The 69,780-nt window shown below is 37.3% G+C and overlaps 7 protein-coding genes, 1 long non-coding RNA gene and 2 other non-coding genes across 20 annotated transcripts; 6 read left to right on the top strand and 4 right to left on the bottom strand.

Moving 5' to 3' along the window:
- The first annotated feature begins 12,691 nt into the window (after positions 1–12,691).
- LOC112758841 (uncharacterized) lies at positions 12,692–14,609 on the top strand. The gene is made up of 3 exons (XR_011873942.1): positions 12,692–13,137; positions 13,745–13,945; positions 14,412–14,609. It is a non-coding gene; the product is annotated as an uncharacterized lncRNA (long non-coding RNA).
- Positions 14,610–36,196: 21,587 nt separating this feature from the next.
- LOC112758003 (zeaxanthin epoxidase, chloroplastic-like) lies at positions 36,197–42,282 on the top strand. 9 transcript variants are annotated; one of them, XM_072219890.1, is made up of 7 exons: positions 36,230–37,743; positions 37,894–37,977; positions 38,126–38,240; positions 40,797–40,900; positions 41,173–41,218; positions 41,357–41,419; positions 42,196–42,282. In XM_072219890.1, the coding sequence occupies exons 3-6, from the start codon at positions 38,169–38,171 to the stop codon at positions 41,390–41,392; spliced, it is 258 nt and encodes an 85-aa protein (XP_072075991.1). In that variant the 5' UTR covers positions 36,230–37,743; positions 37,894–37,977; positions 38,126–38,168; the 3' UTR covers positions 41,393–41,419; positions 42,196–42,282. The 9 variants fall into 9 exon arrangements, 4 of the variants coding, with proteins under 4 accessions (XP_072075991.1, XP_072075990.1, XP_072075992.1 ...); XM_072219889.1 differs by having other exon boundaries at positions 41,890–42,199; XM_072219891.1 differs by lacking the exon at positions 42,196–42,282 and adding an exon at positions 41,508–41,625.
- Positions 38,939–40,521, bottom strand: LOC140179908 (uncharacterized). 2 transcript variants are annotated; one of them, XM_072219885.1, is made up of 2 exons: positions 39,381–40,521; positions 38,939–39,195 (listed from the first exon to the last, which is right to left on the bottom strand). In XM_072219885.1, exon 1 carries the CDS (start codon positions 40,519–40,521, stop codon positions 39,478–39,480), a length of 1,044 nt encoding a protein of 347 aa, XP_072075986.1. In that variant the 3' UTR covers positions 38,939–39,195; positions 39,381–39,477. The 2 variants fall into 2 exon arrangements, with proteins under 2 accessions (XP_072075986.1, XP_072075985.1); XM_072219884.1 differs by having other exon boundaries at positions 39,393–40,521.
- A 296-nt stretch (positions 42,283–42,578) lies between the features above and the next one.
- On the bottom strand, positions 42,579–50,647 carry LOC112757999 (protein transport protein SEC24 A). Of its 2 annotated transcripts, none has more exons than XM_025806553.3 (14): positions 50,373–50,647; positions 48,934–50,077; positions 48,708–48,846; positions 48,008–48,198; positions 47,356–47,463; positions 47,055–47,258; positions 46,076–46,307; positions 45,360–45,509; positions 45,072–45,228; positions 44,599–44,726; positions 44,185–44,507; positions 43,927–44,100; positions 43,206–43,446; positions 42,579–42,991 (listed from the first exon to the last, which is right to left on the bottom strand). In XM_025806553.3, exons 2-13 carry the CDS (start codon positions 49,933–49,935, stop codon positions 43,219–43,221), a joined length of 3,036 nt encoding a protein of 1,011 aa, XP_025662338.1. In that variant the 5' UTR covers positions 49,936–50,077; positions 50,373–50,647; the 3' UTR covers positions 42,579–42,991; positions 43,206–43,218. The 2 variants fall into 2 exon arrangements, with proteins under 2 accessions (XP_025662338.1, XP_025662339.1); XM_025806554.3 differs by having other exon boundaries at positions 43,212–43,446; positions 50,373–50,609.
- Positions 50,648–50,782: 135 nt separating this feature from the next.
- LOC112758001 (ATP-citrate synthase alpha chain protein 2) lies at positions 50,783–54,437 on the top strand. The gene is made up of 11 exons (XM_025806558.3): positions 50,783–51,119; positions 51,198–51,536; positions 51,626–51,706; positions 51,829–51,880; positions 52,021–52,135; positions 52,253–52,334; positions 52,856–52,951; positions 53,083–53,184; positions 53,317–53,433; positions 53,516–53,632; positions 54,161–54,437. Exons 1-11 carry the CDS (start codon positions 51,021–51,023, stop codon positions 54,230–54,232), a joined length of 1,272 nt encoding a protein of 423 aa, XP_025662343.1. The 5' UTR covers positions 50,783–51,020; the 3' UTR covers positions 54,233–54,437.
- Positions 54,438–54,518: 81 nt separating this feature from the next.
- TRNAI-UAU (transfer RNA isoleucine (anticodon UAU)) lies at positions 54,519–54,592 on the bottom strand. The gene has a single exon. It is a non-coding gene; the product is annotated as a tRNA-Ile (tRNA).
- A 519-nt stretch (positions 54,593–55,111) lies between these two features.
- Positions 55,112–57,634, top strand: LOC140179909 (uncharacterized). The gene is made up of 2 exons (XM_072219886.1): positions 55,112–55,459; positions 55,548–57,634. Exons 1-2 carry the CDS (start codon positions 55,241–55,243, stop codon positions 55,644–55,646), a joined length of 318 nt encoding a protein of 105 aa, XP_072075987.1. The 5' UTR covers positions 55,112–55,240; the 3' UTR covers positions 55,647–57,634.
- Positions 57,635–57,730: 96 nt separating this feature from the next.
- On the top strand, positions 57,731–57,803 carry TRNAF-GAA (transfer RNA phenylalanine (anticodon GAA)). The gene has a single exon. It is a non-coding gene; the product is annotated as a tRNA-Phe (tRNA).
- On the top strand, positions 57,749–60,196 carry LOC112758002 (S-adenosylmethionine synthase 1). Its single transcript, XM_025806559.2, has 2 exons — positions 57,749–58,020; positions 58,797–60,196. The coding sequence occupies exon 2, from the start codon at positions 58,814–58,816 to the stop codon at positions 59,993–59,995; it is 1,182 nt and encodes a 393-aa protein (XP_025662344.1). The 5' UTR covers positions 57,749–58,020; positions 58,797–58,813; the 3' UTR covers positions 59,996–60,196.
- A 173-nt stretch (positions 60,197–60,369) lies between these two features.
- Positions 60,370–65,266, bottom strand: LOC112758000 (probable receptor-like protein kinase At5g18500). Its single transcript, XM_025806557.3, has 8 exons — positions 64,772–65,266; positions 63,929–64,625; positions 63,725–63,829; positions 63,449–63,571; positions 62,482–62,652; positions 62,239–62,368; positions 61,226–61,438; positions 60,370–60,836 (listed from the first exon to the last, which is right to left on the bottom strand). The coding sequence occupies exons 2-8, from the start codon at positions 64,600–64,602 to the stop codon at positions 60,738–60,740; spliced, it is 1,515 nt and encodes a 504-aa protein (XP_025662342.1). The 5' UTR covers positions 64,603–64,625; positions 64,772–65,266; the 3' UTR covers positions 60,370–60,737.
- Between the last annotated feature and the right edge of the window lie 4,514 nt (positions 65,267–69,780).

Genomic DNA, 69,780 nt, shown 5'->3' with positions numbered 1-69,780 from the left:
TTCCTCTTCCTGAGGAAGTTTCAGAGGCTCTTTCAATTCCTCTGAATCCTCCAGATCAGGCAGAACATCTTTAAAGATGTCTTCCAGCTCTGATTCGAGACTCTCAGCCATGTTGATATCCTCTACCAAAGAGTCAATAAGATCAACTTTCATGCAGTCTTTTGGTGTGTCTGGATGTTGCATGGCTTTAACAACATTTAACTTAAACTCATCCTCGTTGACTCTCAGGGTTACTTCCCCCTTTTGGACATCAATGAGAGTTCGTCCAGTTGCTAGGAAAGCTCTTCCTAGAATGAGAGTAGCACTCTTGTGCTCCTCCATTTCCAGCACTACAAAGTCAGTGGAAAAGGCGAATGGCCCAACCCTGACAATCATGTCTTCAATCATGCCTGATGGGTATTTAATGGAGCCATCAGCAAGTTGGAGACATATCCGGGTTGGTTTGACTTCTTCAGTTAAACCAAGCTTTCTGATAGTAGATGCAGGTATTAGGTTGATGCTTGCCCCAAGATCACATAAAGTTGTCTTGGTGCAGTTACCCTCTAATATGCATGGTATCATAAAGCTCTCGGGATCTTTAAGCTTTTCTGGGAAGCTTTTCAGAATGACTACACTGCATTCTTCAGTGAGGAGAACTCTTTCAGTTTCTCTCCAATCCTTCTTATGACTCAAGATCTCTTTCATGAACTTAGCATAAGAGGGTATTTGCTCAAGTGCCTCTGCAAATGAAATCTTTATTTCAAGAGTTCTGAGATAGTCTGCAAAGCGGGCAAATTGCTTATCCTTCTCCTCTTGGTGGAGTTTTTGAGGATAAGGCATCTTGGCTTTGTATTCCTCAACCTTAGTTGCTGCAGGTTTATTTACTACAGAAGTGGTTGGAGAAGCCTTTTTAGAGGGGTTGCTATCAGCACTTGTGTGTGTCTGATCCTTCATTGGCATTTGAATGCCAGGGTTAGAAGCTGGATTGGCGTTGGACGCCAACTTCTTACCCGTTTCTAGTGTTTGAACACCAGAACTGAGCTTCCATTGGGCGTTTGACGCCAGCTCCTTGCCTATTTCTGGTGTTTGAATGCCAGAGTTATTTCTCTCTGGGCTCTTACTGTCCTCAGAGGGATTTTGGATAATATTTTGCTCATCCTCTGTCAGTTGTTCTTTTCTTGGCTTTCTGCTACTCTGAAGTGAGGTATTTAATGTTTTCCCACTTCTTAATTGAACTGCCTGACACTCTTCTGTTATCTTCTTTGATAACTGCTATTTTGTCTGATTCAATTATGCTTCCATATTTTTATTGGCATTTTTAGTGTCTTGTAGCATCTCCTTGAATTCTGCTAGTTGTTTTGTTAGAAAACACAATTGTTGATTGAGTTCAGCAACTTGTTCTGGAGGACCAAGTTCAGTAGACACTGCTTTGGCTTCTTCTTTTATGGAGGACCCACTACTTATGTACAGATGCTGATTTCTAGCAACTATATCAATAAGCTCTTGAGCCTCTTCAATGGTTTTTCTCATGTGTATAGATCCACCAGCTGAGTGGTCTAGAGATATCTGAGCTCTTTCTATAAGCCCATAGTAGAAGATGTCTAATTGCACCCACTCTGAAAATATTTCAAAGGGCCATTTCCTTAGCATCCCTCTGTATACCTCCCAGGCATTATAAAGGGATTCATCATCCTCTTGTTTAAAGCCTTGGATGTCCAGCCTTAGCTGTGTCATCCTTTTTGGAGGGAAATATTGATTCAAGAATTTGTCTGATAACTGTTTCCATGTTCTTATGCTTGCTGTGGGTTGGTTATTTAACCACCTTTTAGCTTGATCTTTTACAGCAAACGAAAATAGTAACAGCCTGTATACATCCTGATCTACCTCCTTGTCACGTACTGTGTCAGCAATTTGCAAGAATTGTGCCAGAAACTCAGTAGATTCTTCCTGTGAAAGACCGGAATACTGACAGTTTTGCTGCACCATGACAATGAGCTGAGGATTTAGCTCAAAACTGCCTGCTTTGATGGGAGGTATACAGATACTACTCTCATATGCAGCAGTAGTGGGATTAGCATATGACCCCAGAGTCCTTCTGGACTGTTCATTTCCACTTAGATCCATGATGGATAAAGTGGAATTGATATGAATTGCAAAGAAAATATATTTTTGTTTTTATTTTATTTAAGTAGAACAAACCAAATTATTAAGATAAATAAAAATAATAAGATAAAATAAAATAAAATTATTAGAAATTAAAATGTAAATTTCGAAAACCAAGAGAAAAATAAATTTGAAAATGAGAATAATTGCTTAATTAAGAAGATTTGAAAAACTTTGGATATGATTTTTGAAAAAGATTTTGAATTTTGAAAAGATTTTATTTTTAAAATAAAAATCTGAATTTTTAAAAGTAAGTTTCGAAAATTCAATTTAAAATAAAGAGAAAAGATATTTTTGAATTTAATGAGGAAAGAGAAAAATAATAAAATGACACAAGACTTAAAATTTTTAGATCTAATGCTCCTTGTTTTTCGAAAGTTTTGGAGGGAAAACACCAAGGAACACCAAACTTAAAAATTTTAAGATCAAAATACAAAGAAGACTCAAGAACACCTTGAAGACTCACGAGAACATAAAAAGAACACCAAACTCAACTTTTAGAAAACTAAAAATAAATTTTCGAAAATTAAAGAAAAATAACAAGAGAACACCAAACTTAAAAGTTTGACACAAGATTTAATCAAAGAAAAGTTATTTTTGAAAAAGTTTTAAAAGGAAGATACCCAATTACCAAGAACATAAGCACAATGCTCTAGCCAATTGAGCTACAAATTTAACTTGTTTAAAAAAAGGTATTTAATGTATATAAATTTTTTTGAATACTGATAATTTGAAAACGCACAAGAAAAACAAGAAAAGACACAGAACAGAAAAAACTAAAGATCAAACAAGAAAAATAGCAAGAACAACTTGAAAATCAAGAAAGAACAATGAACACAAATTCAAAAATTTAAAAGAAAAAAAAAACATGCAATTGACACCAAACTTAAAATATGAAACTAAACTCAAATAGAAAAACTCAATTATTAGTTTATAAAAATTTTCGAAAAATTTAAAAAGAGAAAATAAGGATTTGAAAAAATTTCAACCAAAAACAATAATAGAAGACGCAATTTTAGTGACTCTAAACTAAAAAGATAAATTTTTCCTAATCTAAGCAACAAAATAAACCGTTAGTTGTCCAAACTCGAACAATCCCCGGAAACGGCGCCAAAAACTTGGTGCACGAATTGTGAATCACGCTTTTCACAACTCGTACCACTAACCAGCAAGTGCACTGGGTCATCCAAGTAATACCTTACGTGAGTAAGGGTCGATCCCACGGAGATTGTCGGCTTGAAGCAAGCTATGGTTATTTTGTAATTCTTAGTCAGGAAATCAATGATAAGAGTGATTATATTTATGAAGAGTAAAAAGCATAAATTAAATAATACTTGTTATGCAGTAATGAAGAACAGATTGAGGTTTTGGAGATGCTCTGTCTTCTGAATCTCCACTTTCCTACTGTCTTCTTCTTCACGCACGCAAGACTCCTTCCATGGCAAGCTGTATGTTGGTGGATCACCGTTGTCAATGGCTACCATCTGTCCTCTCAGTGAAAATTGTCCAAATGTGCTGTCACCGCACGGCTAATCATTTGTCGGTTCTCACTCATGTCGGAATAGGATCCATTGATCCTTTTGCGTCTGTCACTACGCCCAGCACTCGTGAGTTTGATGCTCGTCATAGTCATCCCATCCCAGATCCTACTCGAAATACCATAGACAAGGTTTAGACTTTCCGGATCTCAGGAATGGCCGCCAATAATTCTAGCTTATACCACGAAGATTCTGATCTCACGGATTCGAATGCTTTGTTGTCAGGAGATGCAATCAAACGCGTGAACCAGGAATCAAAGAGATACACACTCAATCTAAGGTAGAACGGAAGTGTTTGCAGGCATGCGTTCATGGGTTGAAAATGGTGATGAGTGTCACGGATCATCACATTCATCATGGTTAAGTGCAAGTGAATATCTTAGAACAGAGACAAGCGTGTTTGAATAGAAAACAGAAGTAATTGCATTAATTCATCGAGACACAGCAGAGCTCCTCACCCCCAATCATGGAGTTTAGAGACTCATGCCGTAGAGATATAATGTAAAACGTGAAAATGTCATGCGGGTCAAAATAAATTTCTAAAAGTTGTTTAAATACTAAACTAGTAACCTAGGTTTACAGAAAATGAGTTAACTACGATAGATAGTGCAGAAATCCACTTCCGGAGCCTACTTGGTGTGTGTTGGGGCTGAGACTTGAGCTTTACACGTGCCTAGGCTATCTCTGGAGTTAAACGCCAGATTGTAACCTGTTTTGGGCGTTTAACTCCAACTTGTAACCTGTTTCTGGCGTTTAACGCCAGAATGGAACATGGAACTGGCGTTAAATGCCAGTTTACGTCATTTATCTTTGAAAAAAGTATGAACTATTATATATTTCTGGAAAGCCCTGGATGTCTACTTTCCAACGCAGTTGAGAGCGCGCCATTTGGACTCCTATAGCTCCAGAAAATCCATTTTGAGTGCAGGGAGGTCAGAATCCAACAGCATCTGCAGTCCTTTGTCAGCCTCTGAATCAGATTTTTGCTCAGGTCCCTCAATTTCAGCCAGAAAATACTTGAAATCACAGAAAAACACATAAACTCATAGTAAAGTCCAGAAATGTGAATTTTTCTTAAAAACTAATAAAAATATACTAAAAATTAACTAAATCATACTAAAAACTATCTAAAAACAATGTCAAAAAGCGTATAAATTATCCGCTCATTACAATGCCATCGTTACTCATCCATTAACCAATCTCTGCTGATGAAGACATGGAGAAACCTGGTTGGAAAATGAAAAAAATCTTTTAATGAGTATAGCTATTTATAAATCAGATTAATCAAGTTAATTTTTCTATTTTTTTGTACATACTATATACCACTATAGATACCTTAGTTATTTTAAATATTGGTGTAATAGAACTTACCATACTATATTTTATAACAAAAATATATGTTAATACTCCATGACAGTTTTATAAAGAGCACAAAAATATTAGAAGATTAATAACTTTTAATTAAAATACTAAATTTTTATTCGATTGATTTCTAATCACACATTGACATATTGAATTTGTTGAGAAACATGTAATTAAGTTAAAAAGAAAGTAATCAAAGCGTTACTAGTCTTAGGGTCTCTTTTTTTCTTTCTTTTTCTCTGCATGTTGCTCCTACTCTTTGCTCTTTTCTACTCTTGTAGCGCAACATTATCTGCTTCTTCTCTCTGATTTCTCTTCTTCTTCATTCCAAATTCTCAAAATTCCCTCTTTTCTTACCAAATCATACCTTTTGTTTTATCTATGACAAAGTGTATATTTATTTAGATGACTTTTTATCTTTTCTTATATTATTAGCTTTCTAGTTGTAGGTGTCAAAAAGTAGCAATATGCATGGTTTTATGAGGATATAGCTAGCTTCATTATATAAAAAATTGCTTTTCTCTATTTTTTTCATGTTAAGTGTAACTTTTGTTTAGTTTTTTAGTTGTGTATTTTATTAATAATAATGAAATTTCAAACTTTTTTACCTAAATATGAATAACATAAAATTATTTACTATACTACTAAACCCATTATTATTAGTACAATAAAAAAGATAATTAAGTAATTTTATGTTATTCTTACTTAAGTAGTACAATAAATAATTTTATGTTATTCTTATTTAAGTAAAAAAGTTTAAAATTCTATTATTATTAATAAAATACACAACTAAAAAACTAAAACAAGTTACACTTAATATGAAAAAAAAAAGAAGAGAGAAAATCAATTTTCTGTATAATTAAGTTAGCTATATCCTTATAAAAACATGCATGTTGTTACTTTTTGACACCTGCAACTAGAAAGTTAATAATATAGGAAAAGATAAAAAGTCATCTGAATAAATATACACTTTGTCATATATAAAACAAAAGGTATGATTTGAGAAGAGAAGAGGGCATTTTGAGAATTTAGAACGAAGAAGAAGAGAAATGAGAGGGAAGGAGCAGAGAACGTTGCGCTACAAGAGTGGAAAAGAGCAAAGAGCAACATCAACATACAGAGAAAAGAAAAGAAAGAAAGAAAGAAAGAGACCCTAAGACTAGTAACGCTTAGATTACTTTCTTTTTAACTTAATTACATGTTTTTCAACAAATTCAATATGTCATTGTGTGATTAGAAATCAATCGAATAAAAATTTAGTGTTTTAATTAAAAGTTATTAATTTTCTAGTATTTTTGTGCTCTTTATAAAACTGTTAGCCATAGAGTATTAACATATATTTTTGTTATAAAATATAGTATGGTAAGTTCTATTACACCAATATTAAAAATAACTAAAGTATCTATAGTGGTATCTAGTATGTACAAAACAAATACCAAAATTAACTTGATTAATCTGATTTATAAATGGCTATAATCATTAAAAGATTATTTTCATTTTAGGTTCGTCCATGTCTTCATCAGCAGAGATTGGTTAATGGATGAGTTAATTAGGGGTGGCGAAACAGGTCGAACCCGCCGGGTCAAACCACCAAAACCGCCAAAAACGGCGGGTCGGGACGAGATTTTGAACCCGCCAAATTTTAAAAACCCACCAAAACTGCGGGCCATGGCGGGGCGGGGCGGGCTGACATATTTTTTTTATGGGTAATTTTGTAAATTTGCAAGTGATATATAAATAGGAAAATTAGGTTTTCCTTCCCCTGTTTCCCAGTTCCCACTTCCCACAAACAGCCGGCCCTAACCCTTTGTCCCTTACTCCCTTCCCTGACCCTGACTCCCTGAGACGGTGAGACCCTCAAACCGACGGACCCTGACCCCCGGCTTCATCCTTCAACAGCTCAGCTCCCTCGTCTGTCCTCACTCCTCGGCCTCGCTGTGTTCAGGTGTTCCCTGAGCTCCCTGCGCAGGCAGCATCACACCGCGGTTCGTGGTGGCGCGCTCCAGTTCCACTTCTCTCTGAGTTGCCTCTCGTCGTCGGTCAGTCACGTCACCGGTCGCTGTTTCATCTCGCCTGTCTTCACCAAACTAAAGTCCCGACGATGCTGTCTCGTGTTGCCTCTATGCTGTCTCAGCAGTTCTGTGTTCCGGCGGATCTCGGCAGCGCTACTCTCTCCTACCCTGCCTCTCGACGGATGTGAGCCAGTAAGTAAAGATTTTTATTTTTTTTTAGTAAGGAACTGTGAATCTGTGATTGTGGTTGTGGACAGCTTCTTTGATGCTGTTGAAAATTACTGTGGATTTGTTTATGAAATTTGTTTTACTGGTGTTTGTTTTTGAAATTTGTTTATGAATTTTGAGAGTAGGCAAGTAACCCTCTCAGATATTAGCATTGTAGTACTTGTTATGCAGGACATACACTTCCATCCATATATGGAAGCATTATTTGTATTTAAATGGCCGTATATATATAACATAATTCTGCTGCCATTTCATTGTTTTGCCTCCCTTGAAATTCACCTATGAATTGAAAATGTAAGCATAGTAATTTGAAGGCCTATGTTCATTAATTTATGCAAAGCTTATGATCTACTGAAATAGTCCAAAAAAAAGAAAAGAATTACATTAATTACACCAGAAATTATATCTCTGGCATGCTGCTATTACATATTTTCACCATCTTTATCTTCGTTTTTTTTTTCATTTTGTGGTGATATGTACTGGGTGTGAGGTACTAATGAATATTCCAAAAGTTTGTAGTGTACTAGTGTGAATAATACATGTTATTCATCTTATTTCTTGCCTATCTTTGTGTGGCTTCTATTAGAGTATTACTGTATTAGTATCATTTTAACTATGTAACTTTAGTTTGAACTTTTACTTCGTTGCTTTCTGTGATACTTGGTGTATGTGTTCTGACTTCTGATGCAACATTATTGATTTATTGCTGATTTAGATATTGTTATGTATTTGTATTATTTAGGTTGAGTTGTTGATTCTGCAATGGATGATTCTGTCTCTATGGAAGTTGATGGTGGGAATGTAACACAAAATTCTGAAAATATGGAAAGATCTGAAATGGAAGAAGATATTAAAAAGAAAAAGACAAAGGCTGTAACATCTGATGTGTGGAGATATTTCACAAAGCTTGGACCTGGTGATGATGGAATAGATCGTGCTCAATATGATGGATGCAAACAGAAGTTTAAGGCTGGTGGTAAACAATATGGGACATTGTCACTTAAGCGTCATTTTGACAGGTGCGAGAAAATAGATTTCGAGGATATCGGTCAAACTTTGATAGAAATGCAAAATAAAATGGGGACTCTCAAGATAGATAATCATGTATCGCGTGAGATGTTTGCTGCCTTTGTAATTGATTGTGATGTTCCCTTTTCTATTGTTGATAATAAGAAATTGGGTAAAATATATCAGTCCAACTCTAGGCCTAATTACTAGAAATACTCTTAAGGAGGATGTGTTGAAAATTTACTCAAGGAAAAAAGAAAAGCTTAAAAGTACTTTATTAGCCATTCCTAATAGAGTTTGTTTGACTTCTGATTTGTGAACATCCATCACTACAGAGGGTTATTTATGCCTAACTGCTCACTTTGTTGATCTGAATTGGAAATTGCAAAGTAAAATTTTGAGTTTTTGTCATATGCCTCCTTCTCACACGGGATTTGAATTGTCTTCCAAGATTTTTGAGCTTTTAAATGAATGGGAAATTGAAAAGAAGATTATGACTCTTACACTAGATAATGCATCTGCTAATGATACATGCCAAGATCATTTGAAAAGTACATTAAATATGCATGATTGGTTGTTGTGTGATGGAGAGTTCTTTCATATTCGTTGTTCTGCTCATATCTTGAATCTTATTGTGCAAGATGGATTAAAAATTGTTCATGATGCATTGGATAATATTAGGGGAAGTGTGAAATATGTAAGGGAATCGGAAAGTAGAATGATAAGGTTTAAAGAATGTGTTCCAGCGATTCAGGGTTTGAATTTTGCAAGTGGGTTGCATCTAGATGTTACTACTCGATGGAATTCTACGTACATTATGCTCGAAAGTGCTATCAAGTATCGGAAGGCCTTTGAGTATTTGAAGGCAACCGATCATACTTATAAATATTGTCCTTCAGTTGGTGAATGGGGGAGAGCTGAAAAGATATGTGAATTTTTATACCCCTTTTATGAAACTACTAATTTGATTTCTGGCACATCTTACCCTACTTCGAATTTGTATTTTCTACAAGTCTATCATATTCAATGTGTTTTGATGGGAAGTTTGAGAAGTGAAGATGAACTTCTAAGGAGCATGGGAGAAAAGATGATGAACAAATTTAAGAAGTATTGGAAAAAGTATAGTGTCATTCTTGCATTTGGTGCTATTCTTGATCCTAGACTTAAGATTTCTACTTTAGAGCTTATGTGTGAAGAGATTGATGCTGAGACTGCAAAAGGAAAGGTGGAACATGTGAAAAAAAAATTATACAAACTTTTTGAAAAATATGACAAGAATTCTCTTCCAACTGTTCAAGCACAAGGACCTAGTATTCAATCTTCATCCATGGCCCATACCCCTGAAAGTGCAAGCAAGAAGCGACTCGCAATTGTTGGTGTAAGTAACGTTTAACATATTTAAATTCTCTTATTAATTGTTATTATTCTATACTAATAAGATGTGATTATTTCTATTTTGATAGAAATTGATGAAACGTAACCATCAAGCTGAGGTCTCTAGTGGAAAGAATCCACTTGATACATACTTGGAGGAGCCACTTTTGTCAAAGGATTGCTTTGAAGATTTAGATGTTTTGGAATGGTGGAAATTATATGAGAGTCGTTATCCGAAGTTATCAATCATGGCACATGACTTATTTTCCAATTACTACGGTTGCATCGGAATCTGCCTTTAGTATTGGAGCTCATGTCATTAACAAATATAGAAGTCGAATGTTGCCAGAAAATGTTGAGGCTGTGATTTGTACTCGCAATTGGAATAAAGGCTTTGTTGATGGTAATTACATTGTTAGTTACTAATTTAATATTTATATAACATTTAAGTATTTATATCTTGTTCTAAATTTGGGTATTCTTCTAATTGCAGGTGAAGGCGAAGGTGAAGATGTGAATCCTCAAGGTGCTAGGAGAGGCGGTGTTTCAACTTCTGGATCAGATTCAAATTTTATTGATTTAGAAGTTGACAATTGATTTATGTGTGTTGATTTAAGGATTTTTTTCGGTGTCTTGTTGATTTATGAATTATGTTGTGTTTTGTTTTAATTATGGTAGAATTTATGTGTAGATTATGTGTTTGTTTTGTTATTATTATGCACTTATGTTTGAGACTTTGAGACTTATTATTTGTTATGTTATTTTTATTATTGTTAATTTCAATCAAAAAGTTATTATGGTTAATTATAATTTTTTTTATGAATTAATAATTAATTTAAGATATTATTCTATATATTAAAAAATAAATTTGATGGAATAATTTTAATATAAAGTAAAAATTTGGTAAATTGAATTTTATTGAATTTTATCATAAAAGAAAAAAGTTGGTAAAAAAAAAGGCGGGCCCCGCCAATCCGCTCTTTGGCGGGGCAGGGTAGCAAGTTGAGCCCATATTAGTTTGGCAGGGCAGGCCGGCCCGCCCCATATTTGGGCGGGCTTTGGCAGGGCGGGGCGGGCCAGTCCGCTTTGCCACCCCTATGAATAATGATGGCATTGCCTATAATAACAACTGTACTGAGTCTTAGGCTTTTAGGGTTTAGCTTATTGGCTCCCGCATGAAAATAAAGTTGCTTTCTTTCTCTTTATTTTATCACCATGATCATTATGTGATGCTAAACACACAAGATTATATTCATTCATTTATGATTTTATATCCTCCTAAACCATCAATCAAAACAAGGAATTGTCTATGGTGGGTAAAGTTATATTTGGTTTTTTAGGGTTCAAGTGCCAATATTCTAAATGTGTGGCTATCTTTTGTGTTGTACTGATGGTTATGCTTGTATGATGTTTGGCCCTGAAATTTTGTTAATATTGAACCGAATCTGGTTTATCAATGTCATTAATAAAAAAATGCCAAGTTTCTCCCAGCCAAGAATTAAACAACTTAATCAATAATGATAAACTTTAAATTATTTTTTCAAATTCAAAATTTGATTAATTGACATTAATGGCTTTTTTGAATCAAAACTTACCCTAATTTATTTTCACTTCCACTCACCATTCACCACAAAAAATCACAAATCCTTATCCCTCTTTCCAATGCCCCACGCCGCTGTGGTTTCATCCTCGCGTCGCTAGCGTCGATGCAGCACCGTCCTCGCTCGCCATCGCAGGTCATCCTTGCATCCTTCTCCGCCACCTCATCTGTTGTTCGCGCAGGAAAGACAGCCACCATCGCGCTTCTATTTCACCCTCCTTGCGTCCCATCGCGACTCCCCATCGCTCTCCCGACGCACCCTTGCCATTTGTGACTCCCATCGCTCGCTACTCGCATCCCACGACTCTCCATCCGTCACGACGCGGCCACCACCAGGTCCCCATTTGCGACGCGCGATCAACTACTCCAATCCACGACGACTCCTCCACTCGTCGCAATACGCCACCGGGAGTCCCCCACTGTCCACGCAACGCCATCCAAGACGTCGTCGCCGGCCACCCTACATCTCTTTTTCTCCTCCTCCTATTCGGTTTTGAATGATTTTTTAACTAGTTTTTTATGTTTCTTATTTTTACATTTCGGATGATTCTTTTTATTAGTTTTGGATGATTATTTTTTCTATGTTTTGTATGTTTTTTTCTTAGGATTTGGATGATTCTTTTTATTAGATTTGGTTGATTCTTTTTCCTATGTTTTTGTATGTTTTTTTCTTAGGATTTAGATGATTCTTTATCTTATGTTTTGGTGTTTTTGTTTTTTGGAGTTTGCAAGTTTTTTTTGGAGAGAGGAATTAGTGTTTGCATAATAAATGGTAATGGATGAATTAGAGTAAGAAGAGGCAATTAATAATCATTAATTTTGTATCCTTTAAAAAAATTTAAATAACCACTAATTAATGACAATTAATATCATTAATTAGTATAGAATATAATTCAAAAATATTTGTTGACTTATTATTGATTAGACCCCCTCTTGGGTGCTTAGCGGGATTGTTTTTATCAAATTGTAAAGATTTCTATATTTATGTTAAAAGAAGTGATTTTTGAGGGTTTAGAAGTGTAGTAAATAATTTTATATTATTCTTATTTGGGTAAAAAAGTTTGAAATTCCATTATTATTAATAAAATACACAACTAAAAAACTAAAAAAAGTTACACTTGACATGAAAAAAAAAAGAAGAGAGAAAATCAATTCTCTATATAATTAAGCTAGCTATATCCTCATAAAAATATGCATGTTGCTACTTAGGGGTATTCAAAATCGATCCAAACCGAACTAAACTGACCAACCAAACCAAAAAAACCGAAAACTGAACAAACCGAAAATCGCAAAAACCGAAAAAAAAAAGTGTTTTGCAGTTTTTTTGCTGTTCGGTTCGGTTTTCGGTTCTGACCAGTAAAACCCTAACTGAACCGAACCGAACCGAACCGATGGAATAAAAAAACCCTAAAAACCAACCCCACCCCACCCCCAATTCCCTTGGCCTTGAACGCGAGTCCTGAGCAGCAGTGAGCCACTGAGTCCTAACCCCAATCGGAGCTCTCAGCCCCAATCGAAAGCTCTGCCTCTCAGCCTCTCACAGTCGCACTCTCCTCTCTGCAGTGGCGCTCTCCTCTCACGGCGGCGAACCCACGTTCCTCCCGGTCTCCCACCACCTCGCAGCGAAGCCTTCCTCCCAACGCCGCCGAACCCCTTCGCGGATAGAGCACCACGAAGCCCTAGCCACAGCCGACCCTTGCACACCGCAATAGCAATCTAGCAGAGCACGAACCTCATCCCTCGCACCCAGCACTCCAGCAGTAGCAGAGCACGACCCTCGTGACCTCGTCCCTCGCACCCAGGAGTAGCAGAGCACGACCCTTGCTCCCTCGCACCCAACAGTAGCAGAGCACCACCCTCGCCACCCACTAGTGTAAAACTCGATTTTGTTTAACCTTGCTATTGGTATTGTTTGCTATTGGTATTTTTGACCTTATTGTTACTGTTAATTTGGTTAAATTATACTCAGCATTGTTAATCATTGCTGTTTATTGATTTATTGTTGACTTGGTAATCTAGTATTGTTGCTGCCTTGCTGGTTATTGATTCATTGCTGTGACTTGGTTAATTTGGTTAAATTATACTCAGCATTATTAATCATTGTTGTTTATTGATTTATTGTTGACTTGGTAATTTGGTATTGTTGCTGCCTTGCTGGTTATTGATTCATTGTTGTGACTTGGTTAATTTGGTTAAATTATATTCAGCATTGTTAATCATTGCTGTTTATTGATTTATTGCTGACTTGGTAATTTGGTATTGTTGCTGCCTTGTTGGTTATTGATTCATTGATGATTTGCTGGTTATTGATTCATTGTTGTGACTTGGTTAATTTGGTTAAGAGAACTTTTAGGCAGTGATGAACATTGTTGTTATAGGCAATTTTTGGTAATGATACATTGTTGCGCTATCTATAATGATGAACATTATGACTTGTTTAACTTTCATTTATGTTTTCTGCCTTTATTTTGCATGTGCAGGTTTGGGGATGATGTGATGGAAGTAGTTGCATCTTGGACAAAAGCCTTGTGCGTTGACATCTCTCAAGGCCGCATACCAAATCATGTTGATGATGTCAAAGCTGAAGCTAGTGAATTAGGAAATAAAGTTTTGTCTAGTTGGAGTGTACTTGACATTGGGACACGCAATAGTTTGCTTCTCCAAGAATTAGCTAAACAAGGGTATGGTATTTCTTGCGATGTTCTGCACTTTTAGTAATATATGCTGTATAATTCTTTTATAGAAAAAAAGAGAAAAGAAAGACTTTGTTAAAGTTAGCAAATTTCTGAATTACTATTTATTATAACAAATGTGTATTGTTGGAAATCGGAAGGCATGTGAATCTTGTGCCATATAAATTTTTTCATACACAAATATATTTAATTGCTAATTAAATGAGATTCCATAGCATCAAAAGCAAGGTGTGAATATGTGAAAATCATGAAAAACAAAGATATATTCAAGTAAACAAAGAAAGTTGCTACATAAAGGTGGTATGGAAATGTATATACTATTATATGCTTTTTTTTGGAGGGAAGGTACACTTATAAGTACTTGGAAGTTCTGCCTATTGGTTTCTGAGAGATATCCCGGGTTTTTTATGTTGCATTGCATGTGTTATTAATCTTACTATTGCTACCTTTTCAGGTTCTCTTATTTGACTGGTACGGATTATAGTGAAGGGGCCATCAGCCTTGCTCAAAGCGTTGCTAATCGGGTTGCTAATCGGGATGTATTTTTTTTTGAATTGATTGAAAAAACCGAACAAATCGAACCAAAATTGGTTTGGTTTGGTTCGGATGGCTTCAATAAAAAATCGAACCAAACCGAATCGCAGTTGAATTACACGATCGGATCAGAAGACTTTTTTCTCAAAAACCAAACCAAACCGCACCGCGAATACCCCTATTGCTACTTTTTTATGCCTACAACTAGAAAGCCAATAATATATTAAAAGATAAAAAGTCATCTGAATAAATATACACTTTCTCATATATAAAATAAAAGGTATGATTTGGGAAGAGAATAGGGTATTTTGAGAATTTGGAATGAAGAAGAAGAGAATTGAGGGGGAAAGAGCAGAGAGTGTTGTGCTACAAGAGTGGAAAAGAGCAAAGAGCAGCAGCAACATGCAGAAAAAAGGAAAGAAAGAAAGAAAGAGACCCTAAAACTAGTAACGCTTTAATTACTTTCTTTTTAACTTAATTACATGTTTCTCAACAAATTCAATATGTCAATGTGTGATTAGAAATCAATCGAATAAAAATTTAGTGTTTTAATTAAAAGTTATTAATCTTCTAGTATTTTTGTGCTCTTTATAAAACAGTTAGCCATGGAGTACTAACATATATTTTTGTTATAAAATATAATACGGTAAGTTCTATTACACCAATATTTGAATTAACTAAGATACCTATAGTGGTATGTAGTATGTACAAAAAAATAGAAAAATTAACTTGATTAATTTAATTTATAAATAGCTATAATCATTAAAAGATTTTTTTCATTTTCCAAGCAGGTTTCTCCATGTCTTCATCAGCAGAAATTGGTTAATGAATGAGTAATGATGCCATTGCCTATAATAACAACTGTACTGAGTCTTAGACTTTTAGGGTTTAGCTTATTGGCTCCCGCATAAAAATAAAGCTGCTTTCCTTCTCTTTATTTTCTCATCACCATGATCATTATGTATTGCTAAACACACAAGATTATATTCATTCATTTATGATTTTATATCCTTCTAAACCATCAATCGAAACAAGGAATTGTCTATGGTGGGTAAAGTTTTATTTGGTTTTTTAGGGTCCAAGTGCCAATATTCTAAATGTGTGGCTATCCTTAGTGTCGTACTGATGGTTATGCTTGTGTGATGTTTGGCCCTGAAATTTTGATAATATTGAACCAGATCTGGTTTATTAATATTATTAATGTCAATTAATAAAAAATTTCAAGTGTCCACCAACGAAGAATTGAACAACTCAATTAATAATGATTAATTTTAAATTATTTTTTCAAATTCAAAATTTGATTAATTGACATTAATGGCATTTTTGAATCAAAACATACCTTAATTTATTTTCTCTTCCACTCAACATTCACCACACAAAACCACAAATTCTAATCCCTCTTCCTAATGGCCCACACTGTCGCAGTTTCGTCCTCTCACCGCTAGCGTTACCGCAGCACCGTCTTTGCGCGCCATCGCCGGTCGTCCTTGCATTCTTCTCCGCCACCTTATCTGTCGTTTGCGCAGGAAAGACAACCACCATCGCGTTTCTACTTCACCCTCCTCGCGTCCTGTCGCGACTCCCAATCATTCGCCACTCGCACCCCACGACTCTCCATCCGTCGCGATGCAGCCACCACCAGGTCCCCATTTGCGACGCGCGATCACTACTCCAATCCACGGCGACTCCTCCACTCGTCGCAATGTGCCACCGCGAGTCCCCCCACTGTCCACGCAATGCCATCCAAGACATCGTCGCCGGCCACCCTACGACTCTTCTTCTCCCCCTCCTATTTGGTTTTAAATGATTTTTTTAACTAGTTTTTTATGTTTCTTTTTTCTATATTTCGGATGATTCTTTTTATTAGTTTTGGATTATTCTTTTTCCTATGTTTTGTATATTTTTTTTAGGATTTGGATAATTCTTTTTATTAGTTTTGGATGATTCTTTTTCCTATGTTTTGTATGTTTTTTTCTTAGAATTTGGATGATTCTTTATCTTATGTTTTGATGTTTTTGTTTTTTGGAGTTTCGAAGTTTTTTTTTTGGAGAAAGAAATTAGTGTTTACGTAATAAATGGTAAAAGGTGAATTAGAGTAAGAAGAGAAAATTAATAATCATTAATTTTGTATCTTTTAAAAAAATTAAATAACCACTAATTAATGACAATTAATGTCATTAATTAGCATAGAATATAATTCAAAAATATTTGTTGGCTTATTATTGGTTAGACCTCTCTTGGTTTTTTAGTAGAATTGTTTTATCAAATTGTAAAAATTTATATAGTTAGGTTAAAAGAAGTGGTTTTTGAGGGTTTAATAGTGCAGTAAATAATTTTATGTTATTCTTATTTAGGTAAAAAAAAAGTTGAAATTCCATTATTATTAATAAAATAAAGAACTAAAAAAACTAAACAAAAGTTACACTTAACATGAAAAAAAAAAAGAGAAAATCAATTCTTTGTATAATGAAGCTAGCTATATCCCCATAAAAGCATGCATGTTGCTACTTTTTGACACCTGCAACTAGAAAGCTAATAATATAAGAAAAGATAAAAAGCCATTTGAATAAATATACACTTTGTCATATATAAAACAAAAAGGTATAATTTGGGAAGAGAAAATGACATTTTGAAAATTTGAAATGAAGAAGATGAGAAAGAAGGGAGAAAGAGCAGAGAATGTTGCGCTACAAGAATGGAAAAGAACAAAGATCAGCAGCAACATACAAAGAAAAGGAAAGAAAGAAAGAAAGAGACCTAAGACTAGTAACACTTTAGTGTGCTAATTAAAAGTTATTAATCTTCTAGTATTTTTGTGCTCTTTATAAATCTGTTAGCCATGGAGTATTAACATATATTTTTGTTATAAAATATAGTATGGTAAGTTCTATTACACCAATATTTAAAATAACTAAGGTATCTATAGTAGTATGTAGTATGTACAAAAAATACAAAAATTAACTTAATTAATCTTATTTACAAATGGCTATAGTCATTAAAAGATTTTTTCATTTTCCAACCAGGTTCCTCCATGTCTTCGTCAACAGAAATTGGTTAATGGATGAGTAATGATGGCATTGCCTATAATAACAACTGTACTGAGTTTTAGGCTTTTAGGTAGCGTTTGTTTTGAGGTACTGAGACAGAGACTGAGAGACTGAGACTCAGTATTGTGTTTGTTAGTTCAGAGACTGGTATTAAAATTTCTGTTTCTGTCTCTAAAATTTTAGTATTTCAGTACCTCCAAAAAGTAAGGACACAGGGGACTAAAATTTTTAGAGATGGAGACTGAAACTTTAATAACATTTTATACCTAAAATACTTTCATTTCAATTAATTAATTCCAATTTTATCTTTTGTGCAAATTAAATTAGAGTTTCATTCTTGTTTCAATTCCTGTCTCCCATTTTGCACCAAATAGAATACTGATATTTATTTCAATTCCTGTCTCTTAGTCTCTGTCTCTCAGTCTCAGTCTTTCCGTCTCTATCTCTCCACCAAACGTTACCTTAGGGTTTAGGTTATTGGCTCCCGCATGAAAATAAAGCTGCTTCCTTTCTCTTTATTTTCTCATCACCATGATCATTATGTGATGCTAAACACACAAGATTATATTCATTCATTTATGATTTTATATCCTCCTAAACCATAAATCAAAACAAGGAATTGTCTACAGTGGGTAAAGTTATATTTGGTTTTTTAGGATCCAAGTGCCAATATTCTAAATGTGTGGCTATCCTTAGTGTCGTACTAATGGTTATGCTTGTGTGATGTTTGGACTTGAAATTTTGATAATATTGAACCGGATCTAGTTTATTAATGTCATTAATGTCAATTAATAAAAAATGCCAAGGGTTCACCGGCCAAGAATTGAACAACTCAATTAATAATAAATAATTTTAAATTATTTTTTCAAATTCAAAATATGATTAATTGACATTAATGGCATTTTTGAATCAAAACTTACCCTAATTTATTTTCACTTCCACTCACCATTCACCACACAAAACCACAAATCCTTATACCACTTCCCAATGCCCACGCTGCCGCGGTTTCGTCCTCACGCCGCTAGTGTCATCGCAGCACCGTCCTCGTGCACCACCGCCGGTCGTCCTTGCATCCTTCTCCGCCACTTCATCTGCCGTTTGCGCAGGAAAGATAGCCACCATCGCGCTTCTACTTCACCCTCGTCGCGTCCCATCGTGACTCCCCGTTGCTCGCCCGACGCACCTTTACCGCTCGCGACTCCCCATCGCTCGCCACTCGCACCCCGCAACCCTCCATCCGTCGCGATGCAGCCACCACCAGGTCCCCATTCGCGACGCACGATCAACTACTCTGATCCACGGTGACTCCTCCACTCGTCGCAATGCGCCACCGCGAGTTCCCCATTGTCCACGCAATGCCATCCATGACGTTGTCGCCGGCCAGCCTGCGGCTCTTCTTCTCTTCCTCTTATTTAGTTTTGAATGATTTTTTTAACTAGTTTTTTATGTTTCTTTTTTCTACATTTCGGATGATTCTTTTTATTAATTTTGGATGATTCTTTTTCCTATGTTTTGTATATTTTTTTCTTAGGATTTGGATGATTCTTTTTATTAGTTTTGAATGATTCTTTTTTCTATGTTTTGTATATTTTTTTCTTAGGATTTGGATGATTATTTATCTTATGTTTTGGTGTTTTTATTTTTTAGAGTTTCGAAGTTTTTTTTTTGAGAGAGGAATTAGTGTTTGCGTAATAAATGGTAAAAGGTGAATTAGAGTAAGAAGTAGAGGTAATTAATAATCATTAATTTTGTATCTTTTAAAAAAATTTAAATAACCACTAATTAATGACAATTAATATCATTAATTAGTATAGAATATAATTCAAAAATATTTGTTGGCTTATTATTGGTTATACCCTTCTTGGTTTTCTAGCGGAATTGTTTTATCAAATTGTGAAGATTTTTATATTTAGGTTAAAAGAAGTGATTTTTGAGGGTTTAGTAGTGCAATAAATAATGTTATGTTATTCTTATTTAGGTAAAAAAGTTTGAAATTCCATTATTATTAATAAAATACACAACCAAAAGATTAAAAAAAAGTTACACGTAACATGAAAAAAAAGAAGAGAGAAAATCAATTCTCTGTATAATTACGCTAGCTATATCCTCATAAAAGCATGCATGTTGCTACTTTTTGATACCGCAACTAGAAAGCTAATAATATAGGGAAAGATAAAAAGTCATATGAATAAATATACACTTTGTCATATATAAAACAAAAAGGTATGATTTGGGAAGAGAAGAAGGCATTTTGAGAATTTGGAATGAAGAAGAAGAGAAAGGAGGGGGAAGGAGCAGAGAATGTTGCGCTACAAAAGTGGAAAAGAGCAAAGAGCACCAGCAACATGCAGAGAAAAGGAAAGAAAGAAAGAAAGAGACCCTAAGACTAGTAACACTTTCATTACTTTCTTTTTAACTTAATTACATGTTTCTTAACAAATTCAATATGTCAATGTGTGATTAGAAATCAATCGAATAAAAATTTAGTGTGTTAATTAAAAGTTATTAATCTTCTAGTATTTTTGTGCTCTTTATAAAATTGTTAGCCATGGAGTATTAACATATATTTTTGTTATAAAATATAGTATGGTAAGTTCTATTACACCAATATTTAAAGTAACTAAGGTATCTATAGTGGTATGTAGTATGTACGAAAAATATAAAAAATTAACTTGATTAATTTGATTCATTAAATGTCTATAATAACAAATGTACTGAGCATAGTTATTAGAATCGGACCGAATCGGCCGGTTCAATTAAAAAACTGATAAATCGGATCTAATATTGATCCAATCTGATATTTAGATCGCACAATATTAAAAACCAAAACGAACCAGTCAAACTTAGAATAAACTGGTGAAAACCGGCCTTCACCAGGTCAGGCCGGACCACTTAAAATTTAAAATTTCAAGAAATGTGTGAGGTGGGATTCAACCCCTTGTCTTCTTGGAAAAGGAACGTCCTTCAAAGCCACTGAGTTAGCATGCACCTTACTAATTAATATACAAATTATTATATATATAGGTATCATTCATCAAATAATTTATTTCTATTTAATTTATTTTAATTTTAGTTATAAACTCACTCATTCTTAAATTAATTATATTTTATTTAACAATAATTATAAACTCACTTATTTTTTAATAAATACTTGTAATATATAATAGTATAATAAATATAAACTAATTAATAAATTATTAAAATTTTAAAATAATAGTTATTTTAATATAAAAATATAATAAAAATATTTATAATAACATAAAATTAACAAAATACTTATTGTTCATGTTCTATATTATTTTAAAATAGCTAGATATTCATAAAATATTAGTAAAAATATGTATTTTAAATTTTAATTTTAAATTTTTTATTATTTTTATTTTTTATTTATATAGTACTAGGTCAATCGATTCAACTAATGACCCACCAATTGAACCAATAACTCAGTGATCCAGTAGTCTGACCGGTTCGATCACCAATTTAGTTCTGATAACTATAGTACTGAGTCTTAGATTTTTAGGATTTAGCTTATTGGCTCCCGCATGAAAATAAATCTTCTTCCTTTCTCTTTATTTTTTCATTACCATGATCATTATATAATGCTAAACACACAATATTATATTTATTTATTTATGATTTTATATCCTCTTAAACCATCAATCAAAACAATGCCAACGTACGAAACAGAATCATTAGGTAGGTACAGCAAGAAAAGTAAAAAGTAAACTAAAACAGAATAGAACAGAATAGGTGGGTAATATAATAATTAGCATGCTAGTATAGTTTCAAATATTCATAACAGATAAACTAGACGGAAATTGCAATTTGGAAGGGAAGGTGTTCGGTAGGTCGGTTACTGAACGGTTCGGGTTGTGATCCGAGATGATGATAGGGGCTCGTCAAGTCGTGGACTGTCGGTCAGTGGAGTGCAAGGTCCCGAGTACTTCGAGTGAGGGAGAAGGGGGGCGCCACCTGCAAAGACACTCCGACGCTCTTGTCAGTAAGGTGTGCAGGCGGATAGGGTGATAGAGTATGTAACGTACCTCTGGGGGAGAGCAAGCCTCCCCTTTATATACCTGTCAGAGGTGGGCCCGATGAGAACAGGCCCATGTTTCCAGGGAGGTTATCCCCTAGCTGTGCATGAGCTGTCCTGGACGCGTGTCCGGGTCGTTGTGGGGCATGTGTCCGGTTCGGGTGGCGTCCGGGTCGGGCCGACCCGCAAGGACTCTGGGCCAGGTCGTAACAGTGCCCCCGACGCGCCAGTAATGCTCGTGGGAGACATTGATGGCGCGTGATTTTCTCGTTCGTGTGTTGTCGCCAGATCAATTGTTCGTGGGAGTGACGTGCTCCCTGCGCGCGTGTCTCTTGGTTGCCAAGGCGACCGTTTCGTCGCTTCGTTCTTCGCGCTGAGCATTGAATGCTCATAATGGGTTACTAAAATCCTGCGTGCAAAGACCTTTTTACCCCTGGCTTCTTCGCGCTTTGTGCAGCGGTTTTTAAACAGTTTCTTATTTCTTTTGTTCCCACTTTTGCTATTCCCACTTTCTTTTCTCCCTGATATCCAAATTTCCTCCGTTTCAAGCGTTTTTGTGCCTCTTCAACCACTTGTTCGAGGTTCTTTGTGCTTCTCCAACCACTTTCAAGTTCTTTCGACTAATTCAGGTATTTCTAGAATCCTTCTCTTTTCTGTTCTGTTCTTGCGTGCTTGTTGTATGTGTTTGCCTCGCCATTTTTACTGTTGCATTGCTACATGGCTTTCTGATGATAGGTAGAGTATTAGGGCAGGGGTACCATTCCAGGGTAGATTTTTAGGTGGGTTGCTTGGTTCATATTTGATCTTAACTGTTCAGTAGGATGAATTATAGCTTCTGGGTATTTTCCGGGTTCCCGATCTCGTAGACTAACGGAGTGGTACCCCGCTGTAGGTATGCCTCGTGTCGTCTCCCGGGCTTCCCCTTCCGCGGCGAGCTATGATCCGTACGCCTGGGTAACCTTGGATGTAAAGGATTCGCCAAACCAGATGGATCTAGCGGAATTGATAGAGTTCCGGCAGGCCGGGTACTTGTGCGGGGGAACAGACGAAGAGGCCAATTATGAGACCTTCGTGCCTGCCCCCCATGAGCGGCTTTACGAGGTCAATCTTCACTCTCCCCGGATTGCCGACTGGATTTCGTTTTACAAATCCATGTTTACCCAGGTTGGGGTTCACCTTCCGTTTTCCGAATTCCAGATGTCACTCTTAAATCGGATATCCGTGTCTCCGTCACAGCTCCATCCGAACAGTTGGGCTTCTATCCGCTGTTTTGAGATGGTGTGCGAGTATCTCGAGCTGCCGGTGTCGGTGGATGTCTTCCTTTTCTTCTTCAACCTTACCAAACCTTCCAAACAAGGGAAGGCGAGGAAAGGGTTCCTTTCTTTCCGGTCTGCCCAGGGTAGGAGAATATTTGGTCTGTTCGAGGATTCCTACCACGGGTTTAAAGATAAGTTTTTCAAAGTCCGTCTCGTTAGAGGTCGGCATCCCTTTTGGTTATCCTTGGAGGGGGAGCGCCTCATCCCCACTTACTGGAGCTTTGGGGCGAGGTCAAATTCTTTTATCAAGGTAACATATAAGAGGATGTCCTCAGTAGATAAGCAAATAGCCGATGTGCTATTTGCTATTTTTGAAAAGAACCTCGTAAATCCTCATCTCCTTATGGGTGAACGGGAGGCCGCCAGGAGCTATATCCGTGAGTCGTCTCGTTTCCTGTTTTTATGTTGTTTATTATTGTTTGCTTCACACGGTCTAACGGCTGATGTGTTTGTTTATTGCAGTGGAAATGTCTGCTACAGTGACTGGTCTTGAGAATCTGATGAAGACCTTCTTCTCGGAAAGCGATGACGAGAAAGCTGAGGGGAAAGATTCCGGGAAGTCGGCTGGACCTTCTGGGGAGAAGGAGGACCAGACTGAGCCCCCTCCCCAGGATACCGATATGTCCGGTGTGAACCCAGAGGGGGTGCAAGCTTCTCCTCCTTCCGAGGTCGTCGTGGGCGGGCACTCGCCCTCTGCTCCTCAGGTGGATGACGATGTGGAACTCATCCACACCTCTAAGAGGCGAAGGGCATCTTCGAGCCCGGAGGGGGCTCTTACCATCATGGAGAGGAATTTCGATGCCACAACTTTTATTGACTCGCAGCTGATTCCTGGGACAGAGGAGCATTTCCACGGGACCGACCTAGCCGGGCAGGCGAGATGGATGTATCGAACTTTGCTCCGGGGTGCCGTGATAGCTCGAAAGGCTGAGTGCGAGTTGTCGGGAATGCAAGCCCTCCGGAGGAAGCTCGAGTCTTCTGTCAAAGCAAACAATGACTTTAAGGCCCAGGTCGAGTTGCTCCAGAGTCAGTTGTCTGAAATGGGGGAGAAGCTCAAGGCATCCGAGGAAAAGAATGCGTCTGCCGAGGAGAAACTGAAGGCTTCCGACGAGACGGTGGCCCGTTTAGTCGAGCGAGAGATGACTTTGGAGAGCCAGTTGAACGCCGCCCAGGGGCGTGTGGCAGCTTTGGAAAAGGAGCGGGACCAAGCTGTGTCGTCGGCCGAAGCCGCCAAAGTCGAGGTCGAGGAGCTCAAGAAGAAGCTGAAATCGACCAAAGAACAAGGCAAGAACGCGATCTCTATGACTGAGGACGCCTTGAAGGCTCAGGTGAAGATTGTGGCACCCGACTTCGACACATCGGCTATCGGGGTCTTCAAAATGATTCAAGACGGCAAGATTGTCGATATGCCTAGGAAGTGACTTCTTATAACTTGATCATTTGCTGTAGATTTGTTGAACATTTGTTGTGTGTTTTGTATTTTGATACTTCGTAACATTTGCGTTGGTTTAGTCGTTTGGCCGGATGACCGTTACTCTCTTTCGCCTTGTTCGTCGTATTGTTTTTGTCACCGTTTTTTCGTGGTGGGCTCATTGCTTGTGCCCGTTTTGTCATTTTTACGTTGGTAACAATTTGGACCGATTTGGTCGTGTTGTCGCCGTGTGGATTATAGCGATGGTCCGTCTGGCTTTCGGGGTGATCAGTCCCGGGTTGCCGTTTTAGGACGTAATCGCGTGCTACGCGTATTGGGAAGCAACAAAAGAGTAGGGAAATATTTTAACAAGTAAGAATTAATCGTCAGTTAAGCAAGCTTGTTAATATGGCAAGTATTCAATAAGGATAAATAGCTAAAAACTTTCTAAAAAATTAACATGTGCGCAGAGCAAGCATACATAAGTCCGTTAGGGTTCCTGGTCGGTTTACCCGAGTCAGGAGTAGAACCTCCTCAGGTTACCTGCATTCCATGTTCTAGGGATTTCTTTACCGTCAAGTCTCTCGAGCTTGTAGGCACCCTTGCCAAGCACTTCTCTGATTCTGTAGGGCCCTTCCCAATTTGCCGTCAGCTTTCCTTCCCCAGGGGTCGGCAGACCTACGTCGTTGCGTCGCAGAACGATGTCTCTTTCCCCGAAATCCCTCTTGAGGACTTTAGCGTTGTAGCGTAGGGCTATTCTTTGTTTCAATGCTGTTTCTGACAAATGGGCCATCTTCCTCATTTCCTCTACCAGGTCTTTTTCTACCGCTTCGTCTACACCTGCGAGCAGTAGCCGTGGGCTCGGTTCGCCGATTTCGACGGGTATCACGGCATCGACCCCGTATGTTAGGCGAAAAGGGGTTTCCCCCGTAGCACTTTGCTCGGTCGTTCGGTATGACCACAGGACCGAAGCGACCTCGTCTGCCCATGCGCCTTTCTTGCTGTCTAGGTGTTTCTTGAGGCCGAGTAAGATGACCTTGTTTGCGGACTCTACTTGTCCGTTTGTCTGGGGGTGTTCGACTGAAGAAAAATTTTGTTTTACCCCTAGGCCGGTAAGGAACTCCGTGAATTTCTTGTCAGTGAATTGTGTTCCGTTATCCGAGATGACGACATCCGGGATCCCGAATCGGGTTATCACCTATCTCCACGTGAATTTCCTGCAATTAGAGGAGGATATGCTGGCCAGTGGTTCGGCCTCTATCCATTTGGTGTAGTAGTCGATGGCCACTATGAGATACTTGACCTGTCCTGGGCCAACCGGGAAGGGTCCTAGGAGGTCGACTCCCCATTGAGCGAAAGGTCGTGTGGTCGTCAGAAGGCTCAATTCGGAAGCCGGCGCCTTGTGGAAGTTGGCGTTTTGTTGACACTTTACGCACTTTCTGACAAATTCCCTCGAGTCTTTCATCATTGATGGCCAGTAATATCCAGCTCGGATGAGCTTCCTCGCTAGGGCTTTGCCCCCAATGTGGTGGCCGCAACATCCCTCGTGGACTTCTCTAAGTACATAGTTCGTCTGGTCGGGGTGCAAGCACTTCAATAGGGGCTGGCTGAGCCCCTTTCTGAACAGTTGTCCTTGTATGATTGCATATCTGGCCGCCTCCCTTCTCAATGTTTTGGCCGCTTTCTCATCGTCAGGCAACTTTCCGAGTTCCAGGAAGTTTGTGATGGGGTCCAACCACGAGGGGCTTGACTCCGTCAAATGGAGGGCGACCGTTGGCTCCTTCACCATGCCTTGGATGAGAGACCGGTTACCCGCTCCTGGCTTCGTGCTCGCTAGTTTGGACAGGAGGTCCGCCCGTGTGTTCCTTTCTCTTGGGACGTGTTGGATCGTGACTTCTTGGAACTGACTTGTCATTTCTTTGACCTTTTCCAGGTATTTTTGTAGGAGAGGGTCCCGGGCTTGGTAGCTTCCGTTTACCTGTGAGGTGACGACCTGTGAGTCACTGCATACTTCGACCTTCGTTGCCCCGACTTCCCGCGCTAGTATTAGTCCGCTTAAGAGAGCTTCATATTCCGCTTGATTGTTCGACACGAAAAACTCGAACTTGGTTGATTGCTCGTAGATGATTCCTGTCGGGCTTTCTAAGATGACCCCTGCTCCCCCGGACGTTTGGTTGGAGGCCCCGTCCACGTGGAGCCTCTACCGTGTGCCTGTCTCTTCGGGGGAATCACCCGTTACCTCAACCAAAAAGTCTGCCATTGCCTGGGCCTTGATTACGTGTCGGGGATCATACTGCAAGTTGTATTGGGAGAGCTCGATGGCCCAGGTCATCATCCTACCAGCCAAATCAGGTTTTTGTAGTACTTGGCGAATTGCCTGGTCCGTCCTTACGACTATACGGTGACCCTGGAAGTATTGCTTTAGCCTTCGGGAGGAAGTTAGGAGCGTCAATGCCAGCTTTTCCAGTTTGCTGTACCTCAGCTCGGCTCCTTGTAGAGCCCTACTCACGAAGTAGACCGGCTGCTGAGCTTTCCCTTCTTCTCTTACGAGCACCGCTGCAAGCGCTTCCTCTGTTACTGCCAGGTAGAGGTAGAGTGATTCTCCGGCTTTGGGTTTTCCGAGTACAGGGGGCGCTGCTAGGATCTCCTTGAAGTGTTTGAATGCCTCCTCGCACGCGGGGGTCCATTCGAATGCTATTCCTTTTTTCATCAGATTGAAGAAGGGCAGGGCTTTTGCTGCCGATGCGCCGAGGAAACGGGATAATGCCGTCAGTCTCCCCGCCAATCGTTGGACATCTTTGATACAACCCGAGCTCTTCATCTGGAGGATCGCTTGGCACTTCTCGGGGTTGGCTTCCACTCCTCTTTGGGTGATCATGAATCCCAGGAACTTTCCGGCCTCTATGGCAAAGGCACATTTGAGCGGGTTAAGCCTCATGCCGTGTTGCCGGAGGGACGCAAATATGCCTCCCAGGTCTCTCAGGAGATCGTCTGGTCATGTGGTTTTGGCGAGAATGTCGTCCACGTAGACTTCCACTGTCTTGCCTATAAGCTCACTGAATATCTTGTTCATCAATCTCTGGTATGTGGCGCCAGCGTTTTTCAGACCAAATGGTATTACTTTGTAGCAATAGGTCCCTCCTGGCGTTATGAACGCCGTTTTTTCCTCGTCGGGTCGGTGCATCGGTATCTGATTGTATCCAGAATAGGCGTCCATGAAGCTCAGATACCGGTACCCCGCCGCTGCGTCGACGAGTGCGTCAATGTTGGGCAGGGAGTAGCAGTCCTTAGGACATGCCTTATTGAGGTCGGAGTAGTCTACACACATTCTCCACCTCCCATTGTGTTTCTTCACCAAAACTACGTTCGACAGCCAGGTCGAGTAGTCCAATTCCCGGATGAACCCTGCTTCAAGGAGGCTGGCCGCCTGCCTGGCCACCTCCTCTGCCCTTTCTTGTGACATCTTTCTCTTCCTCTGGGCCACTGGTTTGACTTCTGGTTTGACGGCCAAATGGTGTGACATGAGCTGGGGATCTATTCCTGGCATGTCGGCTGGCGTCCAAGCGAAGAGGTCGGCATTGGCTGTCTTCGCCTTCATGATCCCGATTGCGTCTCCTTGGCTCCCTTATAAGGTGGGAGAAATCGGCAAGTTTTCCGTCCCTGATTGCCTGCTCCAGGGCGTCTTTTAGGTCGAAGCAGTCTTGGGTTCTGTGTCCGTATCTCTTATGATATTCGCAGTAGAGGCTCTTGTCTCCACCCGTCCTGCCCTTCAGAGGTCGGGGTTTCGTCAGTATTCCCTTCTCTGCTATCTGTTGGTAGACTTCTGTGATCGGTGCCGTGAGGGGGTGTAATTGGTGAATTTCCCTATTCGGGGGAATGGCTTCGAGGCTTTGGTTGGGACGCCGTCTCTGGCGTGTTCCCTGGCGTGTTCCTTTGGTTTCTCTCTGCCTTCGTAGTGCCGGTCTTGGTTGTAGGCGGGCTGCCGTTTATTGGCAGCCACGACCCGGCTTACTTCCTCGTCGTTGATATATTCCTTAGCTACGCGCTGGATCTCCTGCATTGTCCAGACTGGCTTTGTAGTAAGGTGCTTCCTGAAGTCCTCATTCAGGACCCCATTCGTCAAGCATAAACTCGCCACTGAGTCTGTCAAACCGTCAATTTCCAAGCATTCATCGTTGAAGCGGTCCAAGTATTTCCGGGTCGGCTCCCCGGCTCTTTGGGTCACCCCTAGCAGATTGATCGGGTGCTTGGCTTTTGCGATCCTGGTTGTGAATTGAGCCAGGAAGGCATGGCTGATGTCAGAGAATTGGGTCACCGAGCCCTGCGGGAGGTTATTGAACCACCGTATTGCAGGCCCCGCCAGAGTGACCGGGAAAGCGCAACATCTTACCTCATCTCCTACTCCTTCTAAGTTCATCCTGGCCTCGAAGGCCGTTAGATGCTCCAGGGGGTCCTGCGTTCCATCGTACCTCATGTCCGTCGGCTTGTCAAAATGCTTTGGCAGCCGGACCTCGAGTATGGAGCGGTGGAATGGGGTGGCCCCTATTATCACGTGTCCCCGGGTGTTCGTTCTCCCTTCGTCGTTCTCCTGGCGGGCGTCTTCGTCCCCTCGGTTCGTGGTACGCCGTCCTTCGCGCCTGGCGTAAATGATGGGATCTCGACTTCTTCTTCTGGCACGTCCCCGTCCCCCTGTGCTTTCTGACTCGTACTGGGGGCTGGGTGTGCGCCTTGAGCGGCTCCTCGAGCGGGAACTGGTGGGGCTTTGCTCCAGAGTGTGTTGGTCGCGTTCTCTGTCTGCTAGCCTGCGTTCCAAGTCTTGCATCCTGTGGCGTAGCTCTTGCATTATCCTTGCGTGGTTGTCGCCAGTCCCTCCGAAGGGGCGTCTTTCGTGAGTCTGCGTCGTGTCCCTTGGAGGCGACCTCTGTTGTTGTCGAGTTTCCGTCGCAACGGCGCCTCCCCCAGGCACGGGGAGCGCGGCCTCGCAGCCTGTCCCAGTTTGGACTAGCACGAAGTCCATGGACGATAGTCCCCACAGACGGCCCCAATGTTCGGTAGGTCGGTTACTGAACGGTTCGGGTTGTGATCCGAGATGATGATAGGGGCTCGTCAAGTCGTGGACTGTCGGTCAGCGGAGTGCGAGGTCCCGAGTACTTCGAGTGAGGGAGAGGGGGAGCGCCACCTGCAAAGACACTCCGACGCTCTTGTCAGTAAGGTGTGCAGGCGGATAGGGTGATAGAGTATGTAACGTACCTCTGGGGGAGAGCAAGCCTCCCCTTTATATACCTGTCAGAGGTGGGCCCGATGAGAACAGGCCCATGTTTCCAGGGAGGTTATCCCCTAGCTGTGCATGAGCTATCCTGGACGCGTGTCCGGGTCGTTGTGGGGCATGTGTTCGGTTCGGGTGGCGTCCGGGTCGGGCTGACCCGCAAGGACTCTGGGCCAGGCCGTAACAGAAGGGAACAAGGTAACTGTCACTAACAGATTCCAAACCTAAGTAACCAACTAACTAGCTCAGATGCCCTAAACAAAAAATCAAAGAAATTATTGAAATATAATTAATTAAATACATATCAATAAAAATGTCATCTTACAAATAATTAAGATTTTAATATGTAATAATGTAATATTGTTAAGTAAACGATTCCGTTATGTTATCAACAGCATTTTTGTCAATTTTTACCAACTCTTATTTATGATTGTATTTAATAGAAATGTTTTTATGGATGTGTCTAATAAAAATATCTTTTTTATGGCTGTGTCTAATAAAAGTATCTTTATATATGTATTTTTTGGATGTGTCTCCTTATACATGTATTTAAAATATAATAATTAATTATAGTTGACAATTAGGGGTGGCAATATGTACCTTATCCGTGGGTACCCAACCCGATCTCACCCGCTCGGGTAGGGTTGCTAACCCGATCCGCAGCGGGTAAGGTAGGGTGCAGGTAGGGCTGGTCGGGTAGGGTGCGGGTTGAGCTTCAATCCTACCCGACCAACGCGCACTCAATATATGTTTATATTATATACTTATATAAAAATATGTTTTAAATGGATGTTGAATCAAAGACCTCTCACTAAATGCAAAAGATCCTTAACTACTAAAAGAAAATCATTAATTGATAATTTAATTTTTTTTTTACATAAAAATCAATTCTATTTTAAATTATCATCAATTTATATAATAATATTGTATATTTTTTATAACCCGTGGGTAGGATCGAGTACCCGCAGTCGCGGGTTAAGAGCGGGTAGGGTTAGGGTTGGGATATTCTCAACCCGCGGGTAAGGTTAGGGTTGGATCAAAATCCTACCCTACCCAACCCATTGCCACCCCTATTGACAATAAGTTGGCAGATAATATGTTGGTGCCCTATATTTTTCATATTCAATATTATACATAAATTGAAAAAAAAAAGAACCTTTTATTAAACGAAAAAAAAGGATAAATATATCTTCATGAATGAACTCAACCAAATTTTTTTAGAATTTTGCAAGCAGAACTACCAGACACAGAGAAAAAGTGCGACATGGAGGAGACCAGGGATGGGGAGGAGCCCATCAATGGAGGAGGTGCGGGGATGTGTGCGCGTCGCGAGGGAGGTGCGCGTCGAGGAGGAGCGTGTTGCCGAAAGAGGAGATCTCACAGATGAGAAGAGGGAAGCGCCGCCAGTTCTGGATCTTTATAGAAGAAAGATTTTACTAGTGATGAAAATATGATTTGGAATATTTAGGATCTTATTTGGGATTTGTTAAGATTTATAAGATTTAAATTTTAAATTTAAATTTGAATTTTAGTTAAGCTCTTTTGGTATACTTGTATTTAAATTAAAAATTTTTTTATTTTGATGTGTTTGTTTTAATATTTTTAAATTAATGTAATAAAAAGGTTGAACGAAGGACTAATTTAAATAATACCTAATTGAAATGATATTAAATGAGTGAATACCCCATCTGACCCCTGACAATTACTTCGAAAGGACTACGAGGCCCTAAAAAAATACTCAATCCGCCCCTAACTTTTTTTGAGACTGATTAGCCCTGTGCCAAAAAAATAACATTGACTTTTTTTGACACAGGACTAATTAGTCCCATAAAAGTAAAGCTCAGAAGTCAGATTGAATTTTTTTTTATTAAGAACTTCGTTGTCTTTCGAAGTAATTGTCAAGACCTTTTAGGGATTTTATTCACGTTGTTGTAGTAGCAGTTTTTCTTTCTCTTCTCTAGTTCTTCTTTTTTCATCTGCAATTGTTTACTTCTTCTTTCATTGCAATTGTAAAATGCATTATTCTGAAAATTGGACCGGTCCAACCGGTTGACCGATTCAACTAAAAACCGATAATAAAACCGGTCTGATCTGCTATCAATAACCAATAATTAAAAAATCGTTTGAAAATTGTTGAATCGATCGAAAACTGATCGGACCGATAACTGGCGGTTCTATGAAAACGACGCCGTCCCCTTGGAGCAAACCGCTTCTTCCTCAGGTTCCTTGCCGCCGCCGCCCCAGATTCTCTTTTCTTGTCGCCTCCGCTTCTTCCTCTTCCTCAGCTCCGGAACCCAGGTAGCTCGGCCCGTCGTCCACTGGCTTCTCTCTTCGTGGCTTGGAGGTTGGAGCAGCTCGCTGTTTGCTGTCGTCTCACCTGTCGCCATCGTCTCGTCTCTCGTCGGTTGCCATCCGTGTCTCCGTCAAAGGTGAGTGGCCGTGCTTTGCTTCTTCCTTTTAATTTTGCTCTGGTTACTGAATGCTTGGTTCTTTTTCTTCCTTTTAATTTCTGAAATTTTTGCTCAAATATTGTTGCTAATGTTCTTCTTTTTCTGCCTTGCTAATGTTCTGTTTAATTTAGTGTTGTTTTGAACTTTTGAATTTCTGCCTTGCTAATGTTCTGTTTAATTTCTGTCTTGATAATGCTCTGTTTAATTTCTGAAATTTCATTCAGTGTTTAATATTTAATTTAGTGTCACCTTGCTGAATGGTGTTGTTGTTCGATAATGTACTGTTGTTGCTGTTTTAGTGTTTTATAATGTACTGCTGTTTTCAGTGTTTTGTAATTGCTGAATGGTGATTGTTGAGTTTAGATATGGTGTTGCTGATGATTAATTTAGTGTCACCTTTTAAATGTTTGTTCTTTGTTGCTGAATGCTGCTGCCGTTTAGATATGATTTTGTGCCTGTTGATAACTTATACCATGTTGTTTGTGCTGAGGTTTTATGTTGCTGCATACTTGTTTTTTTCACAGCTTCATGTTTTAGGAATGGTTTTTATTGGCCTCAATTTTTTAAGTGTTTGTTTTATTTATAATAATTTGTTCCTATGTCATGGTATGAATCTAAATTAATTTTTTCACTTAGGTAGTTGTTATGTTTATCATCTAAATTCAATGAATTTGTTGATTTATATTTCATTTATGTCATGGGGGTTCGGCTATAATTTTATTTGTTGGGGCTTTTTAATGAGATTTTAAGGTAAAAAAAGATGCCTGATGAGTGGAGAAAGAGCACCTTGGTACCTATCTACAAGAATAAGGGAGATATACAAAGTTGCGGAAACTATAGAGGGATTAAGCTTATGAGTCATACTATGAAGTTATGGGAAAGGGTGATAGAACGGAGGTTGAGAAAAGAGACACAAGTAACAGAGAACCAATTTGGATTTATGCCAGGAAGATCTACCACTGAAGCAATATACCTATTAAGAAGGATGATGGAGAGGTATCGTAGTAATAAAAGGGATCTACATATGGTGTTTATTGATTTGGAAAAAGCGTATGATAGGGTACCAAGGGAGGTCTTATGGAAGTTTTTAGAAAAGAGGAGAGTAAGGATCGCATATATTCGAGCAATTAAAGACATGTATGATGGGGCCACAACTAGTGTGAAGACTCAAGGTGGTGTGACAGAAGAATTCCCTATTGGTATAGGATTACACCAGGGATCATCCTTAAGTCCATACCTTTTCACATTAGTCTTGGAAGTACTCACAGAGCACATCCAAGAGCCTGTGCCATGGTGCATGCTTTTTGCTGATGATCTCGTCCTTATGGGGGAGTCAAGGGAAGACCTAAATAAAAAGTTGGAGTTATGGAGAGAAGCTCTAGAAGTGTATGGTCTGTGCATAAGTCCTAGCAAGACGGAATATATGGAATGTAAGTTCAGTCTGAGAAGGGAAAACCCCAATATAGAGGTGAAGATTGGAGAAAACACCCTACGAAAAGTTAAAAGTTTTAAGTATCTTGGGTGCATCATACAGGATAATGGAGAGATTGAATAGGATGTAAATCATAGGATCCAAGCAGGTTGGTCAAAATGGTGGAGTGCATCTGGTTTTATATGCGACAAAAAAGTACCTTTAAAACTTAAAGGTAAATTCTATCGCACCGCTATAAGACCGGCTATACTGTATGGTACGGAGTGTTGGGCGGCTAAAGGGGAGCACGAACATAAGCTGAGTGTGGCAGAGATGAAGATGTTGAGATGGATGAGTGGTCATACGCGATTGGATAAAATAAGGAATGAAGATATAAGGGAGAGAGTTGGAGTAGCACCCATTGTGGAAAAGATGGTTGAATCGCGTCTCAGGTGGTTTGGACATGTGAGAAGAAGACCGATAGAACATCCAGTCAGGAGGGTGGATGAGATGGAAGATGGACAAAGGGCGAAAAGCAGAGGAAGACCTAAGAAGACCATCCATGAGGTGGTCAAACGAGACCTACATGTAAACGGTCTCTCTGTAGACATGATACATGACAGAGCACAATGGCGTCGTTTGATTCATGTAGCCGACCCCACTTAGTGGGACAAGGCTTTGTTGTTGTTGTTGTTGTTGTTGTTGTTGTTGTTGTTGTTGTTGTTGTTGTTGTTGTTGTATATTTCATTTATGTTTATCAGCAAGCTTCCAATTTGTTTCTGTAGTACCTGCTTCTACTTTTTAATTGTTGTACAAATGAACGTGTGATATATGTTGATTGTCTCTTCTTTTTTACCTCTTGTTGACTGTGGTAGAGTTGTTTGTTTGTTTATAAGATTTGGAGTATTTTCCAATTGAGATTAATTGGTTATGCATAGCTTCACTAAAGGATTTGGAGCATTTTCCAATTGAGATTAATTGGTTATGTATAACTTATTCATTTTCTCAATAACATTCACATACTAAATCATGTTGCTGTTTCAACCTAGTTGATGTGTCATATAAGCCGAGTTTATCAGCTATTGTTATTTTAATTGCTATCCACCTGTGTATGAGAATGCTTATGGGATTTTAGTTTTCTTGTCTTGTATATGAATCCTGAAATACCATAAATTTGAAATTCTTGTTGTAGTATTTTAAATTTGTAAGATATTTTAAGATGTATATTATTCTATAATTATATTTTAAAATATTTATTTATAATTTATTTATTATTATTTTTCTAAAACGGTTTTTTCGATTGAACCACAGTTGGACTAATTGGACCAATAAACCAGTGACTAAAACGGTTTGATGATCGGTTCGGTTCTCAGAACCTTGATAAAATGTGGAATCGAGCTCTTCTCCCTCTCAGCTTGTCAACTCCGACTATATTTTACTGTGAGACGCGAACTTTCTTCTGACGCCAGGAGCACGAAAGCTCAGGAGCACAAATCCAATGACGAGTCGGAATTTTCAGAGGGTAAAAACCAAGTGGGATATATTCACTATTTCGCAAGGCTGGCAAAAGTTTGCAGGTGACTGTAATATTAAATTTTGTGACTTCTTGCCAGATGTACATACTTTTCCTAATTTTCCATATGCTTGAATTCCGGCAAGGAATTCCTTCAATCTTGGATAATTTATGCAAATCTTAAAAATTCTAGCTACCTCTTTTTCTTCACCAAGCTTAGCGTACAGTGGTAATAGATGTCTTTCCAGCCAACATTTCCCTTTTAAATCATCAGTCTCTATCTCTTTCAGAATCATTTTGGTTTTCTCTAGTTGGCCGGATGAGGTGTAATGATTGGCTACGATGGATTTTGTTTTTATATCTAAAAATATGCCTTGGGTTCTCATCTTGTGAACGGTTAGTTCCATTTGAGCTATATTCTTTGACCCACCTAATGAATCGTCTTGTAATGGTAAGGAGAAGGTGTCACCTTGTCTTCCTCCATTTTCATCTACAATTCAGATAAATCTTTTTCATGTCTTTTGTACAGGAGTGTAAGGAGGTTTCAATCTGAGGATGAAAAAAACTCTAAATTTCTCATCTTCTTCTCAAACGTTTCCTCAGCTTTGTTTAAATTATTTTTGTGCAGCCATTCTTTTAGAAAAGTTTAGTATACTAATTTTTGTCCAAATAGAGCTATGCTTAAAGAAAAAAATAGTATACCAAGCCTTTCTAAAACAGTGCCTCCACAAAAATAATTTAACCAAAGGTGAGGAAACGTTTGAGAAGATGAGGAATTTAAAGTTTTTTTCATCCTCAGATTGAAACCTTCTTACACTCCTGTACAAAAGACATGGAAAAGATTTATTTGAATTGTGGATGAAAATGGAGGAAGACAAGGTGACACCTTCACCTTACCATTACAAGATTAACAAGCCCAATGTGAAGTTAAACTTCAGCCTTGATTCAAGAAATTTTTAATACATGGGCTGAATTATTGTTATACAATGTTGGGCCAAAAAAATCTTTAAGCAAGCCCAATAGAAAGTTAATATTCAGCTTGGTTACAAAAATGTTTTAAAAAAATTATGGCTGAATTATTATACTAGATGGGCCAGATTTAAATCACTATTAGCCCAAGTCAATTTTGATGAAAGACCAACAAGGTTTGGTCCGAATTGAAAAAGAAAGAGGGAAGAAGTTTTGCTTGCTTAGTTCGGTTACCCATTCACTTGGGTTATGGAATTCAAATTTTGATTTACTTGGATTTAATGCAAGCATTAGAAAGATGAAAGAGAAAGTGGATAGATTCATCAGATGGGTCAAAGAATATAGCTCAAATGGAGCTAACCGTTCACAAAATGAGAACCTAAGGCATATTCTTAGATATAAAAACAAAATCCATCGCAGCTAATTATTACATCTTATCCTGCCAACTGGAGAAAGCCAAAGTGATCCTGAAAGAGATAGAGGCTGATGATTTAAGAGGGAGATATTGGCTGGAAAGACATCTATTACCACTGTACGCTAAGCTTGGCAAAGAAAAAAGAGGTAGCTAGAATTTTTAAGATTTGCACAAGTTATCAAGATTGGAATTCAAGCATACGGGATATTAGGGAAAGTAAATGAAGCTGCAGCTGTATTTGAAATGATGTCAAAGAGATGGTCAAATATTACTTCCAAAGACTGCTGGAGTTTACTAAGCATTTACATCACAAACAATATGGTGGAAGGCAAAAATTTCATTGAACTAATGAGAGTAAGTGGGTGGCAGATGAGCCCGTCAATTTTAGATAATACTGTTAAATTATTAGTTCAAATAGGGGAAGTGGAAGAAGCAAAGGCTCTACTGCAAAAGGAATTAACCTACAAAAACTTCAAGCATTTAAGTTTACCTATATTGCTATTATAGAGGAGTATGATAAGAGGGGGGACTACTACAATTCAGAGAAGATTGTGCACCAAATGAAACAAAACTACGAGCTGTGATGGCACTGATTTCTGTGTTTGTTTCTTTTTTTTGGTAAAATCTGTGTTTGTCTCTCTGTAAGACATTATCGTAGTTTCATTAATTAGTAGTTTCATTAACTGTGTCTTGACAACATGTACAAGCATATTTGGATATGGACAGATAGCTGAATGGAGATCATCAATGATATTATCAACTTTATACTGTAGTTTTACAGATAGATACTAAGACATTTGAGTTGTAATATTACCAAAAATGGAAAGCAAAGACAGAAAAGCTGCAATACCCTTTAAGAAAGCTTGTGTAACACAATTAGTTTGAGATTAAATGATGTTTGTATTTTGTTGGACTATTATGCGCACCTGAATGCCATTCAAGTCCATTCTTCATTAGACTCTATTTCTTCCCTGATTATTGACTTCTTAATCCTCTTTAATTTGTTGACATCAATAGACTGGTGTCAATCATGTTGGCCTTGATATCAGATAAGATGCAGATTAACTGAGTTTCATTCCAGTAATTGCAGCACTGAAGATATCGGATTGAATGACCTTGAAAAATAGAATTTTGTTTCTTCTTTTCATCATCTTTTGTGCAAAAATGATATGATCTTAACTTCTTAATTCTTCTGCATGGCAGGAAAAAAGGAAGGCTGCTTAAGATCTTCGAAGGCTGGTGTGATAATGTAACAGATCTGCTACTTGCCACAGAAGAAGAGGCTATTCTGCGGTGAGATATTTACGACAGGACACCAACAATGACCTGGGGAAAGGGCCGTGTGACTTTGCTTGCTGACTCTATCCATGCTCATGCTATGCAACCATAATATGGGCCAAGGAGGATGCATGGCTATTGAGGTTTATTTTTCTATCTCTCAATGAAATCTGAATTTATCTTCATTTCCCAATTAACTTGAGCAATTTTGCATATTTGCAGATCTTGTAGTTAATGAACTTTTAAAACTGCAAGGTGAAAAATTCTCTGTCTGGCTTATCATATTGTTACAGGATGGCTATCAACTTGCTTGGGAGTTGGACAATGCTTGGGAACAAAGTATAAAATCAGGATCTAAGATTGACATTAACCTTGAGGTATCGGACACACTCATATCTAATAAGTTGGAAACACATCATTTTGTTGATTTGAATATAAGGCTTTTGAAAATAATGGTTAATCATACAGGAATCAGTTCTGAATGTTGATTTGTTAATGAATCTGTTTTGGCATTGTTGCTTTCAGATACAAGAGAGAAAGAAGGCTACAAATTGCCATTATTCATGGAATGGCTAGAATGGCAGCTATGATTGCTTCCACCTACAGAGCATACTTGGGAGTTGGTCTTGGCCCTTTAGAGGTAGGAAATTCTTGTTCATAACTGGCATCATGAAGAAGAAACTGAAGGCGACACTTTAAATTTAAATGCCGCAAAAAACTAGCACGATTTCTTTCCTCACTGTTGTGATGAGCAAAGCAGTGTAAAAGCGGAAGAGAGGAAGAAGACTAAACTGAAGTTTATTCCTTTGTGTGAGTTAACTTTACAGAGATACAAACTACTCCTATTTATACATAAAGCTAACACTCTTATCTTAACTAACTAACCCTTATCATTGGTAATTACATTCATAAAGAACTCTTATAACAGGTACAGCTGTGTGGCCAAGTCTTTTATGCCATAGTTCAATTGGGTTATAATTTTGTTTATTAGTTAACAAAGCATATTTAGATGAATCATTGATATTAGGTAAACCAGAATCAGACTTGCAAAGAGTAAGAATAGGAGTAACACATTTAGACACAGGACAGAATGAGTTATTATTATTATGATTATTGAAATTCACATGCTGATCACACTTGTATATAGCTTTGGAATTACAAGAATTAGATTTAGATCTGCAATGATTTAAAGAATTAGTACTAGAGCCAACGTCTAAACATGATGGAGTAATATGATTGTGTTTAGAAATAATAGAATCAGAATCAAGACATAATGGGTGCTTATCAGTTAAATTAAGGGAATTAAATTTAGATTTGCAAGAAATTAAAGAAGTGTTCTTTTCAGAATTGCTATTATTGCATTTCACAATTTGGTCTAAATTACAAGAGGCTGCTAAAACAGCTTTATCGTCATTTTGTTGTGCACAAGCATTATCATTCACAAAAGAAAATGAAGAATTACAATGATTAGAATTCACAGAGAACAGCAAACACTTATCAGCATTTTTAGTAGGAACAGATTTTGGTATAACAAGTTAATCAATGACATAAATTCCATTGTTAGATTTGCCTTGTAGGAGAATGTCCCTGGAATCCTGATCACGAACAATACAATGTTTAGGCCAAAACTCAAAAAAGGCATGGTTATCTTCAGCAAATCTTGAAACACTTGGAAGATTTTGAGTTATTTCAGGCACATGTAAAAGATTCAACAATTTAAAAGAAACAAGTTTATTTTTATCAACTAAAATAGAGGAACCTTGATTTTGAATAGAGATACCTTTGCCATTACCTACAAATAGTTGATCTGAATCTGTGTTGCTGTGTGAGGAGGATAGCAAATTTAAGGCATTATTAGTAACATGGTGACTAGCACCTTAATCTGGCAGCCACAATGAATCAGATAGGGATGATGGTGGTGCCGTGAGGAGAGCTCTAGGTTGATGGAATGAGGAAGATGGAGGTGGAGGGATGCTGTTTGAATAAGGTATCTGTCGAGAATAGCCTGAAGAGGTTGAACCTGGTTGGAATTGTTGATCAAAACGGTAAAAACAGTTCCAAGCTACATGGCCTGGTATACCACAAATCTGACATTGTGGTCTTGGTGCATTCCAAAATGATGATCTTCCACCTCTCTGAAATCGACCTCCTCTTGGTCTTCTAGCTCCACCACCTCTACCATTTCCAGTCAAGAAGGATTTAGAGAGATTTGCAATGGCAATACCATCAGAGGGACTTTTGAATATCTCAAGCATATCTTCATATGCAAAAAGGAAGGATTCGGCTTCACTAACCGAAAAAGTACCCATTCGAGAGATAACAGATGTGATATAACCACTGTAATCTTCAGCCAATCCATCCATGATTGCTTGAATATGATCATCTTCTTGTAACTCATAACCAATTGCAAACGGTGAATCAACCAGATATCTAATTTTTGCCAAATAATCAGTAATAGTACCTGTCTTCTTTACTGATTTTAGCTGTGATTTGAGACTTTGAACCTTTGTTTTTGATGTTGTATTGAAATGATTGATGATTATATTCCAGGCTTCATAAAATCTTTGACAATTAAGAATCTTGTTCTTGAATGTAGTTCCAATGGAGGCAAGGAGCCAAGTGGCTAAAGCCAAATCATTTTGGCGCCATTCCTTGTATTCGGTAGTTTCTTGAGGTTGATCTTGCAAAGAGGATGAATCTGTAGGTGCCTCAGTTGATTTTGCAGCAGCATCGGGCTTCGATTTGGGAGATTCATACCGCGTAGGGATTTTTGAAGGGTCAAGGTGATGCTCCATTCCCAGAGTCTGAATCGTTAGCCACACCATGTGACGCGATGTGCTGAAGGTGTTATGTTCAAGTTTCTCAGAAATAGGAACAAGAGCTGGTTTGGTAGATTGATTCCCAGCAACAATCAGTGCCATGATTGAGAGAAAGGAAGAACGAAGAAGCCCGAACAAAAGAAGCAAGAATGGATAAATGGGAGGGGGGGGGGGGGGCAAGAGGATTCAAGATCTGGCTCTTGATACCATGTGATGAGCAAAGCAAGAGGGGAAGAAGACTAAACTGAAGTTTATTCCTTTGTGTTAGTTAACTTTACAGAGATACAAACTACTCCTATTTATACATAAAGCTAACACTCTTATCTTAACTAATTAACCCTTATCATTGGTTCATACCCTTAATACTCACACTGCAGTTTTTGAGCAAATATCGGATACCACACCCAGGAAGAGTTGGAGGAAGGTTTTTCATTCAGAAGATGATGCCTATGATGTTGAGTTGGGTCTTAGGTGGCAATAGGTAATAACGAAAGCATACATTTCTTTGCGTAATTTGTCATTAGTTTCTTTTCCATCGTTGTTATACCTGGAGTTGTTCTTTCTCCAATCCAGTCCACTCATTCAAGATAAAATATGAGACAAAGGATTACTTGGAAAAGGGTAAGTTGAAGAAATTGATAATACTGAAAAGCAATTTTCAGGTTTTGTTTGGAGACAATAAGAATTGAAACATGTCTTGCAATTTTTCTTTTATCATTTATTTGCAACATGAAGATGATGCTACTTTTGCAGCTCCAAGCTTGAAGGTAGACCAGTATGTTGCAGGCTCTCAGACAAAGTATGCCACTCAAATACAGTTTCCTTTATACTTTGTTACTAAGAAGAAATTAATGACACACCTGGACTATTCTATTGATTATGTCTATCAGAGTGTGGTATGGATTCTAATAGGCATTTGATTTGGTTATGTATGAAGGCAAATGACCAGTTACACATGGTTTGTAGAGGATGATGCTCTTGAGCGTACTATTAATGGAGAGTAAGTCTATGACCCCATATGAATTTATTTACTAATATCATGCTTAGCACATTGGTCTCATAACTAAGAATCCAGTTATGGTAAATAGATAAAGTAGAAGTCTGTGAAGAATGGAGGATAGGAACAGAGGAAGTTAGCTCCCTTTTCATCATTAATATTATCTACTAAGTAAATACTTCGAATATTATTATTTATGAACTAGATTATAAGCCTCCCGTGACAGTCAACTTGTAGGCTGCAACTGACATTATGTGTTGTTGGAACTTAAAAGTGACACCATAATTTTGGCGCTATATTTTTTGAGTAATTCAAGTATCATTAGTGCCTTAAATAGATTGTACTTATTTCATGTTAAACTAAATAAGAAGTTAGTTAAAATATATTTTTAGAATAAATATTAATATTAATAATTTGACCATAACCTTAAGAAACACATTTTAATTAGGCCATAAACAATGGTGTCATTCCAGGGATTGAGTCAATGAAACTAGGATCAGGACTGGATTTCAAACCGGTCAAGACTGATTCTCAACTCTCAAGCCAGATCAACCTGTAACTCTTTCTTCGGGTTTCCAATCTGACACACTTTCTAAATTTTGGGTCAAACAAACTGAGTCTTCTGAAATATTGATTCTGCCAAAACACAAGTGTGCGAGCTACTGATTGCTCAATTTTATTGGATGACGCTGGTTTCAAGACCACAAACAGCATTAGCTATGTATTAAACGATACTTCGCCGTTTACCAATGCGATATATTTGAATTTATGTTGACCAGGAAAGAGGGAAACAACTCATCACCATCTGGGCGGAAGCCACAGTATAGTAAATTATACAAAAAGAAAGAAAATGACTTGCACTCTTACACCTCTCTCCATTCATAAATGATACTCCATAGTCCATCCATTAAATTACTAGTGCATTTTTAAACACTTCTTTTTAATCACGTTAATTTTCCGAAGTAATATCTTGTGATCTTGTCCAAATAAACAATTACATAAGGTTCTAGACAATGTAATCATTTTAACATGCAACTTAGGTGTTGATAAAAAAAAAAAAAATCAATTTTCCTATATAAAAAAAAAAGGCAGAAAGAGAGAGAAGAGAGAAAAAAAAGAAAGGGGGGGGGGGTGTTTCCAATCCTTACGGCAGAATAAATAATGATCGTGGCCAAACAAAATTCAAGATTTTGCATACTGATTTCACATGTTATCTATTCTCTGTCTACTTTCTTTCTCTACAATGAAAGAATAACAACTAAGGAAATATAAGACACAAAATGATAACTTATCTCACAAGGAAAAATAAGGGAAAACAGTTTTTTTTTTCCCATCTATATATCAAGACAGGAAAGAACGTTTGAATTTAATCACTATTGTAGAGTTCATCTAATCAACACACATCTCAGGGCGAACAAACAGTTCAAAGTTCAAAGTCCAAAGTTACCCTTCTCACGAGTTACGACCAATCCACCAAGTCCACAATCCCTGCTTCACGATGCACCCGGAAGGCTAGAATCGATTTATTCCCGACGGAGAAAGGAATAGTCCTCGCTTTTGAGATAGATAAAGATCCTAACAGAAACCATGCATATATATATATAGACAAGCTGTCAAAGAGGGTTCAACAAAACACAGAAATTTTCACTTTAAGAACCACAAACACATTTTACTGGCAAATATGCATTAATATATCAAACAGGTAAAACTTAGTGTCCATTGACTGCCCTAATAAAACTCACCAGATGCAACTAAAATTTCCAACTAAAAGATTGCAGTTAGTACCTACCCATACATTAATGTCATTGCTGAACTTGTCGTGATATCTGTAGCATCCAATCCGAATAACCATTATTACCGCCCATCTGGTCCTCAACAAGGTTTGTAAGAAGAAGGAATCCTTCTCTGGGCTGTTCACCTTGCCTCACAAGGTAGCACAGCTGGTAGTATGCACGATCTGCGTTTCTGAATTTCTCAAGTACCCTCATCAGCCCCCTTGACATTTCATTATCATGCTCACTGAGTGTAGCCTGTTCATTTAAGAAGACCAAAAACGATAGCACATGCACCAAATGGATTACAAATTGTTTAGCCAGAAAAATAACAGAGCAACAAGTATATCTACTCTACTACATTTTGATACTAAGATTGAGCACAAAGAAGTGAAAAAGTATTCACAAGGTTAGGAACCATCATATATAAAAATCAAATTCAAAATATAAACTTGGTATAGATAAATTCAAACATAAAATATACTTTCCAAATCAAATACACATCTAATAATTGGCGAGAATTCTTCATAATCAATAGTTGATGAATTAAAAGGAAGCAACCAAGGTTTATACTTTTCAGTGTTTGGGGGGGGGGGGGGGGGTGTTCAAAAAGATTGAGGAAGCTGCTCCAACTGACAACAATCTACAATAAAACCTTATTCTCTCTAGCCCTGTCCTCCCCTACCTTAAAAAGCAAATAATATGAATATATTGTCGTGCATAAGGAGTATTCGATACCTTTGATAATTCTGCTGCAAAGTCTGCCCCAAGTAAATTTCTAGCTATCTCAGGGGAAACCCCCTTGCCAAACCATAAAATGAACCGGAAGCCATCATCATATATATAAAGGCCCCTAGAATCCAAGTTCTCCATGGTCAAGGCTAACCTTCTCTCAATACTTTTCAGGTCCACCTAGAGACCACACAAGAAGAGATAATTCAAGAATAGGATAACTAAGCCATTTTATTGGTAAAGTTTGAAAGGCAATATGCATACTTTCAGGAGATATTCATCAAGTCGAATCAAACTAGGATAGAGAAGTTTCAACAGTCTTTTTATTGGTAGAACCATCATTGTGTGCCCTGCAGCACATCTTTCATCCAGGGGAGCATCACCAAACCCTCCGCGAAGAGCCATTGATCTACAGAGAGCTAATCCATACAACATTAAGAACTTTAAAGACTCAGGATATATCATTCTGTTGGCCAAGCGATGTTGCACGGCATAAAGGTTTCGATATTCCTTCAGGGCTTTCACAATTTTTAGTTGCACAGCAGTTCGTGCATCTTCTAGTTTTTGGGATAATGTTTTCTCGATAGCTGCAAATAAAAAGGAAGTGTTTAGAAAGATGGAAGAAATTGTGATACATGATTGCATATGATCTCACTAGTAAATATGTATTTACCATACCAAGCCTACTAAACAGGGATACAATAGCACCGGTATCAGCCAAACGATACATCTCTCCCAAGTCTGTAACAACTGGAACTGCCATTGTGTGTACTCTGATACGCCTTTCTCCACAAGATGCTGTATATCTATGTTGTTGTTAAGGATGCAACCTGTCTTTTAAAAATTTTATATTCTAATCATCACTAATTTATCAAAGTTAACTCAATATCAGGCAAGGAGACATCTAAATAGTGGGGAGCAAATAATAGAAAAAGAAAGCATGATAACATAATTTGAATGTCTTTCAAAAAGTATATATTGTTTCATGTGCAAAGAAAAGAATGCATAAACACTTAAGAAATATATCTAACTTCTTAAAGACAACATCTCAAATAGAGATAATCATCGTATGGGGAAATAACTGAAAAATACTCGAATGGCTAAAAACTATAATTAATAACAAAATATCTTCAAGAATGGTTGAAGGATACAGCAATGCAACTTGGAAATACATTGTCTGAGTTGTCAATAATGTCTCCTCAAGAGATAACTGCATGGCGAAGGCTTTATCACAGTCTACAGCTGGGAGTGCTAACAAATCAGTGGACCTTAGCATAAAGTTTCCATGATAAGTTGTGAAGCGAACACCTACAAACAGAGATAATTATCAGGTAGTGTGTATTCATTTTGTGTCACACAGCAACAACAAAACCAAAGCCTTATCCCTCAGTCGGTTACATGAAAAGCTAAGATTTTCAAAACATAATCAATGCACATACCTTTTGCACATCTAATACGCATTACAGCTTCCCATGCGGTTTCTCTAGTAAGGTCTCTTCTTAACTCATGTCTCAATTTCTCCCCATGAATTGCTGATTGGAAAGCAGGATAGTAATACACTTGACCAGCAGTATACTTCGCCAAAGTTCCTAGATAGAGGGTAAAGTATAAATATATCATACACAATGTCATATATAAGATCATTAGGATGCAAATAAGTGCTTAGAAGATCAGTCATGCTAAGAGAATCAAATCTAACAATTATGGGGAAACAAAAGGTGCTTATATTATTTACAGATAATAACCACCCATCAATGGATATTGGATATTTTGGTAACTCTGACTAAGCATTTCACATATATTCAGTGGTCAAAATGGAGGGATGAACTAATTTCACACACGTGTAGAGTGCAGATCAAGTCTGCTCAACATGATATACTCAAATACTTAATTTGGAAAGTTAAAAAAAATACCCCAAAAAATATTTTCAAGAGCATGAGGCCAAAGCTCCTTTTTTTTTTGGTTTTGAGAGAGAGAGAGAGGGTGGGGGGGGGGTCAGTGGGTGGGCAAAACATCATAAAAGAATGCTAGGCTAACAAAGAACCATCATACATATCAGTTTAAGCTTTAAAGTCTTCTAATCCAAAGCATCAGGTTTAGATTTCTTCAAGACTATAGTATGTTAATGAACTTAGAAGAGATAGTAAAAATTTACCCAAGGAGGCTATGTCAGTGTACTTATCACTGAATGCATACACGTTTGTTGATATTTGGAATTTAGAAAACTCAGCAGCCATTTGCTTATAAAATGGATCTTCAGGCAATCTCAACACATGTTCTTTGTCTGTCCCATAAACACGAGAATCATCTCCACGTAATTTCAAACGGCCAACACCAAGAGATGGAAGTGTGTTTTGAAAAATAAGCAATTTCCCTCCAAGTTGACTCTGCAGAAGAGGAATAAAAAGACCATCAAAAAATAAAGCATATAAAATATAATTATTGAATATATGGGAACAAGTGTACTGAAAGTCAACATTCCAAGCTGATGGCATTCCCTTGGGCCATAGAGTTTTGTAGAGAATGGAAGGGAACGACAAATTAAGAATGAAAGGATCAGGAGGAGAATGAAATAGAACATGCTAATAATAGGGCTTGTTCAAAAAGTTTAATAAGAGAAGAGAAAGGAATTGCGTATCAGTCAATATCTAACCGCATACTTTAGAGGAACACCTCCCTCCCTTGCCTTTCCATTCTCTCTTCTGAATTACTCCCAAACAAATTACTTAGTTGAACCAGCGCATTATATGCCATTTCCACCTTTGCCATCCTAAGGTTACGTAAGCAAAGTAACCTCACCATCCCCCACCCTCCCCCAAACAAAAAAAACAAAAAACAAAAAAAAAAAAAATTCTGCATGTAACTTGCTTCTCAAATTTATATGTTGCATCTGTTTTGTTAAGTGAGTTTCTAGTAGGTTAGTTGCCCAAATTGGAACTTGAAAGTTGAAACCAAGCAAGAAACTATATTCCAATTCTAGGGAATCGACCATGAGAATTAATCTCGCAAATTAAGTGTAATATTTTCCACATCAACAGGATAAATACTAAATAGAATATAGAGTATGGTTGCTACTTATAAGGAAAACAAATATTCAAGATTCACCGATGAATGTTGAGAAGGAAATAACATACCATAACCATAAATACAGCCTTGAGAGCAGGACCAAAAGCTGATTCCACATTAGCATTGTCCTGGAACATGGATGGTAAACTATCTAGGAAGGTTTCAACCACACTTCTTGATTCAGACAAGTTAACTAGAAGATCATCTGGCAGTGGAACAAATACATCGTCCAGATCTGAGACTACTAACATCTGTGGCTGAGTCAGGGATGACTGCAAACACATAATATAGAATTACTAATATAAATTTTGGCAGCTATGGTGAACGTGAAGATATGTCATTATTCAAAACATTAATGATATTGCAAACCTTCATATTATAAAAATGTATAGTGCTGTCAAAAGTTGCAAACCCTATCTGTGTTCGTGGAAAGCCAGGCAGCTCATCTAAGCATGACTTGATTGTTTCAGCAACAATCTGCATTAAGAACAATAAAATTGAACAACGAGATCTCAAGTACATTTGGTAAACACATCCAAAATGCAGCATGAAGCTGAAATCTTTTTTTTTTCCTTTTTCCTTTTTAATGTTTCAAGTGATTATGGAACAATGGCTGTTTAGATAAGAAAAATAACTTGTTTAACTTTGTGACTTCTTTAACCCAAAGTTTCCCTTTACAAATTTGATTATAAAAAATTTACTGCTTGGAAAATTTTACTTCTAACATTCTACCATTGCATATAGCCAATCTAACATCCACACAAAACTTGATCTGTCAGACTTACGTTTGGATAGCATTCCCACTTCCCAAAATAAATCCCATTCCTCTAGAAGTATTTCTACACGAAATTAATCTAGAGAAAACTGATCTATAGTTGCAGGACACACCCAACGATCACCAAAATACAAATAAAGTAAGTCATAAATATCAAATAAATACATAACTGAAAGCCACAGAACAATTCAGGAACAGAAGTTATGCAGTGCAAGCTATAGATTGCACCAGAAATAAACTGCTCACCTGAATCATGCCACTTCTAACAGCAGATATCGAAACATCGATGAGGAAGAAATAAACTGGGGGCATAGGAGGCCGCACCATATACTCAGCAGGAGCAACAAATTCTACAGTACCCTTTGTAAGCTCAGGTCGTTGATCCAAATCAACTCTTTTGCCAGTGGCATCTAATTGTGCGTAATATTCACTAGGAACTGTACATGAGACTCAATGTATTAACATCATAAGACAGATAGTATTCAGCCAGTTGCAATATACAAGATGTATTTGTTGTAAACAAGTAACTACCATCACAGAAATTCTTCATCAGGCATGCAGACACCAGTCTAGTTTCACATTATATCTCAGCTGTGCTCAAGGTATCATGATAATAATAGTAATAACTTATTCAACAGAACATATTGTGTCCAAGAACTTTGAAACCAAAGTTTGCAACCATAGCACTGACACCACACTACGTGCAACTTATAAAGGAAAAACATGATAAGTATATGCCAAACATCAAATAGAATTCAAACATTAACGGATTTTCAGAGTGACTAAAAAGATCATTTCTCATCACCAAAATGTGTTTGTCTGAAATTTTGATCACTTTCAAATAACATCTCATATCTGCTTAGCAGAAACTTACTCCGTCCATTCTTTCTTATATAAACCTTCTAATTTTCAAAGGAAATGAAGAGACAATGGAAGTAAAAAGTACCATCATTAAGCAACGTGCAGACATTGCAGCGGAATTTTCTTCCAGCTTCTGTAAATGTCATATATGGATTAACATATGTGCGACATCTTCTACAGCGTACAACACTAGCAGGAGCAAAACTAACTACAGACAACTCCTCCTGAAAACAATGAACAGTGATGAACTAAGGAAAATAACAACATTACCAGTGTGTTGCAGCTCATCAAACAAGTAAAAAGGCACTAACCCCTTCCGGAGGTTCTGCGAGTGGACATACAACTGCTCCAAGAGGCAGATGCCACCTTGAAGCTAAGGATTGGGAGCTAGGAACTGCACTTGTTGTGAGTCTTAGATATCTGGGATGGCAGTTCATAGGATACATGGCATCCAAATTCTTCGGCTCCACATCGCCATCCAACGGCCTGGGAAGTTCATTGGAATCAAACAATGGATCCATTGTTCCAGGACGAGTTTGCACTGTAAGGGAATTGAAGTCTTCTGCCAAGCCCTGAATGCCACCAATAGGGGGACCAGATCCTGGCGGCTGCATGCCTAGAGGAGCAGCCACTGCAGGCGATGGAGCATAACCTCCTGGCTGAGGCAAAAAGGGAGAAGACACTGGTGGTGGGGGAGGTCCATAATTTCCTTGATTCGGGGGGAAAGAGGAATGTGCAGGAGGAGGTTGCTGCATGCGGGCATATCCAGGAAAAGGCGGCTGATATGTAGGTGTAGGGGGAGGCACATTTGAGCCCATAGGTGCAGGACTGATACTCTGTGGGGGTGACCCCATTTGAACAAAAGGGGTCTGAGGCTGTGGAGGTGATGGAAAAGATGGTGGTTGACTTCCAGATTGCTGGATGGGCGGTGGCCCCACAAATGGAGCACGCTGCTGCGGAGGCACTGCACCTGATGAGGAGAACGGTGGGGGTGGAAAGCGCTGGAAAGTCCCAGCAGCAGGCGGGGCATTGGCCGATGGAGGCTGAGGAGGAGGCACTGATGGGTCATTGAACGTGCCTGGCGGTGCAGGTCTAAAACCAGGCACGCCTGGTCTAACTGGAGGTCCTGAAGATGAAAACAGCGAGGATGCCTGAGGAGGAGGAGGCATAGCAGTAGGTCTGAAAGAAGGAGGCTCTGATCCAGCCACAGGCCCGGTTGATGAAAACGGTGTGGCAGTCTGCGGCGCGGCGGCAAAAGGCAAAGAAGCAGGTCTTGCAGGGAAGCCCGGACGACCGGGATTTTCAGTCCCCATAGATAAACAGCACAATCCAATCCAATTCAATCAAAACCAATCTAATATAATCTAATCTAATCCAACCCAACCCAATCCAATCCAATACAATACAATCCCTTTGGCTTTAAACTCGATCAAAAGCTTTGTTCCATCACCAACCCTGCCACAGAAAGAATGCAATTCGACATGTGTAATAGCAGATAAAGAGAAGCAACCGAATGCATTCCAATTGAGAGCTCAAAACTAACTTCAAATAATAGCCAAAAGCAGCAGAAGCTGTAGGACAAAATTAAATCGATAATTGGTGCTGGTAAATTGGATTTGAGAAGAGTGATTGATCAGTAGTCAGAGTTTGTTTCCCTGTATTTATTGTAAAGTGTGTGTGTTCGAGAGAGAGAGATCGGGAAACCAATCGAGATCGCAAGAGAAAAGAAAGAAGGGATACACATACTCACCGAGTTCACGATTCGGATCGGAGAGGCAGAGACAGAGGCAGAGGCGTGTTTGGAATTCAATAATAGTAATATTCAATTCTCGAGCACTGCCCTTCTTTTCTAACTCTTCCCTTTTCTGAGCGTGATGCGAGTGCGACCATCACACCACCATCTCACACCCCTTCCATCCTTCTCCTCGCCCTTTTTTATTTTTTATTTTTTATTATTTATTTTTTTCTGTCAGTGACAACCAGACCCGGGTCCTTCTATTTTTCGTTAGCCCTTTTATCTTGGGCCTTACAACAAAGACCCAACAACAAAAACAAATAATATTAGTAAAATCACGCTGACCAAAAAATAAATAAACAAATATTAGTTTTTGTTTTATCATGAAATTATTAAATTAGTTAAACGTGCATAAATTTTTCGCTCTTCTAAGGTGCACTAGTCTTACCCGCCCTTTATTTTACTGGGAACTACAGAAATAGAAATAGAAATTACAAACTAAAATTGGTCACAGCAGATTCCTACCAAGACAAGACAGCAGTCATCGGCGTTCAACGTTCACCAACCCCCTCCATATTGCTTCCAACGACCATCTATTCAGATTTCAGAATAAATTGATTGTATCAACTTCTTCATCATCATAATCATCATCGTCACTGCTACATGGCTAGGAAGAAGATCAGAGAGTACCAATCCAAGAGGCTCCTCAAGGATCACCTAAGCCGACTCGCTTCCATTAACCTCGAAATTCAATCTGCTCAGGTAACCTCAATTTCCTTTTCTTTCCTTTCCTTTCATCTCTTTCTCACTCAATCACTCACTCTCATCGCATCCATATAGGTGACTGAGTCCACGGACTTCACTGAGTTGACTAACCAACACCCATGGCTTTCCTCTACAAAATTGGTGGTCAAGCCTGACATGCTCTTCGGCAAGCGCGGTAAGAGTGGCCTCGTCGCTCTCAATTTGGACATTGCTCAAGTCGCCGATTTTGTCAAAGCACGCCTCGGCGTTGAGGTTGACATCGCTGGTTGCAAGGCACCTATCACCACTTTCATTGTTGAACCCTTTGTTCCACACGATCAAGAATTCTATCTCTCCATTGTTTCCGAACGCCTCGGCTCTGCCATCAGCTTCTCTGATTCTGGCGGCATCGAAATTGAGGAGAACTGGGATAAGGTACTGCTCAGTACCCTCTTCTACACTTGAATTCTGAATTGCTCTTTCATTATCCTCATATATTTCTGATACTTATTGTATGTATATAGGTTAAGACTATATTCCTTCCAACAGAGAAACCTATGACTCCGGAGGCCTGTGCGCCGCTGATTGCTACACTTCCTTTGGAGGTCAGTGTTTCAATTAGCACTTATGGGAATTTTGTAGCATGTTAACTATTCATAGAAATAAAAATTATATTTGTATTATGCAACGCATGTTTGCAAATGCTTATTCTGCTTCTAATTCTCAGATTCGGGGCACAATTGGCAAATTCATAATCGGTGTGTTTGCTGTCTTTCAAGGTATGCAATTTACAAGCTAGAAAAACTAGTCAATTTGCATGTTACTTTACTCATCAATAATGCATATCATGGTTGTTTATTTAAATATAATTTTCAGGTCTAGCTCTAACGTTTTTCCCTCCCAATTCTCCTTTTCTTAGACTTGGACTTCAGTTTCCTAGAGATGAATCCATTTACACTGGTGAATGACAAGCCATATCCACTGGATATGAGAGGGGAATTGGATGACACTGCTGCATTCAAGAACTTCAACAAGTATAGTCCTTTGAATTTGATATTGATGTTTGAAATATTTTAATTTTGAATTCAAAGCAAATAAGGCAATTCATTAAAACAACTGGCTGTTTCCAATATATATTCTTGTTCATTCAGGTGGGGTAATATAGAGTTTCCATTGCCTTTTGGAAGAGTTCTGAGCCCCACAGAAAGCTTCATTCATTCCTTGGATGAGAAGGTACTTCGATTTATCTGCATAGTTAATATAATATCAACATAGGCAAATCATATGTAAGAGGGAATGAAGGTTTCTAATTTTGTAAGCCTCTGCACCACAACAAGAAACTCTCGCAGCACCTAGGAATCCTTTCACAAACCTCATCTGGATGTTAAAGGAGATGACTTGACGACTTGACTGTCTCTGCAGATCACTATTCCCAAATATGGTTGCTAGAGTTTATAATTTGCTGAAAACTAGCCTTTCATGCTTGTTTCAGAATCTGAAGTTTTTAACATGTTCAGGTGTTTTTTTTTTTTTTTCTTTTTGACTCAAAAAGCTCAACCAATTGTTTGATCAACAAGACATTTGACCATAAATACTTAAATTACTTATCGACCTCTCTTGTCAGTTTAGTGTACATGTTAGTTGCAGCATTTCATTTAGATCTAGAACCTTGATGTCTTACACCTTACACTTCCCTTATTTTTATCGTAGCCTTTTTTCAGAAGTTACTTCTCTGTTTCAATTCTTTTTGGCAGACAAGTGCATCTTTGAAGTTTACTATATTGAACCCAAAAGGACGCATTTGGACAATGGTAGCTGGAGGCGGTGCAAGTGTTATATATGCCGATACTGTAATTTGCAATTTTTGTGGATTTATCTCAATTTGGCTGCAAAATTTGAACAAAGGCAACCTAAAACAGTTATTTTAACAGGTTTACTCTTAGTAGTTATTTTGGGGACTAATATACTCTTTATTTACTAGGTTGGAGATTTAGGTTACGCATCAGAGCTTGGAAACTATGCTGAGTATAGTGGAGCTCCAAATGAGGAGGAGGTGTTACAGTATGCAAGAGTTGTAATTGATGTAAATATCATAATTCAATAGATTTCTTTTGACTGTGGCTTAAGTTTGGTGAATTTATATGTTGGGATCGACAATGACTTAACCTCTAAAAGTTGTGTTCTTGACTGTGTTGGGTTCTTTTTACTGTTGCAGTGTGCCACTGCTGAGCCCGATGGCCGTAAGAGAGCCCTTCTTATTGGAGGTGGCATTGCAAACTTCACTGATGTTGCCGCCACGTTTAGTGGGATTATTCGAGCCCTAAAAGAGAAGGTATGTTGTTGGTATGTGTATCCTTACTCCGCTTCAAGCTGTTATTTTAGAGTTATAAATTGGTGTTGCCATGACTCTTCAGGAAACAAAGCTTAAAGCTGCAAGAATGCACATTTATGTCAGAAGAGGAGGTCCAAATTATCAGGCTGGTTTAGCGAAGATGCGTGCACTGGGGGAGGAACTGGGACTACCGATTCAGGTAGGAACGCAACAATCTTTCCATAAATCTTGCATTATGATTTGATGAAAACGTAAATTACAGGATACAGTCTAGCACAGACAGTCCCTCATTTTCTTATAAGTTTTGAACTAAAAAGCTTGTTTGGAAACCATTTAAGATGAGAAAAGAGTTCTATTTTTTTTAAAAAAAGAATCCATTTCTATTTGAAACTCAATTCCATGATTTGAAATGACTATAATATATTTATAGAATAGAATTCAAGTTTGAAGAGTATGAGAGTTGATTTGGAAATCATACCCATTTTGGTCTGATTTACAAATGAAGAAAAAATGAGAATTGGAATTCTCAAAAGAATTCAAATAATTCATTTTTAGTTGTTCCAAAGCTAGAAAAATAATTCAACTCTTGAGTGAATTCTAATTCTTAGCATTCCAAACAAGCTTATGAAAACGTATATTATAGGATAGAATGGATTGCCAACAAAGTACAAAGCTTCTTCCTGTCCTTTGTTGTGTGTGTGTGATTGTAGTAGTGTTTTGGTTTCAGGTTTATGGACCAGAGGCTACAATGACTGGCATATGTAAACAGGCTATTGATTGCATAATGTCTGAAGCATAAAGCAGATACGTTTTGTCACCAAAAGCCAATATCAATGTGTTTCATTATTGAAACAAATTTGGTGGTATTTTGATGAATTTAAGTTTGTTTCGAAGAATAAATAAGATTGAAGAAAAGAGAAGATAATCAATAGATGGTGCAAGCCTGAAATTGTACTCTCCTTAAAAGTAATCTGTGAAAAGAAAATTGTAAAATTTTGTGTTGATATGATGGAGAGTCGTGCACAGATATGCTTAGTTGATTTTACTTTCTCCTTATGACCAACCATACCACTAATTAAAAATAATGGTCCCGGCGGGGCTCGAACCCGCGACCTTCGGCTCATAAGACCAACGCTCTAACCAACTGAGCTACGGGACCAATTTACTAATAAATTTAAATTTTATTTATTTATCAAATCTTCAGGAATTTCAAACCTTACTTTACCTTCATTTTAGGACACAAATTTAAAATTACCATTAGTAATGCTACACATCCAAGTCTTCTTATGAACGAAGTACAATCAAGTTAAATAATAACATTTAGAATAATATTAGTTATAACTGATTTTTGTAAACGATAAACTTGGTTAACAAAAAAATTTGAATGCGTAGTATTATTCTAAAAAGAATAAGCATTTATGATTTCAATTGACCTTATGTTCACATTAACAAATTAGAAATGGAAAAACAGGTGAGCTAGGCATCTAAATTTGTTTTACCGAGTTAATAGTCAAAATTATCCCTAAAAGATACCTCGATCTCTATTTTCGTCCCCGAAAGATAAAATTAATCAAAAGCGTCTCCGAAAATTACTGACGTTGATCGAGTTTGTCCTTCCGTCATCTCAGTTGCTGAGGTGTGTAACGTTTTCTGAGTTGGAATGTTAAGTTCCAGCGTGGCACACTCCAGCATGGCTAACGTTAATGCTGAGCAGATATGTTTGTTTATTTAGCTCAAATTAGTCCTAATGTTACAACCCTAATCTAACCCCAATCGGAAGCATAAATGTGCGTGATTCTCGTAGTAGATGACCATGTATGTTTGTTCAGTCGCTGTTATGATGAGTGAAAGTCGCAGCGGTGACTTGCCGTCTCAGTCTATTGGTAGCCATGGTTCCAACTCTTCTATGCGACGGAGGAGGAATATCAAGGACCAGACATGCTTTTGCGGGTTGAAGACAACGATCAAGAAATCTGGTACAAGAGAGAATCCAGATAGGTTGTTCCACACTTGTGCAAGACACCTGGTGAGTTAGGATAAATTAATTTTGTTTTCCATTTTCCTATGTCTATTTTTGTCGGACAGTTGAAATTGATTTTTTTTTAAATATTCAGAAGGGAAGCCACTGCAACTTCTTTAGGTGGGTTGATGATGATGGGTATGCAGCAGAGACAGAAACTGATGCAGAGGTTGGTGGTGACTATGATGAATGAAGATTGAATATGTCATGGAGATTGGGTAGCTTGGAGGGTGAAGTTAAAGCAATGAAGATGCTAATAATGTACATCTCAGCTGTAATTATTGTGGCTACTGTCATTTGTGCATCACTTTTGTTCACATCAATCTCCAAATAAAGCTACAGATGGAGTGTTATGTTGTTGTGCTTTAGAGGTGTTGTTAGAGCTTTGAGATTGAACTATTTGATATGTAATGATGATGTGACTTATGAATGAGAAGGCAACTTTAAGAGTTGAGAGGATAATCTGGTACCATCAGCTGAGGCCTTCGAGGATTGAGATCATGCTTTTGGATGGGATGGTAGCTTGGTGGGTTGAGAGTGATGTTTCTTGGTTTGGAATAGCTTATTTCTTTTCCACATCTTCTTCCTTCCATCAACTAGAAATGACTCTGAAACACCATGCTCGAAATATAGGTTGATCAAATTGAAGTTCCTCCTGCAATCCTTGACCATTGCAATCAAATCATGATCTGTGGCCAGCCTCCTCAGCTCAGATTCAAGGGAAACTCCTGGAGATTTCCACTAACATTCCCTAGCCTCAACATATCCCAGTTCCTTAAAGTAACCCTTCACAAAAAATACATCAGGTGTGTCACTGTCAACTCCCATTAACACCTCTATGTGATCGGACTCATAGTACAGATTTTCACCCTCGTCCTTCTAAAATTTTTCACGATGGTGAAATACAAATATTATAGGAGGACCCTCCATCTACAAAAGCAAAAATAAAAAAAAATTTAATCAACATCAAAATATGAAACAACTTCAGACTAACAACTGCATGTAAACACACAGCAAATAACATACTCATAATCATCACAAACCCTCGACTAAGACCAACACCAAAATAACTCACGGCATAATAACCACGAAATCCGTAACAGCAACCGCATACAAAACATGTTCTTCCTAATATCATAGCTTGTCTAGCAACGTCAACTCCAAACCCTAGTCTAACAAAATGGTTCTTAGAACTGTGTCAACATAAACCAACACATACCAACACTGCAAAATCAACAAAAACGGTCAAAAAAATTAAATCTTACCCTGTGGCAGTTACTGTTTCTTCCTCCAACAGCGTAAGTTCTCCGCGAGCTCCTCCAACTTTCCACTGTAGTAGCGCCAACTCTTCCACAAATGTCGATACGCATACAGCTCATCAAATACACAAGGAGGTTCTGATCATAGGCAAGTGTCTCACGGCAGAGAGTCACATAGTAGAGAGGAGACAAGGGGTTTTTGGAGCGAAAGTAGAAGAGGGTTGTTATGAGAGCAGGTGATGGGAGAAATGTTTGAAAATCTCATTCTAGACCATAATTGACGTCGTTCCATAGTTTTGAGGGTGGAGGATTGACACTACGTCGTTTTGGTCTATGCCACGCTGGAACTTAACGTTCTAACTCAGCAAACGTTACACACCTCAGCAACTGAGATGACGGAAGGACGAACTTGATCAACATCGATAACTTTCGAATACGCTTTTAATTAATTTTATCTTTTGGAGACGAAAATAGAAATCGAAATATTTTTTAAGGATGATTTTGACTATTAACTCTTGTTTTACCTTTATTAAATTTATCTCATAAAATGTTATTTTAACAGTGAAAAACTTCTTTAATAAACGAATTGGAAAATAATTTTTTCCTTAGTTAGCTGTGTGCATTTTAGCTTAAATGCGATAGCTATGATGTAAGGAAGAAAAGTAATCAATCACTATATTTTATTATTTTTAGTGAAAATGGGTAAGGTTTGGTTTAGTAAAGTATTTTAAAGTGATGTTTTTTTTTTTTAAGTAAAATACAAAATGTCCAAAAAGGCAAAATACAAAATTTTGCAAGTAATATATTATTTTTTAAAAAAAGAAAAGAAATTTTAAAAGATAAATTGTCTATTAAAAAAAACATTACATATATTTTTTATTTAAATACAAAATTAATTTTTAAATAAATATTTAAAAAGTCAGTGCAAACTAAACCATACACCACTAACTTTTTAGAATATTATTGTTTAAAATTTTAAAGTTTTATAATTTATAACATCAATTATAAAATATCAATTGCGGGGATAGCTCAGTTGGGAGAGCGTCAGACTGAAGATCTGAAGGTCGCGTGTTCGATCCACGCTCACTGCATTTTTAATCTTTTTTAACCCTTTTCACATCGTTCCACCTTTTCCAGAATACGTGTCATAACTAAGCTACGACATGTGCCATTGTGAACTATAGAAGGTGTGGGAAGAAGGGTCTACTGCCAAACCTGAATCCTCTTCTTAGAACTCAGTTAGGCTCAGAAGGTGGTGTGGTCTCCATACTCTCTGGTCAACACGTTTAAAGGTTCTATCTAGTTAAGGTTGGTGTGTTTCAACTTCTTTCATGTTTCTCACAACTCATGCAACCATCTAGCTTACACTTTAAACTCTTTAGTTATGATTTTTTACTTCCCCTTTTTTTTCCCATTTATTTGATAAAAGTTGTGCTGATTCACTGATTGAAGTGAATCTTGCTCTTGCTTGAGTTGTTTGTACATCTTAGTTATTTGCTACGACTCTTATTGCAGCCGATTTTCTCCATCAACCATTTTTTGTTTGATTTTATGTCCCGTAAAGAAATTAAATAAACTGTAAAAAATTTTCAGATATCTCGTGATTTTTTCTCTGGTTGTATGCTTATTTTGGATTTGATCAAGTGATTTAGTCGGTGTTCCAGTTGTACCAATATATTATAATTTGTATACCGTTTTTGTCTTTCTTTTTTTTTTTTTTCCTTTTAATAAAAAAATGATTAGAAAAACTTTTTTATTTCTCGGATGTGAAGAACTTATCTTCATGCTGTTATTCTTTGAACCAACATCTCTATATGACTATATTCTTCTGCTACAGTGACGACTTTATTTTTATATTTATTCCGGAATGGAATATAGCATATAGAGCTTGTTCCCTCGGCATGTTTACCCAGTTATATCCTAAACAAGCTTGTATCATGTTGTGTTCTGTGCCCTTTATTCAGATTTTGAACATGACACCCCTGCTTTAACGCTTTTTAATCTTTTTATTCCGAGACTCAACAAAAATGTTTAGCATGAAGCATATGCTATATGTTTAATTGTGTTCTTTTTCTTTCTTGTAGCTTGGGGCTTTTGGATCATGGATACCTTCCTCTTCACTTCTGAGTCAGTGAATGAGGGTCACCCTGATAAGCTTTGTGACCAGATTTCTGATGCAGTCCTTGATGCCTGCCTAGAGCAAGATCCAGAAAGCAAGGTTGCCTGTGAGACCTGCACAAAGACCAACTTGGTCATGGTCTTTGGAGAGATTACCACCAAAGCCAATGTGGACTATGAGAAGATTGTTCGCGACACGTGCCGCGGTATAGGCTTTGTGTCCGATGATGTTGGCCTTGATGCAGACAATTGCAATGTATTGGTTTACCTGGAGCAGCAAAGCCCTGATATTGCACAGGGTGTCCATGGCAACCTCACAAAGCGGCCGGAGGAGATTGGTGCAGGTGATCAGGGTCACATGTTTGGCTATGCCACGGACGAGACACCAGAATTTATGCCTCTCAGTCATGTACTCGCTACCCAGCTCGGTGCTCGCCTCACCGAGGTGCGCAAGAATGGGACCTGCACTTGGTTGAGACCTGATGGGAAAACACAAGTTACTGTGGAATACTACAATGACAATGGCGCAATGGTCCCGGTCCGTGTCCACACTGTTCTGATTTCCACGCAGCATGATGAAACTGTTACCAATGATGAAATTGCTGCTGACCTCAAAGAGCATGTAATTAAGCATGTGATACCTGAGAAGTACTTGGATGAGAAGACCATTTTCCATCTCAACCCGTCTGGCCGGTTCGTGATTGGCGGCCCGCATGGTGATGCCGGCCTCACTGGGCGCAAAATCATTGTCGACACATATGGTGGTTGGGGAGCACATGGTGGCGGTGCCTTCTCTGGGAAGGACCCCACCAAGGTGGATAGGAGTGGAGCCTATATTGCTAGACAGGCTGCAAAGAGTATTGTGGCCAGTGGAATTGCAAGAAGGTGCATTGTGCAAATTTCATATGCAATTGGTGTTCCTGACCCATTATCTGTGTTTATTGACACTTATGGGACAGGGAAGGTTCCAGACAGGGAGATTCTGAAGATTGTGAAGGAGAACTTTGACTTTAGGCCTGGAATGATTTCCAATGATTTGGACCTCAAGAGGGGTGGGAATGGCAGGTTCTTGAAGACTGCTGCTTATGGACATTTTGGAAGAGATGACCCTGATTTCACATGGGAGATTGTGAAGCCTCTCCACTGGGAGAAGCCCCAAGAATAAATAAGCTTGTGTTACCAATACAGTGATATCATTAGCTGCTTGGTTTGTTTTCCCTTTGCGATAGTCAAAGTATATCCACTGGTTCTTACTTCTTTTCTACATATATGAGAATTGAGCTGAGTAATTTCTAGTAAGTAGAAACTAAGAGCTGTTAAATATTTTATGTTTTGAGTGTGAAATATTAATGTGTTTTGTGTCTAAGTTACTTGTTCAGACTTACTGCCGATAGACTTGCGCAACTGAAGAAGGGTCTCCAATGATTTGACCTAAAAAATTCTCTACCAAGGGACTTGCCCAAAATCATAAACTGATCTTTCTTTTTATCTTTATTTGGCTTAGGATAAATTGATCTTTTCTCAACAGCATGGAAGAAATATTGGAAAGATAACCATTTATGTACACACCCCCAATATCTTGGGTTCATAATCTTCTTTTCCATTACAACCCACTTTCCCTTCATACACAAACATCTATCTATTCTACAAACAAAAGGAGACCAACAAAAAAGATAAATTAAATTTAAAAAATAAGGGAAAATAATCAAAATAAATATATACCGACCCCTCTGCATTGCCCATCATAGGAAGCAAATCCAAGGATCTAAAGGGTTAAAACTCTCCAAGCGAAAAAAAAAAAGAACCTACCACTTTACGCATCCCATCCCAATAACCAACCACACATCCTCTGAAAGAACCTTGTGTTTTTTCAGTCATGTCTGCTGTTACACTTTCTCTGCTCCCTTTTATCTAGAACCTTGAATCTCACTCTTGTCTGTGTCAGAATAATCCTTTTGGGAATCAATATCACCACTTTCCCCTCGGTTTCTTCTGTTCCTCCGGTCCTGGACATTATCCAAACGACGCATGGCATCAAACAATGTGTCACCAATAGCATCTCTTAATAAAACCATCAAAAGTACAACCTTTAACTACTTTATTGATCCAATACACTTTCCTAGCACATGTTACAATGAATAATACTTGACCAGTTTCATGACTCCTTAACAGGCCACACTCTAGGCTGGCTTGGCAGTAGGCACAAAAAACTAGCAAGCTTTTGACTAGTTTTAACTTAATAAGGGGAAAATAAGCAGGAATGAGAAAATTCATGGAAATAGAGGGAACCAGTAAGTTGACGACAAACTACTGAGGAAAAAGATTTAAAAATAAAAAAACAAAAGACTAGGGAATTTAATAATGACTCATGACAACTGGGAGTGGGAAAACGAACCTCTCTTGCTAAAGGGTATTCTTCTGACTCCAGCATACGCACAACTTGGCTCATCTTGGGCCTTTTCTCAGAATCTGGATCCAAGCATCTTAAAGCAGTTAAGAGTGCCCGTTTTAAAGCTCTGATTGATGGTTTTGTCTCAATGTTTGGATCCATCACTTCTTCTGATCTCCTGTTTCCAACCATCATCTTCAGCCAATCAACCAGATTCACCTGAAAACCGTTGCAGTTTCATGGGATTAGTCAGTCAAAATTCTCAACCATGGGTAAATATAGAAATAAGTATACAGAAGCACATGAAATATTCTTGTTAATAATCAAGAAATTAGTTAAACTGGATGGATCATGAACTCTCAAATTTTATCCAAATTCATAGGGACACCAACAGTGTATCATGTTGGGAGTGTAAATTTTCAAGCTTGTGATAAGGTTTAAGGGGAAGGGTAACAAATCTTGCTGTTATTTTTATAGCAGAGTTCTAAATAATAATAGCAGTAGTAGTAGAACACCAGCAACAATTATGAAGAACATGCAAACAATATAATTAGTATCGCCTTTTCAGAATGTTCGTGCTATTGGTGTTTACTCTTTCTGCAGGGATCCACTAAGAAGTAAAGATTCACCCACTCCTATTTCTGTTCTAACAAGCAATCAACTAATCTTCAATCCTAATGTCCCAATGATTGGCTTTTGTTTTCACAATAGAAAATAATTAGAGACCATACATCAGTCATTCGGCGGGTCAGCATGGATCAGACAACCAAAAACAGAACGCTACAAGCTATGTTTTTCATATCCGTCAAGTTTTACCCGTCAAGTTGGCAGACAGAGGGCATAAGTGTTATATATCAGAATTAACAGCATATATACAACACAATTGTTTATGTTCCAAATTATCGTCATTCTCCATGGATCAAACTTACAGCTAAACCGTTCAGGATTATTTAGTACATTGGTGAAAACAAACACACATATCAAGCTGTGTTTAGTGCCCAAAATAGAAAGTTACTCACTTCATGTGTTGGGCGTCCATAGTCTACTGGATCTCTTCCGGTAATTGCTTCCAGTAGCAAAACACCAAAGCTATAAACATCACTCTTTTCATTAAGAAGGCCAGTATTTGCATATTCAGGAGCCACATACCTGTGAAATATTTAGAGCAAAAGCAAATATAAGAACATATTTTTCCTCTTAAAAGGTTTATCAATAATGAACACTTGAAAGTTTCCATTAAATAGGACAGCAAAAGTACTAACCCAAAGGTTCCCATAACTCGTGTTGTGACATGACTCTTTCCAGCACCCAATAACTTTGCCAGGCCAAAATCAGAAACCTTGGCATTGAAATCATCATCAATTAATATATTACTTGACTTTATATCTCGGTGTACCACCTTTGGCTCAATTGCTTCATGCAAATATGCAAGCCTGAAACAAGTATAGATGTGTTTAGTTTAGTGTTTGGAAAACTTCAATTTTTTATTTTACTATTTTCTTTTGCTCTGAGAGCAGACGTGATATTACACTTCTTACCGTTGGACTATTAGTTGAGAAATTTTTTTTTCCCAACCCTATCCTTTATTCTCTTCTTTACAGGGAGGCACAAAGAACAATTCACCGTACAAACTATTAATCCCACTATAAAGGGTAAATTAAATAAAAAAAATAATCATAAAGTAATAAAGAGTTATAAGTATGAATTTTATTTTTTTGTTTGGCTTTGTAAAATTTGTCATTGTAATTTGTACTATTTATTATTACAATTTTTTTATAATATGAATTATTGCTCTTATTAGAAGGATGAATTAACTAAAAAATTAATTATAAGTAATAATAGAATCGTAATTAGTGAAAAATTATAGCCCAAATAAGACTATCAAGAGTACTAGAAAAAGAGTATGATGTAAAACAAATATTGAAAAAATGCAAAACTAACATTCTTATGTATATATCTAAAATAAAATGATAGGATAATATAAAAAAGTTATTTAAATTTATGTCTCTTTCAGTAATTTTTTATCCAAAAATGATTTTAAATAGTGTAATCCACACAATATTTATTTTACTATAATTCATTTGAATATAAAAATTGTTACACATAAATCACATTAACACTAATTTACTTATCATCAAAATCAAGTTCACATGCAAACTTCCGTGTGTAAACTTTAATCCAAACACACAAGCAACTAAGAATGCTAGATGCATAGATGCAGAGACTCACGCTTTGGCCGTGCCAAGGAGAATCTTGATACGCGCTTCCCAGGTAAGATATCCATGGTGACGCATACCTCCATGAAGCCATTGCTCCAAGTTTCCATTATTCACATACTCATAGACTAACATCCTGAAAATATACCATATTATATACTCAGCGAATCCGGGACTGAACTCGCCATCATGTAGCAGGTTCTAATATATAATCTTTTGTTCATCTAGATGGAAATTTGAGATCATATATGTTGTTACAGAACTGTTTTGTAAATGAGAATTGAGGTACCTGTGAGTCCCTTCAATGCAGTACCCCAAAAGGCGAACCAAGTTTTTGTGCCGGACATGTCCAATGGCTTCAACTTCCACTCTAAATTCTTTCTCAGCTTGACCACTGTAAAAAAGAAACTTAGGAGTTAAACTCCAACATAACTGAGAGGAACAATAACAAAGCAAGTAAAGTATCTACCATGGACATTGTATTGGAACTCACATGTTGTTGAGTATCTTTTTAACTGCCACCGGTGTCCCGTTGATCAACTGTCCACGGTAAACAACTCCATAACCACCTTCACCGATGACATTGTCTTTGGAAAAACGGTTCGTAGCAAGTTCAAGATCCCTCAAGGTAAACCAGTGACCCCAGCCCAAGTGAGAGAACTCTGGGAGGCCAGACAGAGGCGAAGGAGCTGTTATAGGGTAAGAAGAAGAGTGGTTGTGCACCGCAACCGTGCCGAAGCTACCATCTTCTCCAGAAAGTGACCCACCTCCATCTTTCTCTATGGGATGAAATGAGCCTAATTGGCTGCTACTACCCCCATTATTCTTCATCTTCCCCACACCTAAATGAACCATGACCTTGTCTGATTCTTTGTCGTCGGTTTTGTCATGAATGGTAAGAAGTATTCCATCATGGGAAGCAAACCCATTCGGTGATACTTGCTCAACCCGCACTTCCTTGATTTCCTTTGAGACAGTTGGTATCTGACTAACAGGAATGTTCTTATCATTGGATTTTCTAGATTTCTTCCTTGAGGTAAGACACAGTGAGAGCAAGGAGAGGATCATAATAATAGACAATCCAACCACAACTCCAACTATTTCCCAAACCTTGAGGCCAAGAAATGGAGTTTTCTTGGATAATTCAGCATTAAGATTACCACCCATCTCCTGTCAGGCCTTGTCGATACCTAAAAGAAAGTAATAACCAAAGAATTACATAACCGGACATTTCATCAAACACATGGTCAGCACAAACATAAGATTAAAAACAGAATTCCACCAACACCCTATAAGGGTATAAAGCATAAACCAGTAAGAGTGTTACTCATGATACCTTATCTAGAAAGGCCAGACAGAAGTCATTCAGAAGGAGAACACTCGGAACCCAGATCTCAGAACAAACCCCATGACAAGTTAGCTGGGTGAAAAAGTGAAAAGCAAAGATCTTTAGCCCGAATCTAGTGAGGTGTGAGAAAAAGCAAGCTATATAGAAGTAGTAGGTGAAGGGTGAAAAATCCAAGTGGGAATTAAGGGAAATGTGTGTGTGATTGCAATTCGCAAATCTAAGATGAGATGGAGCTATCCGAAAGGGAGAAAGAGAGAAAGGTGATGAGAGTAGTAAGATGGAAATGCGCGTGAAGGGTGAGAGAGGAAGGGATGGAGTTATCAGTGGTAGGTGATGGACTCTTACAATTCAATTCAGAATCAGAACTCACATTGCATATTTATATGTCTTTGCTTGTGTTTGGCAAATAACATAATCATTCTTGGGATTTTCCTAATCATCATCTATCAACGTGGCTCATTCTCCTTAATTAATTCCAAAGTTAATATTGAAAGTGATTCCTGAAGTTGTAGTCCAACTTAATGTCATCTTTAAACTTAAAATTGTTTTAAATTTGTCTCTTAATTTAACAATTGTTATTTTTAAAATTTTTTCAATGGCAAAATAATGACATTGTTGAATGGAGGTTTGAAAAATAGTCATTTTTATTTTTAAGTTCAAATAGAACATAAACTACATTTTTGAGAGTATTTTAAAGAATTTTAACTCTAATATATTAAAATCCTTCAAAATACCTTAAACGATGTAGTTTATATTCTATTTTGATGTCAAAAATAAAACATTATCCAGCATGACTTTCAATGTAATTTTCATTATTTTGTCCTCACTCAAAAAGTATATCAGAATGACCGTTATTAAGTTGAAGGACAAAAATAATTTTAAGTTTAGAGATAACATTGAGACTTAACTACAAATTTAATGACCACTTTAAATATTAATTTAGTAGTTAGTTTTCTCATTTTTATTAAATAAATATTAAAAATTTAAAATTTATTTTATGTATATAATAATTTATTAATCAATAATAAATCTTTTAATCAGAACTTAAATTTATAGTGAAATTAATTATTGATTTATCAAATTAAAAGATGTTATTGAAAGAAAAATATAGTGTTATTATTTTATGTTTAAATATGCTCTAGCATGTGTTTAGATTTCTTTAATTTTTGAATGCTTGCCATGATGTACTATGGACAAAAGTTATTAAGAAGAGGTTATATATGATTATTAAAAACGTTATTTACATATTAAAATTAGTTATTATATATTTATTTATAAATAAATAAATATATATATAATTTAATTTATTTTTAATATATATTTTATATTTTAATATGTATTATATTTCAATAATTAATTTTAATAGTTGATTTTGAATTTTGATATTTCTTTAATATAATTATATAATCAATTTAATTTGCTTTTAGATATTTGTCACGGCTATAAGTACGAAAGATAGTTCACGGGCCACCAATATATAAATTGCATATATCTTAATTTTAGAAAGGTAAGTAGTTTCTTTTTCAAAGAATAAAATTAAAGACAAAAAGAATTAAAAAAAAAAACCTTGGCAATAACGCTTGATGATTTAAAATTCTTTATTTCATTCATTAAACAATGTTTTCCCCTTGAGAACGTGAAACCAATCATCAAACTATCAGGTGCCAAATGACTGAATCTAAAACAACATCACATGAGACACATAATTAACTGGAGGGTCATACGCGTATAGTTTGCCATAATTAATTTCACGCAAACCACGTATCAATAATTCAATTTGATCTTTTACATTAGCAAATCTTTAACTCTATCGTTCATATTCCACTATATGAAGCGTGTGAAGATATTTATCCTAATAACATTCCCTGATAAGACAGTACAGATGGTATATCTGACCATTCTTTCCTCAAAGGAATTTCTTTGATAAAATGTAAAATTAGATAAAAAGTTAATAGTATAACGTAAATTTAAAAAAAAAAATATATATATATATATATATATATATATATAATATTTTTCATTTTTTACTGAAAAACTTTTTCCATCTATCGTAGCAACTCATTCTTCGATCATTTTTCAACATCAGGAACCAAGAGAATAATACTTTTTGAAAACTCAAATTTTCATGTTCCACTTATCGTTTTTAGATTTTAAAATACCTCGTGTTTTCTAAGTTTTTCAATTGTCATGTCTCATAAATATTCATCTTTCTCGATCATCCTTAGCATCTAATCTCAGTTCTAAAACATAGATGTTTGAGGGACCACCATTAATTTTTGGATGCGTAATGCGTTTGACCAATTATTAGCTTTCAAGTCGAGTGCGCATTCTCCCTTAGATGCCTCAAGGAATCGGATGATTGACCTTTACAAATTCATGCCAGCTATAATACTATAGGAAGTGATTCACATACATGTAACTGAAATAAAAATTCAAGTGCAGTTTATTTTATATAAAGTTAATTAATTTTATATAAAATTAATAATTAGGAATTGTTAAATGATAATTTAGTCAAATATATTAAATTATTTAATGATTTTTAACTATTAATTTTACATAAAATTAATTTTACTTGAATTTTTACCATAAAAAATATTTATTTTTTAATTGTTTTAAACTTCTAATTATTAATTTTAACTATATATATATTTTATAATTAAAATTAAACATAAATACATCAATTTTTTTTTTTTAATTTTCTCTAAAGATGTACAGAAGAAGGAAATAATAGACACTGTTATTAACTTATTATGCTCGTGATGCCTTCTCTTTTTAGGGCATACACTGAGAGAAGGCCAAACTTTTCAATTCTAATAATGATGTGCTTACAAACTTATCTGTTTCCAATTGTTAGGCTAAAGGGTAGCCCTTCACCGAAGATGCGGTTCTTTTACATGATGATATCTATCAAGACAAATACACATTATTTCTTTGCATTATAATTTATAAATGATGACTAATATAGATACCCTGACCGTCTGATCTAATTTCCTCGCCTAATCCAACGCATGGAAAGTTTTTACAGACAACAATTTTCCCATACCTGAAAAAAAAAAAATAGACCAATGCTATAAAATAAGTAAAATTTATTGTTTTTGACTAATAATTAGTCAATAATATTTAAAAATATTAACTAAAAAAATAATACTAGACTACTGGACAAAAAATATTAGACGGTTAATTGCAAATATTGATTCATATAAATTAAACTTAAATTATTAATTATTTACATAAAATAATATATTTTTCATGTAATCATTTATTCGTTCTTACGATAACTTTATAGATATGCCTGGTAGATAGATGGAAAAATACTTGCGCATAGATGGCACAAATGAAAAGGTAGAAACGAAATGGTTCGATTGGGCATGACTGTATGAGCTTCATGTGAACTAAACAGTAGTATATATGTATGGATATAGATATATAATTTGGTTGAAAGGTGGAGTAATAAGATCATAAATTATTTCACGCGAAGTGTCTACAGTCCATACTAATTATGTGGTCAATACTCGCGAAGCAACTGCTCGTTCGCCAACTAATATATTATAAAAATATTATTGGTACATATACACTAAAATCCGTCGTTATTATAAATATATGTATTTTTATTTATTTTTAATATATATTTATATTTTAATATGTGTTATGTTTTATTCGATTTAACGACTAATTTTGATAATTAATTTTAATGTATCCATGCATAACATAGTCCAATATATTATAATTATTTAATGTAAGGATTCATTTTAGTATTGATTAAGCAAATTCCAATTTGAACAAAAAGACGGTTATTTAACTGTAACATTCATTATATATTTAAGAAAAAATGTTAAGGAGTTAATTTTTTTAATCAATACCAATTAATCTTTTTAAAATTATTATATTTATCTTAAATTATAAATTTTAAATTATAAAATTTCCAAAAAAATTTAATTTTTAAAAAAATAGCTAATACTAACTAACTAAATTAGTTCTTTCTATATTTTTTTATTTAGACACCACTTATATAAAGACAGTAAAAATAACTTTTTTTTAAGTTATTTATTTAGTTGCAATTAAAAAATATGCTTTAAAAAATGTGAGCTAATAATAAAAAATAGAACAATTCTCTAACAATTTTTTGTTAAAAAAATGAAATTTTAAACAAATTAAAAGATCAGTGCCAAATCTAAAGTAATAATTTTAAGAATATAATAATTTTTTTTAATAATAACCACTTTTAATCTATATCACCAATCAAAAATCTAATACATAACAATCTAGTCAATGAACAAGATCTAACGTCCTTATTTAAGAACGTTTTTACCTTTCGCCTTTTTGTTTAAGAAATAAGTCTATATACTAATTAACCTTTTTAATATGCCATAATTAGCTATTTCTTTAAAGGAAAAGAAGAACTTTGCTTTACATGCAAGAATAGCATACAATACAGTACTCCCATTTACATGTTTAGAGAAATGTTTCTCTGAAATTGTGTTAGCACATACATAGGTTGGAGAAGAGAGAAGACCGGGGGAGGGGGAGAAAAGAGGGGGGGGGGTAGAAAAAAGGAAAAGTAAAAGTGTGACTAAGGCAATAAAATGTAAATAAACCGTATGGTTATAAAATCTTGAATGATCTAGTTGAGGCACCAACCATGCAAGAAAAGTAAAGAAATAAATGGAAGGTCCTATACCTATACCCTCTAAAGTTTGGCACTAACGAGATATTTCAACATTGCATCATGAGCGCACTGCTACAACTTTTAGGTCAGCCATTATTATTGTTTTTGCAACTTTGCAAATTAAACTTCCATCCGATCCCCACCTCAATCCGAAAGGAAAAATCAATACAAACTATACGATGTGACTGTAACATAAAAATGTAACTTGGCCTGAATTGCAGGGAAAAACAGACACACACACACAATATATATATCTTTCAATTATTCGTTAGCGTCAAATGCAAATTTTGCCTACCGAAAAACAGAAAAATCCTAACCTCCATTAAAAAAA

The sequence above is a fragment of the Arachis hypogaea genome, chromosome 16 (genome assembly GCF_003086295.3).
Source record: "Arachis hypogaea cultivar Tifrunner chromosome 16, arahy.Tifrunner.gnm2.J5K5, whole genome shotgun sequence".
In the NCBI taxonomy this organism is placed as follows: domain Eukaryota; kingdom Viridiplantae; phylum Streptophyta; class Magnoliopsida; order Fabales; family Fabaceae; genus Arachis; species Arachis hypogaea.
Note: the sequence above shows the minus strand (reverse complement) of the source record. Positions and strands in the feature narration are given on the sequence as shown.

Bases quoted from the DNA above. Each gene is read 5' to 3' on its own strand.
- LOC140179909 (XM_072219886.1), top strand. From the start codon at position 55,241: ATGACCATGTATGTTTGTTCAGTCGCTGTTATGATGAGTGAAAGTCGC. The intron at 55,460-55,547 runs GTGAGTTAGGAT...TTAAATATTCAG, and splicing joins ACACTTGTGCAAGACACCTG to AAGGGAAGCCACTGCAACTT.
- LOC112758001 (XM_025806558.3), top strand. From the start codon at position 51,021: ATGGCTAGGAAGAAGATCAGAGAGTACCAATCCAAGAGGCTCCTCAAG. The intron at 52,335-52,855 runs GTACTTCGATTT...TCTTTTTGGCAG, and splicing joins TTCATTCCTTGGATGAGAAG to ACAAGTGCATCTTTGAAGTT. The intron at 52,952-53,082 runs GTAATTTGCAAT...TTTATTTACTAG, and splicing joins GTGTTATATATGCCGATACT to GTTGGAGATTTAGGTTACGC.
- LOC140179908 (XM_072219885.1), bottom strand. From the start codon at position 40,521: ATGGCACTGATTGTTGCTGGGAATCAATCTACCAAACCAGCTCTTGTT.
- LOC112758003 (XM_072219890.1), top strand. From the start codon at position 38,169: ATGGCTAGAATGGCAGCTATGATTGCTTCCACCTACAGAGCATACTTG. The intron at 38,241-40,796 runs GTAGGAAATTCT...CTCACACTGCAG, and splicing joins TTGGTCTTGGCCCTTTAGAG to TTTTTGAGCAAATATCGGAT. The intron at 41,219-41,356 runs GTATGCCACTCA...TTATGTATGAAG, and splicing joins GTTGCAGGCTCTCAGACAAA to GCAAATGACCAGTTACACAT.
- LOC112758000 (XM_025806557.3), bottom strand. From the start codon at position 64,602: ATGGGTGGTAATCTTAATGCTGAATTATCCAAGAAAACTCCATTTCTT. The intron at 63,572-63,724 runs GTACCTCAATTC...GTATATTTTCAG, and splicing joins TGCATTGAAGGGACTCACAG to GATGTTAGTCTATGAGTATG. The intron at 62,369-62,481 runs GTTAGTACTTTT...AATATTTCACAG, and splicing joins CGAGTTATGGGAACCTTTGG to GTATGTGGCTCCTGAATATG.
- LOC112758002 (XM_025806559.2), top strand. From the start codon at position 58,814: ATGGATACCTTCCTCTTCACTTCTGAGTCAGTGAATGAGGGTCACCCT.
- LOC112757999 (XM_025806553.3), bottom strand. From the start codon at position 49,935: ATGGGGACTGAAAATCCCGGTCGTCCGGGCTTCCCTGCAAGACCTGCT. The intron at 46,308-47,054 runs GTATGTTATTTC...CCTCTTCTGCAG, and splicing joins AGGCTGTATTTATGGTTATG to AGTCAACTTGGAGGGAAATT. The intron at 45,510-46,075 runs GTAAATTTTTAC...CCCTCTATCTAG, and splicing joins CACTGACATAGCCTCCTTGG to GAACTTTGGCGAAGTATACT.